The 72,089-nt window shown below is 45.8% G+C and overlaps 1 protein-coding gene across 1 annotated transcript; it reads right to left on the bottom strand.

Annotated features, from left to right (window-relative positions):
- Positions 1-25,651: 25,651 nt before the first annotated feature.
- On the bottom strand, positions 25,652-45,100 carry LOC144755418 (uncharacterized). The gene is made up of 8 exons (XM_078644312.1): positions 44,920-45,100; positions 43,972-44,094; positions 36,053-36,453; positions 34,600-34,751; positions 33,519-33,718; positions 33,007-33,117; positions 29,239-29,374; positions 25,652-27,907 (listed from the first exon to the last, which is right to left on the bottom strand). Exons 1-8 carry the CDS (start codon positions 44,991-44,993, stop codon positions 27,746-27,748), a joined length of 1,359 nt encoding a protein of 452 aa, XP_078500438.1. The 5' UTR covers positions 44,994-45,100; the 3' UTR covers positions 25,652-27,745.
- Between the last annotated feature and the right edge of the window lie 26,989 nt (positions 45,101-72,089).

The following is a 72,089-nucleotide window of genomic DNA, read 5'->3' as shown; positions in this document are numbered from 1 at the left end:
GGCAACAGCGCGCTTTCACAACCGGCGCTATTTACAAGCTACCACAGTCTCTTCAGGAAATAGCGAAAATGGCGCTATTTACAGGCTGCCACAGGCTCTTCAGGACTCAGCGAAAATGGCGCTATGTACAAGCTACCACAGTCTCCTTTCTCAGTCCTCTCAGTCCTCAGGGCCAACAGCACTTCGGGGGCCACTCCAATCACAGGGCACAGTCCCTTGGGGGCACCATCCTCCCCAGGCAGCTCCACAGGCAGTAACAGTCTTTGGGCTCCCAGCGCTTAGGGGGGCAATACTGCAATTTACGCCAGTCAGCTGTCCACAGCCTTTCACCATAGGCACCTCACCGCTCAGTGCTTCCAAAGGGCCACCACTTCCTTGGGGCATCAACCTCCCCAAAACAGTGCTATCGCAGCACAGCACCTGGCAGCACACCTCACAGAGGAGGGGGGGGGGGGGGTGAACAGTCCCACAGTCCTCCTCAGGGGCACACTCCTCACCTCCTGGGCGCTTCTTCACGCAGTGCTGGCGTGGTACCCGGTCCAAACAGCATCAGTGACCTGGGTAGGGGCCCTTCCTTGTCAGGGGCCCATGGGGACAGCAGCGGGGGGGTTTATAGGGATGCAGGGCCCAGCTCACAGGCCCATGTGGCGGTAGCACCTCACAGCAGGTCCCCTCCCTTCTTTGTCCCAGCGCTGACTGACTCTCTGGTGACACTTCTCCCTATTTATACCCTCCTCCCAGGCAGTGCCAGGACCTTCTAGAATGTTGGCACATCTAGCCTAAACTGGTTCTAGGGGAGGGGGTGAGCACCCTGGGTGCCAGGCTTTCCCTCCAAAAGCTAGGGGTAGCTGGGTAATATTATCTAGTCCGCTGACCTATGTCAGTCCAGTGGCAAAACCCAGGGCCATGGCATCCATTTTAAAAACAATACATTTCAATCAGGTGCAGTTTTAAAATGGGGGATTTTACAAGTGCTCACATTATTTCAGGTAATTACATTTTCCACCAGGGGTCTCACACCACTCATGGCCTATACAGGTTTAATCCCATGGGGGAGACAATCTAGATAAGGGGGTCAAAAGCGAAAAATTTGGGGGGGAAAGGCCAAATCCAACACCTCCCAATGTCTTTTTTAACAGACACGGGAGCTACCCACTCTAGAGTTCGCTCTATAGAGGTTCCAAACCTTCCCACCTTGGGAAGAGAAGACCAAGTTGTAGGCATTAGCAATAAACAGATTGCTATCCAGATAAAAAAAAGTTATGCCTATTAAAATAGGATCAATGGAAATAATCATCAATTCATATTGTGGGATTGAGTCCTGTCAATTTGTGGGCAGATTCTTGCTTTACAAAATGAACGGTTTGATTTTTTGTAACTGGATATGGTTGCAATTGAAACCCAAGATGAAGATTTTGTTTAAACTTATATCACGTGATCCAAGAGTTCCATTTTTCCCAGTTCTTCCTAAAGAGGATTTGGATCTAGATCTAAAACAATTCAAAGATGAGGTATGGGATTTCAACAGGAAGAGAGGTTTTATTAAAAAAAAAAAAAAGTGTAAAGCCTGTAAGATCAATGTAAACCCATTATGCAGTTTTCCCTAAAATTAGGGAATACAGACTTTCAAAAGCAGCAGGAAATTTTTTTTTACGCCAGTCATTGAAAATAAAGGATGGAAGAAGGTATTATGCGGGAAGTAGTTGGTAGTTCCTGCAATTCTGTGGTAAACAGAATAGTGTTGGACCTTCAAAAAATAAATAAAATGGTGATTCCCTGTTGCCCGCAGGTAGCGAATCCTGACCTAATTTTATTCCAGATTCCAACAGATGCAGAATGGTATACAGTCATCGACTTACACCAAGCATTCTTCTCCATTCCTCTACATAATAGTCAATTTCTTTTCACCTTTCAAAGGTGGGGTGGGGGGAGGTGCGAGGAAGAGAAAGAAAAGTATGGTAAAATATATTTTTATAGACTGCAGGAGGATTAAAAATGTATGTGATCTAGATAAACAATTATAACTTAAAACATTTGGCATCCTTGGAAGCCCTAGACGTCACATTAAGAATCAAGGAGTCCGAGGGAGCTAGATAGCCATGGAAGACGCGGTCTACATGGTATAGACTGGTATAAACCAGGCCTTTCGAAATGCATTTTTAAAAAGAAATAAAAATCTTCCATAACTAGCAGATAGGTAGCATTATTTTTGGGAGAGGGGTATTTCAATTGTGGATCAATGACCCATCTAGCCAGCATCCAGAAGCGCGCTGCTAAATATTGAATATGAAACACATTTAGTCATTGTGCCCATGAGTAGGAGCGAGGAAACCACTTGTGAATTAATTTACTGAGCCCTAAGGAAGAAAATGCAGAACGAACTGAAGAATTTCGTGCTCAAAGGGCATTCAGGATGCCAATTTATTTTCAGGCTCAAATAGTCATAAATGCTACAAAGTGGAGTTCCATATTTGGGTAACAAGGCAGAAAGTGGTCATTTTACGGTGGGGTCGTCAATGTAGTTTTCAAAAGGTGTTAAAACCATAAGGGGGGGGCGGAGAAGATTACTGCTGTACTGGAAGAAGGTGGGGCTTACACAGCTTTTAAGTAGTTCACAAACCTCAACATATCTACGCACACCTTCCAATTTTAGAAGCTCGATATTAACCAAGTCAGGACTATTACCTTTAAAGTGCTGAATGAAATAAGCTTGCATTATATTACCTTTTGTGCATTTCATTTGTGCCCAGCGCGGTTTCAAACCATAAACTGGACTAACGCCGTCGTTCAACCTTGAAAGAGCTGGTGATCACTTGCAGGGAAAGAAGATTATTGAATCATAGTTTTACATAAGTACCCACAATACTGGGAGAGGAGTTGGCTGAACGGCTAGGACGATCGCCCTAGACGAGTCTGGGGAACTGGGTTCTGGTCTCGGCAGTGACGCTGAACATACTGTGATTCTGGGCAAATCACTTTATCTCCCTGTGCCTAACAAAAATGAATGTGCCCTCATGTAATGCAACTGGTGTTATGTAAAGCTCTACGATACCCGATTCAGGTCAAGTTAACTCTATAAAAGAATTTTACAAAATTACCCTCCGTTGGATACCTTTCTGGCTTTAATACGCTGAAAACGTTTTCTAGCATTTACATTTTTAAAGGCGATGTCACTTTCCCTGTGGCATTCTAATTTTTGGTGATGCCGTTTTAGAAGGCGGCAAGGAAAGACTAGAGCATTTTTTGTAACAAACAAGCAGTGTTTGAGACACGTAGCGACAAGGAGCAAACCATGTCCAACGCCGGTTGATGCCTCTGGGAAAGCTCTCTGGCCACAGAAGGATTCATTTGGTGTTCGTCTTTAGGTTCCAATTCATGGAAGCTTTGGCTGCGAAACTGAATATTTAAATTGCTTCATGAAAAAAGGAATAAAGTCTTAATCGTTCATTGAAAGGAAAGTGGTTCACATCCATTCAATACTTCATTATAGCGTCTTAGTACCTTGTGTGCTATGAAGACATTCATTCTTCGACTGAAGAATGCTTGAGCCAGTTGCCTTACGAGATTCAGAGGGGTTTAGAAAGGGAAACTAGAGAAGGCAGAAATCAATGTCAGCATGTTTTAGGATTCTAATAACGCAATATGTTTTTAGTCAGAATATTCTTTGTGCTTAGCTTGTGTCCCCCTCTTTTTGGAGTTTTCGGTTAGTTTTTCGAATCTCATGGGAAAGTGTAGTTTCCTGGTCACTAAGATTCCGATTAGAGAGTCTATATTGTGGAGTTACTTTATCTCGAAGTTGATCCTTTGGATGCTGCAGACGATCTACCAATGCGTCTGTTAATCATCCATAAAAAACAAAAAGGTGCAACTCACCTCTTGCTGTCCCATCTCCACTCCCCAAATCAAACTGGATTAAGTATTGTCGAATCAGACTTGTGCATTTTACAGAAACAAAGAAGAATGGGAGAGAATCCCACATTACAAAACAGAATTGCAACAGTATAGAGCAATCCTATGAGCAATGATCCCCCCAAAAAAAGGAAAAACGTTTATTCTAGTTCAGAAAAGGTTGCCTCTGAGAATCTTCTTAAAATGCACATTCAAACGAAAGAACTAGCACTAAATACCAAGAGCCACAGACCCGCCTCTAAAGAGCACTGATAAGATGGACAGTGAGAGCAGATATAATAGGGGGCAGCATCCAGTATAGCAAGGCCAGGGGATCCTAAACTTCAGGGACCAATAAGGGTGTGTCACATCAGACCAGTAAGAACCGATCAAGCATGTTTTGTAATTTCCACATCATGCTTAGCCCCGCACTGGCACCACAGCCTCAGAAACCAGCACACCATGGAATGGGAACAGGGGGTTTCATTCTAGCAGGAAGTAGATCAAATAAAATGCACATGCAAATAGTGCTGTCCCTCCAGCGTGGCCGAGAAGCTGAAACAGGAACAAGATGTCATGACTGTATGACGTAGGGGGCAGTAACTCGCCACCCTTGCATGTCCTGTAGCCTTACTTTTAACCGCTGGTGACGGCCCAGTTATTAAAATTTAATTTACCCTCGGGTACTGGGACCACCACCAAGCCGTTTTAAATCACTACTCAATCACTGCACTCAGCAATATACCAGCTCCGCTGTAATCAGGCGTCGTAGCACACCCGGGACATACTAGGTGTCACTGGGTGGGCCCGATGATGAAGCATGCCACCAACTAGGTTGGTGGCTGAGGGCTTCATGAATACACCAACAAGGTACCCGTGACAGAACTAATTAGAGTACTGCAACACTTTGGTCAACTTAAGCTAGTCCTCTTTGATTAATCACATATAAACCCTCGGGGAATCGGACTAGCTATCTAGTCCTCTCTCTCCCTCTTGTTATACGCATGACTGTATGAAAGCCATCACGGGTTAGATGTCTTCGAACTGCCTGAAACTTAATTCTGGAAAAACAGAGGGTATTATATTTGGTAATGATTTAAACCTCTGGACCCCTAACTGGTGGCCGGAAGAATTGGTAACTCTCCCGGAACTGACTAAGTGAAGAATCTGAGGGTCACTGTGGACAATAGTCTCACTTTCAGGGACCAGAAAAGTGGGTTGTCTCTACAGGTTTCTTTCTCCTCAGAATCCGGAGGAAAATTAAATTCCTTCTTCCGGAAGACAGCCTTAGGACCGTGGTCACAGCTCTCATGTCACGGTTGGACTACTGTAATAGTCTCTACTTGAACATCCAAAAGAGACATATGAACAAACTCCAAATTGTTTAAAATGCAGCAGCCAGGTTGTTGACCAGTACAACTAAGTTTGTTTCGGTCGAGAAGGAACTAACACATCTTCACTGGCTCCCAGTCAGACATCAGGCGCAATTTAGAGCCCTTTGTATGGTCTACAAGGCCCTAAAGGGAGCTGGCCCCAACTACTTGAAACAACGGTTTCAATAATATATTCCCAGAAGAACCTTGCGCTCTATGGCAGCAAAACAAGTGATTGTTCCCCCAGTTAAAAAAAGCTAGCTGGGGTGGCAAGAGTTTCATTATATGTGCCGCAAAAGCTTTGGACAATCTACCATTCCACCTCAGAAATGCAACTGAGCTCCTCTCCTTCAGGAAAGGGCTGAATACCTGGTTATCTACGCTACAGTTATTCACTCAACAGCAACCATTTAGGCAGTGCTCAGCGCCAGGACACCTTAGGGTGACAGTCGCGCTGTAGAAATCATTAATTCATTCAGTGCATATTTTCTGCTGGAAAACCATTTCTCCCACTAGGACAAGGCCAACCATCCTCCATATTTTTCAACATTCCAGTAGAAAATAGATTTAATCCCTTGGAGTCAGTAGATTGACTCACGAATGAGGTGCACCCACCACAAGAAAAACCCAATCACCTTAGAGAGGTAGCAATACAACAAAGGTTAAGCGTGCAGAGGAGAAAATTCTCGAATCAGAATCTGGGGCTGGATTTGGAAGCGAGTCAGGAAAGTATAGGTTAGCTAGGACTGTACACAAGACAGCTATTAATGTCCTACCGACCCTTGATCCCTTACATCAGGATACACAGACTTGCAATTTAGATCAGAGGGATATAGTAAATACCCCACACTTTCAAAAGGGTTCACATGACTTAGCTAACAGTTTAAGAACAGCCGGGCAAACTGAAAGCTGCCAATTCCGCTTGGACAGTCAAGAGAATGTAGTCATTAACCCCCCCCCCCCCACAACAAATCAAGTGGGCTCTGCCTGTCTGCAAATCCTCTCCTGGAACATAGTTGGCTTGCCCTCTAAACTGGATAATCCAGAATGGGGTTGCTTCATAGAGCAGCATATTTGTATGTTCCAAGAAACATGGGCTAAAGATGAAATACATGGAATTGGCTACGCATCGTTCATTATCCCAGCTACTCATATGGGGGAGGGCAGACCTTCTGGAGGGCTGTGTAGCTGGGTTGGATTACATCTGGGCTGTGAAGCAAAACAGCGAGAGTTCTTGTGGCATCCTTTGTGTACTCCTCACCTTCCATACGGGAATAGACAGTTTTAAATTAATGTATATTCCTGACCAGTACCCAGAGAGAGAGTCCACAACACTTGAACAACTACTTGTCTCACAACAATCCCTGCAAACCTCGGGGTAATCATTGGTGGAGAATAACTGCCAATTCGAACCCCTAAACTGCTTGGTCTCGGGCACTCTCGGGGAGGAAGATTGCTACTGGTCCATTACAGAGCCCAATATTCCTCCAATAAGGGCATGGACCCCACTAGCAGTACAGATAATCACCTTTACATTAAACCTCAGAGAGCCTGTAATTGACACTACATCTGACTTGCCTGGGAATCACACTTAACTGACATGGGCATAATACGATTGATTATATATTGCTAGATATAAAATCATGGCTTACTCTAGTATTGGAGCTTTCATAGATTCACATGCCTGAATCATTCTCCGTCGTCGAGACGGGAGTCTCCGGTATATAACAAAGCTATGCTTAATAGTAAAGCAAACTGAAAAAAGGCCTAGGCCCATTTTCCTTTTGCAACCCATTACATTCCTTATGTATAAAGGACCACACTTATCTGAACCAATCAGAGCTCCTCACCCTCTAGAACCCTCCTGAAAGAACCTTTTGCCCCTCAGATTTCTACCGCACGTTGTGCTAGGAAGTCTCCTTTAAGCTCTGCTCAAACTCTTCAATTCATCTTACTTTGACTGGGATTTGATGTTCTCTAATTTTCTAGTTTCTTCTTATTGAAGTTCCTTATTCCTCTATCATGACTGATAGAGAAGAAAGGATAATTTAGAGCTTGTGCCACATGCGCTAAAAAAGGTTTTATACAGATGACCCTCGCAAAGACTGCATATACTGCCTCCATCCAGACCATCAGGCAAAGGATTACAAGGCATGTCAAACCTTTTCAAATAAAACCTTGAGGGGTAGTGAGGGAAGATTACGTCTTTGGCTCCAGAAGGTTAAAGCCAGAAAAGAGATCCTCTCAAGTGAGTGAGGAGGAGTCACCTTCGTCTAGATCTCAAAAAAGGAGCAGATCTCAGGCACATACCTCAGGTGAGAGACCTAAGAAGGCCTAAAAAAAAAAAAAAAGACCACTCCAGGGTCTTCAGGGCGCAGTCCCTCAAAATCTCCTTCAGGCAAAACTAAGGAGAAGAAGGGTTCTGCTTCTAAGGTGAAAAAGGCGAAGAAAACTGCCTCAGAACTGTGGAAAAGTAAATTTTGCCATGTTCTGTGTCCCTACGCTTCATCCATCATATGTTATGTGTGCATGACCAATATGCATATGTTATTCCCCATGCCTGATTAATGACGCAATTACAGTTGTGTCCACCTCTGGTATGTCATTTTCCAGTCCTCGTGAATACTACGAATATCAGGCCTATGTAAAGTAATGTTGCCACGTTTCCCAGTGTGCACGTTATTCCATTATAAAGTCCCCGTTTCCAGGCCTCAAAAGGGCCCGGACCACAGATTCAGCTCCTGTCTCCTGAAAGCCTCGCTGAGGAGCGATACAGCCCCCACCTGTATCCTCGACCCTTCACTTACTTCCTGCCTCGCAGTGCCCGGTGCAGCTTGGCTCTGCCTCTGAGTCTGCCAAAAGTATGTTATAGTTCCAGTTATCAGTTCAGTCCTCCTCTTCTGCATTCCTAAGCTACTGAACTGCATCAATAGTTTCCGTCATTGTCTAGCCTATTCGGCTCCACGTTAGAGAAATACTGTATTAATGGTCATTTAATATTCTTCATCACGCACTTCATGTAGAATAATGCATGGTCCAGTCTTAGAGTCAAGTTAGCTTTTCCCCTCATGACGTCTAGGTTATATCAACATGTTCCCTAAACATCAGATACCAGATAGGGTTTAGGTACATGTCGCTCCGACCCTCCAGACTCTAGTCTCTGCTCCTAGCACAGAGTTCGTAGCCCCCAGCTTCTCCTAGTAACACGTCATTGCCAGTTTTCGCGCACCATTAGGTTAGAGGTCCCGGCTCCTTAGGTAGCCCCCTCCTATGTTTCCGCCCATTCATGACATATTCTGTTACGTTTGCGTCACATGTCTATGTATACTCCCAGTTACACCTCTTTTTACTGTTATCTTTCGCGACTGCTACGCGTCACGCCTTCTGCTCCACCCACTGCTACGCCTACTGCAATGTAATGTTATGTGTTCGCGCTATGTATATATGCCTGTGTTTTGTTATTGAATGTTAGCGCGCTCATCCCAGACCTAGCCCCAGCAGCTGCTGGGCCTCTTTTCCCCTGTTGGGCCCCAGTTGTCCTGCTGGGCCCTGTCATTCTGTTCCTATGCAGGTTGTCCTGATCCTGTCCTTATGCTGTAATAAACCTGCAGAAACTCCTACTACCTCGAATCTTGACTCATATTTATTGAGCTATCTGTTATGCTATAAGTCTAGTCAAAAATAGGGTATTATTTATTTATTTACCACATAATGGCGCCCGAATAGGGACTTGCCCTTTCCCCACGCGTCGGTGAAGCCACGCCGACCCCCTGACCCTCTGCAGTCGTGACGGAACTCTTCTGCGCAGTGGCAGATATTTCTGCTCAAGTATCCCTCAGGCCCACGGAGGAGGCGGTCCAGCATCCGAACGAGACGGTGGAGGAACGCGGCGAGTCCCGACCAGAGCCCAAGCCGAGAGTCCAAGGTCCGAGGTATCCGGAGGCCCACCCGTAACTGAAGTCCGAAGTTCGTCGTCCGTCGTCCAGTCCCGTTCGAGGCCTTCCGTTCCGTGCTGCCCGGTGAGTACCATTGCTGGGGTAATATCTAGACAGGACCAATCTAAATTGACTCCTGGTCCGTGGGTTGGTGGTGCCCAGACTCACAAACGAAGTGTTCACCTAGGTGGATACGGGTCTTGATGTGTCCCTTTATGGGACCGGTATGTTCCGTACTGTTACAGCAGTGCATCCAGTAACTCTAGTCTGTTCCGTTCTCGAGAAAATCTGTTCTATTTCTGTTCTCAGTATTCCAGGTAATATTCTGTTCGAACTGTTATTTATAATGTTCTTCATGTAATTTACTGTTGTGGTATGAGTGCGATGTGATTTCGTGTTTTTTATTGTGTATTGTATTGTGTCCAGATTACAGTTCAGTCATGCCACTCTTTTCAAGATTACGACAGTTAAAAACTAGAAAGGGTCTGTTAGAGGAAGCGGTTCCTGTCCCGCCGAGGGACAGTCCAGGTCACTTTATGTATCAGAAACATGGCATAAGCGCCATAATGTATCTAGATTTATGGGTAGAGTATACCAAACAGTTAGAAGAAAAGTATAGATGGCCCGTATCGGGTACATGGGATGCCGAATGTATCATGCGAGTAGAAGAAGCATTATGGAAAAAGAAAGCCAGACAGTCACAGAAAGATGCCATCGAGTTATGGCGTAAAGAAGCGCATAGAAGAACGGAAAAGGAAGTCAGAAAGTCAGAGTTAAGCAGAGAATCCCAAGAACGAGCCCAGGAAAGAGAATTAATCGAGATAGGTGAACAAGTCAAAACCGAACAGTCAGACAGACAGAGGCATGCCCTTATTAAGGGTATGTATCCTCTCCTTGCCGAAGGTTTGCCAAAAGCGACCCCAGAGGCATCCAGTAATTTCCCGCCACCATTAGTTCCGACCAAGCTACGTCACAAACCGACCGCAGCTGATATTTTTATTTCGTCCTATCTGGACGACACAGTCCCAGAATATGCAAATCCTGTTCGCGCTCCGCTAGTCCCTGTAAATCAGGCACTTCCCGCTCCTCCAGACACCGGAGTACCTGTTACGGTACCCCCGGTCCAGCCTACAGTTCCATTTCCCACTCTGCCAGGACGTAGAGCCTCAGTAGACGACTCCAGTTTAGGGGCCGCAGGAGGAGCTACTCCTCAAACCCCGCCGCCACACAAACGTTTATCGGCACTCGAATTACATGCTCAAGCATCACAGCGTACTCCTAAAAGTAATAAGTCTGTTACAGAAATCAGGCAAGCCCTTAACGAATGTGTCTATGATCCAGTTCCAGGCGAATATACTATGGTCTTATATTCCTTACGTGTAAGGAGAGTGACCGAGTATCTAGTCACCTTACCGAATATGAAAGAAGATCTAGACAGAATATATCGTTTCATCCGTACAGGGGATGATCCAGAAAGTATTGGCGAGATTATGCCTCAAAGGAAAGCCGAGATTCAGCTCATGATATTAAAGTTCTTGATCAATTGCCTAATAAGAGAACAAGATTACCCGTCTAAAGATCCCGCCGAAATGAGAATCCTGACAAGGTGGAGTGATAATATAGCCGAGGGTAAGCACAAGACCGTCAGTGCCATGGAGAGTATGTACAAGAAAATTCGTAAAGAAATAATAAGGTTACACGACCAGCGTAAAGCAGCACAAGTAAGTGAGAAAGAAAGTATCTCTGATCCTGAAGAGGAAGACGAGAATCCCGCCAGAATAGCGTATGTAGGAAAATCCAGATTTCCAGATCGCCATTTACGTCTAGAACCCAAGTCTATTTTTCATCTAGCACCAGAACAAGGTTCTCTAGAACAAGTATTTCAAGCTACCGATCACATTCTGAAATCACGAGTCGGTTACAGTGAGCTAAGTACCATGCATGAACAAGAACTAGCCCGATCAGCAGTCCGATGGATTACTGATTCTACCACTTTTCCAGACGAAATAGTGGCACAAGTGTTTCTGAAACTGCCCCCAGCCGAGCAACGACTGGTGGGTATGTATATGATCCAGCACCTCATTACTCTGTATGAGGGTCAACATTCTGATCCAGGTCCGTTGCACGATATCCTGAACGAGTTACTCCAGTATAGATGGAGAGGTCTAGGTACCGATTTAATTAGTGTCATTCTAGAACAGCGCCACAAATATAGAACGTTCCTGAACCCGCATTTTGTTCATGTCTCACCCCCAGAAAGTAAATCGTTTTACATAGACAGACAGAATCCGTTACGAGAAGTCCACCCAGTCCAAGGGGCGGGTGGCGTAATGCAACGAGTGTTTGTATACACTCCAATATCAAAGATGGAACTTCTTGAAATGAAGAAATTAATTCCCTGTCATGACAAAGATCCAGCAGGGTTCCATAGAGAATTAAAAGACATGCTCCGTATGGGAGAATACACTTACCCAGATATCATTAAAATGTTAAAGGTCCTGTTACCCGCAGGGGTATATGAAAAGTTAAAGGAAAAAGAATGGGAGGTGGGAGAGAAAAAGATCGATTGGGCAGCTCTAGAAGCTGAAGACAAGGCACGAGTACCAGGTACCGGTCTTGGAGATAAATGTAAAGAATTACCAGAATTATTGATTCAAGTTTTACCCAGATTATTAACAACGAGAAAAGAAGACTGGGATGCAATCTCAGCCTGTAAACAGAAACAAGATGAAGATATTAGTGATTTTTATTCTAGGTTTGAAAAATGTTTTAGTATTAATAGTGGTCTCAAGACAAGTAGTGAGTCATACCCTCATCTTTTCGTCACCAAATTAGTCGAGAATTCAAGTCCACAAATTAAAAACCGAGTTTTAAAAGTCGAAAGCACCTGGCAAGCAAATACCCCGTCCCAGATGCTCCAGATGCTCCAGTATCACCAGAATAGAATCAGAGAAGAGCAAGAACACGAGAGAAAACGTATGAAAGACACGAAAATGAAAGTGCTAGTTGCACAATCTGTTCCTCAAGACAGTCAGAAGAGGGGTCCGAATCAAGCCAGTCATCCTGCAGCTCCCGTTAAAGGGAACTGCAATTATTGTAAACAGCCAGGTCATTTTATAAACGAGTGTGCAGTTCTGAAACATAACATAGCTACTGGTAAGACTAAAGAAAGACCACGTCCGCCTAGACAAGAACAAGTTTCACAGATTCCTCAGTCACAGAATGCACAACAGACAGTTTCCGCACCGCAGCCTATTGCTGCAACACAGCATGTTACGTCACAGATGTACCAGTATGCACAGTCCGAGTATCCAGAGTACCAGTCATATTCATGAAACAGCCTAGAGAGGGAGGTAGGCTTGCCTCTCATCGAGATACCTGTAGATCAAGAAGGTCCCTATGTTCACAGTCAAGTATTAGGGAAAGACAGAAAGTTTTTGATCGATACAGGGGCAAGTAGGACCACAATTAGTCATGCCGAAGTTCCAGGGGCTCCGCTCTCAGGCTCAAGAAATGTTTCCCTTGGATTTTCAGGAAAACCAATAGTTAATGAGATATCTAAGCCAGTCACTCTAGAAGTAGGTCCATTGTCCCGTACTACTGATCTGTTACTTACTAAGTCATGTCCAGAAAATCTATTAGGCATTAAGACACTGAAAGAGTTAGGTGCAGTTATTTGCTGTTCCCCAGAGGGAATACGTCTGTTCCTACGTGACTTTAAGGGTCACTATGTATTACGAGATTTTGATTCAAGATTGTCTAATGTTCCACAGCATTTATGGGCGCAAGGTCCAACTGATGTAGGTTACATGCAAATCACACCCCATCGTGTGACTCTCAAACCAGGTGTAGTGTTACCACGAATCAGACAGTACAGATTGCCACCTGAGGCTGTAGCAGCCTTATCCAAAATTATTGACGAGCTCATGGCTCAAGGAGTAGTTGTAGAAACTGACTCCAATGTATGTAATTCTCCGATCATTCCAGTCATGAAACGTACTGATCCGAATGCACCCCCAGTATATCGATTAGTGATTGATTTACGAGAGCTTAATAAATGTATTATTCCTCAGTACCCAGTTGTCCCAGATATTTCTTCCCTGTTAACAGCCATTGATTCCGAAGCCACGTTTTTCACTGTTATCGACCTCAAGAATGCATTTTTCAGTGTTCCAATTCATCCAGACAGCCAGTTTCTTTTCGGATTTTGTTTAAATGGAAGGAGCTATATGTTCACACGCGCTCCTCAAGGTTTCACGGAAAGTCCTAGTATTTACAGTCAAGCACTCAAGAGACAACTAGACAATATTCACATGCCAACTGACACTGCCCTGCTCCAGTATGTCGATGATCTACTGATCACAGCCCGTTCTGAACGTGCTTGCGAGCGAGCATCCCTTACAGTTCTGTATTTTCTCGCCGAGATGGGGCACAAGGTGTCACCTTCGAAGCTTCAATTCTGTGTCCAGCAAGTGGTATACTTAGGACACTTGCTGTCCAAGAGGGGTAGGCAGTTGACACCAGACCGTATCCAGTTAATAGCGAGTCTTCCCCAGCCCAGAACCCAGAAGGAGGTACGTGCCTTTATCGGCCTTACTTCTTATTGTAGACAATGGATTCCCCAGTATGCATTTCTAGCCAAGCCACTGATACAGTTAACGACACAGGAGGCAGCCGTATCGACTGTCCTCCATTGGACATCTGAACATACACTTAGTTTTAACGAGTTAAAGAAAGCCCTATGTCAAGCTCCAGTTCTAGCTACACCGAACTACAGTAAGCCTTTTACACTTTTTGTTACTGAACGCGAAGGTACAGCATTGTCTGTTCTCACACAAGATCAAGCAGGTCAATACAAGCCCTGTGCTTATTTTTCAAGCACATTAGATCCAGTCGCCCAGGCGTTGCCTGCGTGCCTCAAGTCAGTTGCAGCCACAGCACTAGCTATCAGACAAAGTGATTCCATAGTTTTAGGACATTCCCTGACAGTACAAGTCCCACATTCAGTAGAAGTTCTTTTAAACCGAACACAAACTCAGCACTTGACAATTGCACGTTTAACAGGTTATGAATTAACACTGTTCCAGCCACACATAGAAATTAGACGCTGCAACGTCCTGAATCCTGCTACACTGTTACCAGCAGTTAATGAAAATCCAGACCCACATGACTGTGTGGAAGTAGTTAACATTACGACAAAGCCAAGACAAGACCTGACAGACATTCCGTTACCAGATCCCGACCTGACACTTTATGTGGATGGTTCGTGTATGAGAACTAGTACAGGAGAACTAGTCGCAGCATATGCAGTGACTACTGACACTGAAGTTATTGAAACACACCGTATTGACACCCTGTCCGCTCAAGCAGCAGAGCTAGTCGCTCTGACACAAGCCTGTATACATGCCAAGAACCTGAAAGTTAATGTTTACACAGATTCACGTTACGCATTCGGAGTTGTACACGACTTCGGAGTGCTCTGGCAGGAGAGAGGTTTCATGACTTCTCATGGAACCAAGATTCAGCATGGTCTCCTTATTCAAGCCCTGTTAGATGCCATACATTTACCGACATCTATTGCTATCATGAAATGCAAAGCACATACGAAAGTCACTGACATTATTTCCCAAGGTAATGATCTAGCAGACCGCACAGCCAAGCTTACAGCACAGACTCCAGACATTCCAGTTAACATGACACATACTTCAGATCCGATTATATGCATGACAGTTAAGGACCCTACACAAGATGTCATAGATATCCAGTTACATGCTACTCCCGATGAAATCAAGAAATGGTCTGAACAAGGAGGGGTCCAGACAGATCAAGGATGGTTAACGAAGGGTAGAGCCACATGGTTTCTCCCCGATTCTATGGTTCAAGTCATTATCAATACCGCACATAGTCCAGCACATTTAGGAGAAAAAGCTATGTTAGATAGTATCCAGAACATTTGGTTCAATAAGCATTTACGAGCTGCAGCCAAGCAGAAAGTCCGTACCTGTATGATATGTTGTCAGTTTAATCCAGGTAAAAGTGTCCCGGTGGAACAAGGTGGTTTCCAGCCCCCTGACCACCCTTTTGAGGTCCTCCAGATGGATTATATTCAGATGGAGCGATGTCGAGGTTTCAAGTATGTCCTTGTAGTTGTATGCGCTTTGTCCAGGTGGACAGAAGCATATCCAGTCCCAGATTACACAGCCGCGACCACTGCCAAGCAGTTGGTTCGTGAATTTTTCCCTAGATATGGACTCCCTAGAGTCGTATATTCTGATAACGGCCAGCCATTCTCATCTGAACTCATGAAGCACGTTTCCCTTTTGTTAGGGTACCAGTGGAAGTTCCATTGTGTACGCCATCCTGAAGCAGCCGGTCTCGTAGAGAGACATAATCAGACTCTGAAAATCCGCATTGCAAAAGTCTGTAAGGACAAAGGTGTGGACTGGTTAGTAGCTCTGCCAGTCGCTTTGTTTTATATGCGCATGGTCGCACATTCCAGATCAGGTCTGTCCCCGTATGAGGTCGTATTCGGCCGCCCCCCTAACATGTGGGGTACTCCTAGACCCCGAAGTATTACCGATGTTTCATGTAATATGCTGACAGATTACCTAGCTTCCTTGATGTCTGCCCTCAACTCATGTCGTTCACAGGTTGCCGCCGCATTTCCAGACAATACCGAGGTGGCACCGCACGAGATCGTTCCAGGCTCCCTTGTGATGGTCCGGAATTGACAGATCAAGTCCGCTGGAACCACGTTGGAAGGAGCCACGCCAGGTCCTCTTGACCACCCGTACTGCCGTCAAGTTGGAAGGCAGGAAAGGATGGGTCCATCTTTCTCATGTAAAACTTTTCAAAGGATTGAAACCAATTTCTAAAAACATTTCCAAGGATTTCCAGGATTCGAAAGATTGCCAGAACATTGTTTTAAAGGACTGTCCCGCACAAGACATTATTACAACCCCTCCCTTGTTAGAGAAAACTCCGCAACAGGAGTATAAGTTAAAGCTCAGGTCTAGTAAAATAAGTCAGTCAGTTTGATTGTATAAGTCCTCCCCTAGGTGAAACGGTTAGACTGTTTCTGACATGTATAAAATAGACCCCCATAGTGAGAGAGTCAGTCGAAGTTCACTTCAATGTATCGTTTTTCTAAGTTTCATATTGTTTCTCAGCATAATGATTTCCTGCACCAGCTACGCACTTTTCCTGTGTTTTCCAGTTCCTCATGTAAATATGTCTACTAATGCTACAGTAGAGCACACGTTTAGTGATCTGCCTCCTCACGAATATTCTTACCGCCTTGCTATGCGTAACAACACATTTATCCGTATGTTACATTATTCACACCAGACCAGCAATGCTACTAATTGTTGGGTGTGTGGTCGACTCCCCCCTTTCCAGACATCAAAGGGAGTTCTGCCACTCTTCCCTTATCCATTCTCACATAATGGTTCGTGTGGAGCATGGTCCACGTTAACGTCATCCTCAACAGATATGTCTTTTCTTAACAGTACATGTTTTCCAGACAAGCAAGGTTTCCCCCACAGAACAGGTTTAGATCTAGAAAACGAAGTATATAATTTAGGTAATTATTCGTCGAATTTCATGGTCCTGAATGTTCAGTCTGATACTACTCCAGACTTACCTGCTATTTCAGTACTACCTGTCAAAGGCGAATTATGTGTCCGTAGTTATGGTTCTGTACACATAGGTCATAGTGAATGTACTACTGTTATCAAGTATAGTGACAGTGGGAAATCTATTTTCAAAGCTTCACGTCATTCTAATTTTATTTGTGGTCAAACTGCATATGTCCGTCTGCCCCTCGATTGGGAGGGAACCTGTTACATTGCTTTCCTACTGCCACCTGTTTTTCTAGCCCCATCTGATTATCACAGAAACACACATCTAGTACACATTAGACATAGAAGGGAGTCCCCAATTGTCGATTATACTGAAACTACTCTAGAACAGTATACAGATTTCAATAAAGGTTTCTTCTTCTTTGTAGGACCTGTCCAGAATAGTAAACTGATCCGTAGGTTAACAAGAACCCTTGAAGCTGTAGTAAATGAGACTGCCTCTGCTCTAGGTAACCTAACCGAGGAACAATCTGCTATGAGATTTGTCGTTTTGCAAAATCGTCTCGTCCTTGACGTCATACTGGCCGATAGGGGCGGGGCCTGTAGAGTCATCGGATCTAGTTGCTGCATTTTCATTCCAAATAACGCGCCGTCTGTTTATTCAGCTATAACCAGACTCCATAAAATTGCCCATCTGTTACACCAAGATCCAGGCACCTGGACATGGTCCGGTTGGTTCTGGAATATAATTTCCGCATGGGGATGGAAAGTCCTGTCTAGGTATTGCAGTAGCGATTATATTTAGCTGCTGCCTCTGTATACAATGTGGCCCTGCGATTTGCAGCATGTGTGCTACCTCTTGTATTCCTAGTCCCAAGCCCCGTTCCAAATCCCGTTCCAAGACAATTCGAGACGAGCAAATGGTTCTGTATGAAATGATAGATGGTATCATGAAAATTGATGTTTCCTGATGGAAACGTAGTGACAAGGAGGGAATGTGGAAAAGTAAATTTTGCCATGTTCTGTGTCCCTACGCTTCATCCATCATATGTTATGTGTGCATGACCAATATGCATATGTTATTCCCCATGCCTGATTAATGACGCAATTACAGTTGTGTCCACCTCTGGTATGTCATTTTCCAGTCCTCGTGAATACTACGAATATCAGGCCTATGTAAAGTAATGTTGCCACGTTTCCCAGTGTGCACGTTATTCCATTATAAAGTCCCCGTTTCCAGGCCTCAAAAGGGCCCGGACCACAGATTCAGCTCCTGTCTCCTGAAAGCCTCGCTGAGGAGCGATACAGCCCCCACCTGTATCCTCGACCCTTCACTTACTTCCTGCCTCGCAGTGCCCGGTGCAGCTTGGCTCTGCCTCTGAGTCTGCCAAAAGTATGTTATAGTTCCAGTTATCAGTTCAGTCCTCCTCTTCTGCATTCCTAAGCTACTGAACTGCATCAATAGTTTCCGTCATTGTCTAGCCTATTCGGCTCCACGTTAGAGAAATACTGTATTAATGGTCATTTAATATTCTTCATCACGCACTTCATGTAGAATAATGCATGGTCCAGTCTTAGAGTCAAGTTAGCTTTTCCCCTCATGACGTCTAGGTTATATCAACATGTTCCCTAAACATCAGATACCAGATAGGGTTTAGGTACATGTCGCTCCGACCCTCCAGACTCTAGTCTCTGCTCCTAGCACAGAGTTCGTAGCCCCCAGCTTCTCCTAGTAACACGTCATTGCCAGTTTTCGCGCACCATTAGGTTAGAGGTCCCGGCTCCTTAGGTAGCCCCCTCCTATGTTTCCGCCCATTCATGACATATTCTGTTACGTTTGCGTCACATGTCTATGTATACTCCCAGTTACACCTCTTTTTACTGTTATCTTTCGCGACTGCTACGCGTCACGCCTTCTGCTCCACCCACTGCTACGCCTACTGCAATGTAATGTTATGTGTTCGCGCTATGTATATATGCCTGTGTTTTGTTATTGAATGTTAGCGCGCTCATCCCAGACCTAGCCCCAGCAGCTGCTGGGCCTCTTTTCCCCTGTTGGGCCCCAGTTGTCCTGCTGGGCCCTGTCATTCTGTTCCTATGCAGGTTGTCCTGATCCTGTCCTTATGCTGTAATAAACCTGCAGAAACTCCTACTACCTCGAATCTTGACTCATATTTATTGAGCTATCTTTTATGCTATAAGTCTAGTCAAAAATAGGGTATTATTTATTTATTTACCACAGAACCTTCAAAATCTCCTCCAAGGGTCAAAATTACCATCAAAAAGACTTCCTCTGAGGAGAAAGTGAAAGGATCTACACAGTCGACAGGAGGTGTCGACGAGGAAGAGGACTTAGATGACGAAAACATAATAGTCGGCGAAACAGGAGGTAAAGACTGTTGCTAAGACGCCGGCGACACTTTCACAGTTGACGGCGGTATCGACGGGTTAGTCGTCGACGATGACTATGGCTACATCAACGGGAGTGTTGAGATAGTCAGCGACAGGAGCGTCGACAAGGAGTACATCTATAGTAACGTTGACGATAGCATCCACGATAATATCGACAAGGAGTACATCTATAGTAACGTTGACGATAGCATCCACGATATTGTCGACAACGGCAATCTGACGGGCTCGTCGACAAGAGAAAAGACCCCGGAAAAGAGGTTTTCATCCTGGAAAAGAACAATAACACCAGAAATTACGACTACAAGCAAGGTGTCTCCATTAGTCCCTTCTCACCTTCTGAAGAGGAGGACGTAGAGGACGAAGGGGAAGGTGGTCCTTTTGGATATGAGAGTAGTCCTTCGCAATTAAGAGTGAAATATCAGGAGGAAGATTCGGAGGAAGAATATGGGGAATTTCACCATCATTCCCAAAAACAGCAACAATACCACCAAGAGCTTAATGAGGAGATGACTAGTGTGCCGTCATCTTTACTGAAAGATCTACAGAACATGTTGGATTATAGAAGAAGGTATCCAGTGCCTCAAACCGCTCAGGAAATTCCTGAGGTTACTCCTCGACCTTGCTCTATACTGGGTACACCAGTACGAAGAAGGGAGATTTCGCCGGAGTCCATTCCTAGGTCTCCACCACAAAGATCTCAACGCCATCCAGATACCTCGGACGATGACTATGAAGATGGAGAGATTGCAGAACCTAGTAGAGAATGAGACGACTATCTCATTCCTTCTCCTTCAACTCCTACTCCGAAACCGGTGGATTCTCCACCAGAGGACATTGGTGGTTTTCATAACCTAATGGAAAGAGCCACTAAAAGATTCACACTTACCATGATGGAGGATAAGGCAGAATGTTTCTTGTATGACTTTAAATAAATGTAAATAAATGTAAATGTCGGAATTTGTAAAGCGCACAGCTACCTCCACCGGAGGTGTCCCGGCGCTGTCCGTATACCGCTTAGGAACCCTTCCTGGGAAATGTCCACTCCTGGGCACCCCCCAGGTGCAGCCAGGCATCCCAGCGCTTTTGGGGCCGTTGTGGAGACTAAGCAAGCTATTGCCCAGAGTTGCAGCGTGGGACCCATGATCAGAACAGGCACTGAGGCGAGAATATCCAGTCAGGGGAATTAATGAGCCGGAGACCCGCCGAGGCGGGAATCGAACCCTGGTCCCTGGCTCTGCATCAAGGTCTGCCTGCTCTAACCATTGAGCCACACTTCTCCAAGGAACCCTATCGAAGATCTGTCCGTTCCTTACCTATGGTTAGTCATATTTGGGAAGATGGCTTGAAGGTTATGGAGACGCCAGCTACAGTGACTCCGGTTCTAGCCAGACTGGATAAGAAATATAAAGCGCCTTCAGATGCTCCAGCGTGTCTTTTGGGTCATCCAAAACCTGATTCAGTGATGACGCAGGCGGCGCAGTAGAAATTGAGAAATCCATCACCTTCAATTACAACACCACCAGACAGAGAGGGTAGGAGGCTGGACAACGCAGGGAAGAGGTTTTCCTTAATGTCTGCCCTGCTGGTGAAAGCTGAAAATGCCCTCGCTATTCTAGGAAGATACGACAGGCAAATGTGGTGCGACCTGTCGCCTTATATTGACCGGGTGCCGGAGCCAGAGAAGCAAGAGGCCAGAAAAATTCTTCTGGAGGATGAAAGGACTTCGGCAGAAGTCATAGACTGCGCTATGGACATAGCGACCACGGCATTTAGGTCTCTGGGAGGAGCGACAGTTCTGCGCAGACAAGGGTGGCTACGAGCGACCGCTTTTAGGCCTGAAGTGCAGAATAAGATCTTAGACCTTCCCTTCAATGAAGATTTATTCGGTAAAAACATTGATGACACTACAGAGTATCAAGAAGGATACGGATACTGCGAAAGCATTGGGAACCCTACAATACAGAAAGGTTCCTTTTCGAGGCTCTAGAGGTAGTGGGCAATCTTATAGAGGAGGGTATCAGCAGGGGAGATATTCCTCTTACTCTGCTTCTTCCCAGCCCTACCTCCAGCAGTACTCAGCATCAATCAGGAGGTTATACGAAATAGACTCAGATGCAAAGGAGGTCATCAGGGGAAGGACAACACCCAACGACAATGGCAACCTTCAATCTCCGGCTACATCAACGCCTCTAAGATAAAGTGCTCCCCTGGGTGGAAAGATTGCTCATTTTCAAAATTGGCAAAAAATAACGGACCAGTGGGTCCTCAACATTATTCGATTCAGCCACACTCTAGAATTTCTACAGACGCCTCCTTGTACACCACCGGTGCATCAAAAGGTCAATCATCTGCATCAACTCCAGGAGGAGATTCGGACAATGCTCCGAAAGGGAGCAATAGAGCCGGTACCGGATTCCCAAAAAGGAAAGGGATTTTACAAGATTTTTTCTGGTCAGGAAAAACATCCCCAATGGCATCCTATTCTGGATCTCAGATCCCTAAACACCCCTCTCAAAAAGCAATCTTTCAGGATGGTGTCTCTTCAGGACATCCTTCTACTGTTGAACCCAGGAGATCACATGACCACTTTAGACCTGCAGGATGCGTATTTTCATGTCCCTATCCATCCTTCTCTCACACACACACACACAGTACCTTCGATTCGTGGTGGCCGGAGAGCATTATCAATTCAAGGTACTGCCATTCGGCCTAACCTCAGCACCTAGAGTGTTCACAAAATGCCTGGCTCCAGTGGCGGCGGTGTTAAGGAAGCAAAAATCTAATATTTCCTTACCTCAACAACTCGTTAGTCAAAAAACCATAGGAAACACAGGCCAGGGCGTCGGCCTGCTTAGAATGCTTTGCCAAACTGGGTTGGACTCTGCACGAGGGAAAAAAAAAAAATCAACCCTTCAACCGACAAAACTGATCACGTTTCTAGGAGAAATACTGGATACAGAAAGAAACAAGGCATTTCCCTCCAAGGAAAGGCAACTGAGGATCGTGTCTCTCTTCCAAGACTTTATAAAAAGAAAGTATCTTTCAGTACGCAAGTACAAGTCATTACTGGGCATGAGGTCATCTTGTATTCCCCTTGTGCCTCACTGCAGGTTAAGGATGCACCAGTTGCAAGAACAGATCGATCTTCAGTGGCATCAAGTGGAGGGATGAAGACACAATCCAAGTGACACCAGTCATGGTCCAAGCAGTGACATGGTGGACGCAAACAGAAAATGTCTCAGGGTCTGTCATTTCTTTCAAAACCAGCTCCATTGATAGGGACTACCGATGCGTCCCTGGAAGGATGGGGGGCTTTTCTTCAAGATCTTCAAGTCAGCGGTCGTTGGAGATTGCACGAGCAGCAATTACACTCTGCTAGAACTCAGAGCAATCCGCCTCGCATTGCAAGCTTTCCTACCAAGAATAAAGCGATCGCCGGTGTTCAGAACAGACAACACTACGGCAATGCACTACTTAAACAAAGGAGGAACAAGATCACTCCATGTTTCAGGAGGCCGAGAGAATATGGGAATGGGCGCTACAGCAGGGGGACCACCAACAGTAGACCTCTTCACCACAAGAGAGAACAGGAAATGCCAGTTCTTCGCAAGCTGGCTTCCCCAGAAGGTCTTGGGGGAATGAGTTTTCAATGGCATGGTCCGGCGTCATTGCTTATGTTTTTCCTCCAATTCCTCTCCTGCCCAGAGTGCTTGTGAAGATCTAGAAAGAACCGTGAAGGCTGATCCTGATAGCCCCATGGTGGCCCAGACAACACTGGTTCACAGAACTCCTGCTGTGGTCTGAGGACCGTCCAGTTCATCTACAACCGATTCCATCGCTTCTGACAATGTCCCAGGGACAAGTGCTCCATCCGGACCCGAAATCCTTGCGCTTAGCAGCCTGTCTCCTGAACACTGAATTTCAAAATCTGAAAATCTCAGAGGAATGTAAGAGAATCCTTGCTAGGGTGGATAGTACCAACAAAACCTACATAATGAAATGGAAAAGATTTTTTCTATGGTGTCAAAGAAATAATTCACCCTCTAACTGCGGCACCTCATGAAGTTATCCCATACATCTTGCTTCTAGCCAAGTCAGGATTGGCTCACGCTTCTATTAAGGTGCATTATCCCGCTACAGGAGGTCTTACTCTGTCCTTCCTTATGGTCTCCAAGGATCATCTAACAGTTTATGAAAGGGGAATTCAGTGTTTTTCCTCCAATAAAACCACCACCGGCGTTTAAATATAGTGCTATCTCAGCTAATGAAACAACCCTTCAAACCTATACATAGAGCAGATTTGAAATTCCTGTCATGGAAGTTGGCGCTTCCCATCACCTTGACATCAGCAAGATTGGTTGGGGAACTACAGGCTCTCACGATTCAAGCTCTTTTTGCAGTGTCAAGACGACAGGAGGATTCTTAGAACTAACCCAGAGGTCACTAAGTGCCAACTGAATTTCACTTAAATGAACCGTTAGTATTGAAACACTTCTTTCCTCAACCGGTGACAGCGGCAGAGAGTACTGCATTCACTGGATGTTCAGCGATGTCTCAAATGCTACTTGCAGGAAACTAAAGCTTTTCACAAGTCCTCACAACTCTTCGTCGCTTATAGCGCACCCAGGAAGGGTTTCCCTTTATCAAAACGTGGGATTGCCAGATGGATTTCCAGTGCGATTGTCTACTTCACCAAGCAGCTGGAAAACCTCTGAATGCACGGGTTCGTGCTCACTAGAGGGCAGTGTCCACATTCACTGCGTTGTTTGCAGGAGTGCAGATCCAGGAAATATGCAGAGCAGCAACCTGGACATCCACATACCTTCACCAGGCACTACTGCTTAGAAGCAACAGCTGAGACCGATGTGGCAGTGGGAGAAGCAGTTCTGAGAATCATCCATTGATGGCGAGCCGCTTTACATACCTCCTGCCTTTATTTTTGCTCACAAATGCAAATTTGTATTACTTACTGTGTATAAGATTAATCATACTGTTTTGCATGATGTAAGAATACAGAAGACAAATGTGATTGGTCTTATTACTGCTCGCTATTCTGATTCAGGCATGTGAATCTATGAAAGCTCCAATACTGGAGTAAGAAAACAAGTTACTTACCTGTAACTTTAGTTCTCCAGTATTGGAAGCTTTCATAGATTCACATGGAACCCACCCTCCTCCCCTGAGAGGCTCACCTTGGATTTGGCACAGAACGTGTTTTATGCACAAGTGCGCGAAAATCTGAGGGGCAAAAGGTTCTCTCATGAGGGTTCTAGAGGGTGAGGAGCTCGGATTGGTTCAGAAAAAAGTTTGGTCCTTTTTACATAAAAAATGTAATGGGTTGCAAAAGGAAAATGGGCCTAGGCCTTTTTTGAGTTTGCTTTACTACTAAGCATAGCTTGGTTATACCAGAGACTCCCGTCTCGACGACGGGGAATGATTCAGGCATGTGAATCTATGAAAGCTTCCAATACTGGAGAACTACAGTTACAGGTAAGTAACTGGTTTACTTAGAGTGAAAGATTTTAAAATCAGTCCTCGCTACGATAGTGATCATAATGCCCTCACTCTAGTATTAACACCACCTCATGCTAAGAAGTCATCTAATAATTTATCAGCTCTAGATACTTGCCTGATCTAGTCCAATGGTGGGAGGAGAGTCCGCTGGGGGGAATTCTCAGTCAGAAGGAAAACTGGCCATGCTCTACCAACAAATTCTTTCTGATTGTAAGTCAAGCCACAGGGACAAAGGGCACTCCTAATTACAGCACATTAATTTCTCAAAATCACCTAGATGTTTAATTCCAACGCAGTTTTCTTTTACCAAACCAATAAGCAAAGGGCGACTTATAAATCCCAACAGCCATGGTTTAACTCAAATTGCCATGTGGCTAAATCTGGCCTGGTCTCTGCCATCAAAAACAGCGTCAGGCCAGAGATTAAAGAGGCTAGGGTAAAATAGAAGAACACTATTGCCATGGCCCAAAAAAGCTGGGAATCACAAAGGGGACGAGCTCGGAAGCTGTTAAAAAAAAAATCACGACCAGAGGATCTTTTGGAATATCATCAATTCAGGGTCACATGATGGTAAACCAGCATTAGAGCCGAATATTAGTGAAGACGCTTGGAAGGACCACTTTAGATCACTTTACACAAGGACCGATGACATGGAAGTGCTGGTGAACAATCTCTACTATTGCTGTGCCCAATATCTGCAGATACCCCCCCAAATTTGTACAGAGAGGTCACAGACGCCCTGGTCAAGATTAAGCCAGCCAAAGCCGCAGGGCTGGACAAGATCGCCTGAGTGCCCTGCGTGTAACAGACTATTTTGAACTCCATGTGGTAATTTTCAGCCAGGGGTACAGGAAGGCATGGTCACGATGGCCACTTACTCTGTAGGAATTTGGGGCCCAGACACTGTCGCAACGTGTACAGGATACTAAAATGACACAAATGCGCATTGTTTTCAATTTCAAGCTTTTTATTCGCCATGTGGTGCATACGCAGCGCTATATTAAAAAAAAAAAAAAGTCAGCAATAGGGAATGACAATTGCTTATGATATACATCTCAATTGAGGATTTTTGTACACACTGTACTTGTGGTCAGTGTAGAGATTGAATTATTCTTATTGACCATTACTCGACACAATGCATATAGATTACCTCAATGTTTTGGTTTTATTTGAACCACCATGTTGATAACTGGGGGATACCATGCGGGCCGAGTAAATGCATTTCTATCCTGGTTTCGGTCATTATCCCAATATGCATTGCAATTTTAAATTGTATTCTATAATGGAACAAAAAAATTAAAATGGTTTGGGAATAACCCTATAATGTTATTGCACGTGCACGTTATGCTCGGTCTTTCATGATGGCCGATGTCTTGACTTGCTGCTCCAGGGCGTGGAATGTAGCTTTTATTATGGCTTTTTTTATTCACATTTTGAATCGCTATTTTAAACTGTGCTTTTATGGCCAAATGTGCCGAAATAGTTCATGAATTGCCATCCCAGAACGGTCTCATAACAAATACATCTTAGAATCCACTTTTCGAATTGAACAGTCAAACCAGCGCACTAGACTTTAAACTGTCCCTTGTTTTCACTGAATGGTAGTTTTAAAGGAATCTTGCATCATCGTGTGGCTGCAAGTTATCTAGATATCAAGAAGCAAGCTAGATTATCAGAAAACATACCAGATTTCACAGAACAGGATTCAAATTTCTCATTTTGTCAGTAACTAGAGTCTGACAATCCAAGTCAGGAAGGCTTTCCCTTTATTGGATGCTTTTATGAAAAGGATTCTGGAATTCATTTTTTACTGTAGTTTAAGATCAACCAGTTACTTTAGTCTCCCCAGTAAAATGCAATAAGTAAGGACTGTTCCACAGCCCTTAATCCGGGCATCATGACATGAACTACCAATGAGACTACATATTTAGAACACCATCTGGAGTCGTTGATGGGAGACCTTCAGCCTACTATGGTAAAGCAGCTGTATCAAGGATTCAGTCATTCGCATTAAACTCAGTTTCACCAACCCCAGATTCAGAAACAGACAGTTTTGGCGGCAGAGAACTCGACTGATATTTTACAGTGTTACGTTACTCAAACACTGAGGTCAAAGTAAAGTATTAAATGACTGCACTACTGCTTTTCAAGAGGGCAAGGAGTCTGGTACACCTACATCAAGCCCAAATAGTAGCTATCAAGGGACAGTCGGGCTAAGTAGGGTAAGCAACGGCAGGGCTCCAAGTCCACTGTAAATTCGTGATAAGCCCCCAGTATCTTTTGTAGCTAGATAGCTTGTTCGGTCTGGTTGGTGAAGCCTAAAAATGAATTCTTACAACAATACAAATGAAGAATGATCTTATTCAGAGGAGGAGATAAAAGCTTAATTCCGAGATGGTTACCATATTTGTGGCTAAGGACAACCTGCCAATGGAAATGCCATAGCAACTTGGCGTTCATAGAATTACTATTGTAATCAGACACTAAATACTAATAATTAATGAAGTGCTCAAGACAAATGCAAAACTGGAAAACAAGGCACTTTTTTCTGTTTATTTACATAATGGTACAAAAATATACTCCAATTTCTCCACCCCACCCCTCAGCAGTAAAGCCTGCTATACGCACAGAACAGCACTGCAATACAAAAATAAACCAATCGCCTGCTGTGTCAGATAGCACTGCTTCTCAATAGGTGCATGTTGTGAGACAAGCCACAACTAAGGCAGCTGCTGGAGGACGCAGTGCCCTAGCCTGGCTCTGTGCTAAATGTGAGCTTCGGTGCCAGCTAGAAAACATGTTGAAAAGTGGTACTAAGAGGCCCAACAGGCGGCCGTGCTCTAGAAAGCTTCCAAACGGTGTAATCAACATGTGTGTGATACTGCATTGCCTCAGGTTAGATCTGCACGCAAAATAGCAGATGTAAACAGGCCAACCAGCAAACTAGGAATCCTTCTAGACAAACATGATCAGCATGAAACCCCAAGCACTGCTGCAGTCAGGACTGCCCACAGCAGGTGAAGACAGCTCAGTGCCAAGATCTTCAGTCAGAGTCGTCGCTGCAACCCAACATGATCTCAATTTCATGGGTGTAATCCAGACCACTGCTCCTCTCCAGGATTGCAAGTGCAACTGCGCACTGCAGAAGGTAGAAGTCCTCGAAGTCATCTTCATCATCCAGCAGCTCCACAAAGTGACTGTACGGCTGTGAACAGAAGAGGAGCCAGTTTATTCCCATGACTTCAAGAGACAGTAGACTTGGAAAGGTGGCCAGCTTCAATGGAACACTTCCCTGCTCAATCACGGGCACCTCCCATCCAAAGGCGGCACCCCACACAAACCACACCACCTCCTCCTCAACCCCCACCAAGCCCAAAATCAAAAACCTGCCATCCACCACTTATATTCCGACGTGTCTGGTGCAACAATAAGAAGAAAAGTCAAATACCATGTCAGCGAGAGCAGATTGGGAGTGGCTAATTTGTCAAAACAATTAAATAAAGCAGTTAAGCAATTAATCTTTTATTGGTATACAGAGTGTGCTCGTGAGGACAATCTGAGACAGTTCACATCCCTTCCATTAAATAACGATCAACTCGCAATGAGGAGGATTACCTCTATGATAACAAGCAGAGAGAGTCAATATAACAACTTCCTTATGCCAAGAAAAAAAATAACCAAATCCTGCTCAATACAGCACAAATAATGAAATCTAGATGTTGGTTTACTTTACCTGCCCTCTCGTCCCTCCACCACACACCCTCCAAAAAGTAGCACAAGACCTTACCATGTCAAAACTACATTTTGCACCCCCCTAACAAGTCTTCCAGTAAACTAGGCGCACTGAAACCAGCAATAACTTATGTACTCTCCTACAATGTAAACTGCCAAGCCAGCTGAACGCAAGCAAGCCAGGACTGGTTTTGCCCTAGTTATGGGTTCACCAGGGTTAGCTTGGTTCCAGTGACAGTGAACACGGGACCAACTTAAAGCATTCTGTCCATCACTGTTTTGTATACTTAGTGTCACCCTAAGTGGGACGGATATGCCCAGGCATGGGACCCTTGCACAGGGTCACAGGAACAAGGCTGTACCCGGCTGATGAGACCATAACTAGGGAGAAACTGGTCCCGGGTTACTAGTGTTCCGGTTCAGGCTGGACTGTTACCACTGCAACAGGGTCAAGACTGATTTGCATGTAGCTGGGTCCGAACGGAGGTGGCATGGTGTGCAAAATAAAAATGGATTGGTATGCAACCCCAAATTACTACTAGTGGCGGAGATTAATTTAAGCATACAAAACAGTGATTGACAGAACCCTCGTGTCATAACACTCATCCTTGCGCGGATGTACTAAACCTATTTTTGCGACTAGTAGACCATTGCCCAGACTATTCAACACCTAATTCGCTTTAACGTGAAGAGGGGATCACTAGTGAAAAGCCAAACGAGTGGTACGGGTCTAAAGTGAACACCAAAATGGCCAACAGCTTTGACTTAGGTACACTCCCAACTTCCCAAATTGTTCGCCCTTACCAGATTGGCACTGGACCGCCTGTGCTCACGCCGTCTCTTTGGCTGATGTCCAGCAGGAAGCTCATGCAGGTAGATGCAATCGGACTTGAAGGGACAGTGTCCATGTCCACGCAAAAAGAAGCGGCATCTTATTTTGCTAAGTGGGGAGAAAAAGTTTAAAGGTCAGCCATGAATGCATTACCACTACACAGAAGTTACCCCAGCACTCCCTCACCACACTGAATGGATGAACGACATCCAAGTTAGTTTATTAGTGCCTCACTTGGCAGTTTTTAATTGGTCACTTCCCATGCAAAGCACCCACAACCACTAGCAATCCTTTGTAGAAGTCAGGAAAGCTACAACTAAAGATAATGGTGGAACAGAAATGCAACTCCACATTCAAACCACTGGAACTTGAGTCCAGGGACCATAAAGAACCTCTGGAAGCTCAGTGCAGAATAAAATGCCCTAATCTACATGACTACCTTCATTCTAGGCCTGTTTCACAAGAGAAGTAAAAAGCCCCTATTACACACCATGTGCTAATATCTGCCAAAGATTTAAAATTTGGCGACTCAAAAAAAGCTGCACGGAACCTACCGGGGGTGACCATTAAAGGGTGTGGGTGCAACCTGCTGTCCAAAAAGGGTGGTGGTTAAGAAGGGTTGACTGTAGACAGCATGAACAATTAAGGAATGACTACATGATCACAAAGAGGTAAAGGTAAATCACAGAAATGTAGCAATTGGTCATTACCAAGGGCTGGCATCTGGTCTTTAAGGACAGGGGAACATCCAACAAGACTAACTGCAGAATACTTTGAGTGTTCATGAAGACACTAGTTTAGCCAATAGTGTATGCTCCTGAGGAGCGCAATAGTAGCTAGAAAGGGAGAAGTGTGAATATTAAGTAGTGTGCTCCATAGTTCTAATTGTTATATTCATACGCAGGCTGCATCTGGACCAGTAAAAAGCTAGAAGCATGCTAAGAAGCCTGAAATACCAATCTGGCAGATCTTACACGATGAGAAGCTCAGACTGATGAAGTTCGGCAACAGATAAAACCCAAATTTGCAAACAAGCCACCTTTAAGCCAAATTTGGACTAAATTGGCAGAGCTTGGAATAAAACTACCTATGGTATTATACAGATGGGCTATAACTTCTTAGACTCCACCTAGCTCAGGTCAAAAATGACAACTGTATGGAGAAGAGACATGCTATGGGAAGCAGAGACCTGGAAAGGAACTAGCTGCTGGCATGCGTAGTAGAGTCTATGCTAAGAGGAGTTGTGTGCAACCAGCAGAATCTTGGACCCGGCCCCAAGTCAGTCTTGGCTCAGTTTTATTAAAGTCAAACTGCCAGGCCCTACGCCAACCCCCCCCCCCCCCAAAAAAGCGCACACGACCCATGACTGGATTAGCCGTGGTTGTGCAACAAGCATGCCCAGGTGTGGGTCCTATACTCATTGTGCCACTCTAACCAAGTTACACCCGACTCAAGAGCCCCAAACCAAGGTGAAACCAGTCTTTGGTTGCTTGTGAAAATTCTTAAAGCTGGAAAATTGCTCCTACTGGTAGGTAACCATTTAGCCTGGCAGCATGATTCTTCCCTGGATTTACATGTTCATTGGTTATACAGCAATATCTGGTCCGGTGAAGTTGCTGGATTCCCTGCAGTGAGAGTTTACAAATAAATGCTTTACTACTCATTGCCCCACGTGTCTCCTTGTTGGCTTGAATATCCACAGAGTTGTACTGTTTGTTTATTGAAGACCATATGGCTGCTGTGCATGTATCATACAGTTCCAAACATCTTAGGAAGACTAGTGTTGCTCCCTTTTGCATTGTGGAGTGTACTAGTGGTCTTTCCTTGAATGTTAATCCAATACTTGCCCAAGACTGCAGGAGTATCTGGACTATCCTTCTTACAGTAATCCCTTTGGTCACAGGAGTGCCTATAGGGTAGTGCCTTCTTTAGCCAGTAGTGCTGCTACCATGGCTAAATATCTTGAAATTATTCCAAGTGCTGATTTTGTTGCAAATGGTAATACCTTGAATTGATAGTGCCTTATCCACTGCAAATCAGAAGAACTCGGAGTCGTCAGAGATCCAGTTGGCAAGTGACCCCCCCCATAGGTAGGGTGATCTCTTGTAGGGTAGTCATCTTAAATAGGTGTTTTGATTGATCTAGAGAGTCCTTAAATCTAGCTTAGGTCTTAATGTGTTGTCTGGCTTTGGCACCAAGGAGAGTGGAGTGAACCCTCTGGTTTCCTTCTCTTGGTAGCAAATGTTCTATAGCTCCTCCTCATCTTGTATGTGTGGTCGTTCCGCTCTCCAATCCTACCCTCTTTGGTGATACTGTGGGAGGAGTCTTCTACAATTATATGCAATAACCACGTCTTGCAATATTTAGTATCCATTTCTGAGGTGATTTTTTTCAGTTAGTCTTGGAACTCTAATCCTTCTTCCCTCTGGTGACTTGTGTAAGAGGGGGCTCCCTGTGGAGTCACCGTTGTGTGGCTCCACCCCATCCACAAGTGCTTTTGTGCCTAGTCTACGTAAAAGGCTGTTTTGTAGATGACCTGTATTTCCATGGTTCTATAATGTTGTGCTACTTTTTTGGCTGAGGGCTGTATACGTAGTGCTCGGTGGAATGTTAGTCAGTGCACCTTCCCTTCTGCCATGTCCCCTCTGAATGGGTCTTTGTAATGCAGGGCTCCAATGGCCTTGGATGTGGTGTCCTTTTTCCCTGTGATGTATCACTCATCACCTTTTTCTAAATAGGTTGCCTCCTGCGGAACAAATGTTGAGGTTTGTACCTCACGTTTTAAGCCAGGGATTCTCTGCCAAGCAGGTCTGTGCAGGGTAGTAGTGCATATCCGCCTACTAGCCATCTGCTGCATCTAATGTAGACTGGAGGCAGGAGTTCACAATTGTTTTTTCCTTTCTCCTGCAGTACATGTGAACTCTTCTGGCAGGTGTTGCAAGAGTCTCTCCATTTCGTCCCCCTGGTGAGCAAACAGATTAAGTAGGAAACAGATTAAGTAGGTCATTTGAGTTGGCTATACGCCATTGAGTTGCTGACCTTTCATCTTCTGTCCATGTCCACCCTCTTGCTTTTCTTGTCCGGGGGGTGGGGGGGGGGGGGGAGAGAGAGAGGGACCTCTGGGTGTGGGGGTGTTTGCCCTCTTACAGGCAGTTGACACAAGGGTCAGTCACATTGCCCTGATGCAAGGGCAGCAGAAATCTTTGGTGGAAAATAAGCAATTTCAAATCTTGAGATTATGGCCTCCGCTGCAGGGGTCCCCTCGAAAGGACACTAGGTAGCATTGGGGAAAAGGGTTATTCTACTGGTCTGGTCAGCAAAGTATCCAGGAGGAAGCATGCTTCTGCCTGCTCTTCCAATTGTACCTCATATGCATTTTCTGCCCTTTATAACTATTGTATACAGTGATATCTGGGGTGGGGGCGAGGGCCTCAATACAATTCTGCTAGTTTGGCTTTTTTTCTTCAAAATCAAGCAGGTGAAGTGCATCAAGTGACTTATGCCAACAGAATCACATACAGGCCAAACCCCTACGTCCAACCACCCTGGGGTTCAGGGCTGCTGACTATGTACAAATACAATACCATCATCTCACCTGTACAGACAATCATGCGCTAATTCATACAACATACACACCCAAAGTGTTTAAAATACCCCAACATGCTAATCAGCATGTAGTTGGTAAAAGTAACAGAACATTTGTCTGGAGCACATTATGCGTTGCTGCACAGCTGCCACACCTGGTTCGATTTGTGAATGTCTGCACCAGCTTTTCCTTCTCAGTGGCATCGCTAATCCAGTATTTGTGGGGAATGAAATAACTGGATTTGATCCTGCACTGAGGACAGCCCCTAAAAACAAAAATAATAATGAAGGAGAAAACACAGGTATTAGTATAAAATCCTCAACACACCCTACCTCTGACCTGACCTGTGCTCTTAATACATTTCGGCAGTTTAGCATACTGCTAACGATTTATTTGTAACTGCCCTCCTCCAGACAGCTGCTTCCGTTTCACCAACGGAAATTTAAACAACCTAATTTATATTTGAAGTGGACCAATTAAAGCACCTCTAAAGTAAAAAAAAAAAAAACCAAGATAGTGCATTTTAGAAATCTAGTGCGGTGCGCCGCCTTCCATCCCCCACCCAAGGGGGTGGTGTCTCATTTCTTCACACAAGTCAGACCGTTACGTTCTGGACTGCACTGTAACACAGCTTTGCACCCACTGCTCCCATAACACAATACTTACTTGATGACTTCACTCTGGAAGTCACGGCACTTGCGCCACTTGCGTATGCAGCCCACGCAGTACGAGTGGTTACACTGGGGCAGGATGCCAAAGAGACGCTCGTGAGGTAGGGTTTTTTCATAGACCTTGTCCATGCAGATACCACAGACCACTTCTTTACTCTGCTCGAAGGCAGAATCTGCATCTCCGTCACTCACCGCCTAAAAAGAGCACAGGTTAGATTAGTCGGGCAGATAACTAACCAGACTTTGCACACCAACCTCCCCCTACACCCTTACCCTGTCACCAACAAGCGTAGAGCAATTTCCGTCATCCCCACAGCCATAGACATTTGTTGGTCAACTACAACCCAGTATTTGATAGGATCTGGATAGACAAGCCATCCACATGGCAAAAGGCAGTGGCACCACCATAAGGCACGGTCAATAGATACCAAAACAGGCCTACAAATAGAAATGGAGTGTCACTACTAGAGTCCGCACGGTGAACATTGTATGTTACCCGCTCAAATAGGCACCTGTTCATATCAGAAAATACCTGCTGCGGGTCAAAATCCCACTTATCCACCCAGTGCGACAGGACCATCTTAACTCCAAGGTAGGCGCCCAGGGTCTGGTCTTTAACTCAAGTGACTATAAAGATTATGTATGCTTCCATTATCTAGACTATCCTCGCAGTGCACTCTGAAGCAGCACTGTGGCGATTTAGTGAACTGCTTTATTCAGTCCCAAATCACCCCAGTGCAAATTAAGGCAGTGCCTTTTGGTTACAACTGCCCAGGAGTCAGAAAGCAAAGTCCTTACTCCCACTCCTCTCCAATTATCTGCACAAACACGCCACTCACAGTCCAGCAATATTTTTGTTTTTTTAAAACACAGTATCCGACCCTGTTGACCAGCTAACCGGACCACTAATCAAGAAGGCGTTAATCCCCTTCAGACTCAGTCACTCGATAAAGCCTTTTAAGAGATTACCTGGAGTGCTTGAGATTTCTCAGCTTGCAGAGACTTCAGCCACGGTGGCTGGAACATTTAAGTCAGCCAAAACACCTACCCTCCACCAGCAGTTCCCACCCACCTACCTTAGGCCCCTGCGCGGTCTCCGGACAGCCTGCGGCCGGCTTGCTTGAGCAGCCCTCCTGGTGCTGGTCCTCAGTCTCTGGGTTTAACTGCTTCTCATGCACAGAAGGTTCCGAGGCAGACCTATGAAGGCTGTGCTCTAGTGCCCTGGGCCCTGAAGGTAGAAAGCACAGGTTCTACAAACTCACTGGAAAAGACTATCCAGACTTATGGTGCAATTCTGGAACGGTTACCAAGATCTAATGGTTTTCTTAATGCAGTGTATTTTAACATGGGTAGGTAACGAAGTTTATCTACCACTGGCTTTCAATTAAAGCATCACAGGTTCGACATCTGGGGAACTCAACCCCTACCTTTGGTACAGAAAGTATTAAATTGGCTGAAGCAACACAGGCTGGGTTTGAAAGTCCCAAGTAGCCAAGAGAAGGGCACCCAGCGATCAATGATATGCACATAGTTCATACGAGAAACAAACAGCCTTTAGTTATTTGCACGAGTGGTGCTGCAACTTCAAGAATAGGAAGCTCTTATAGCCGCCCTCACAGGAGCACGGTACTGCTTTGTTAGACTATCTGGAAGCTGCCTCGCCTACCATAGACTCATGAGCCAGTGTTATTCCCCAGAAGTAAGTTAGCATCTTGGGCACTAGTCGCTATCCTCGGTATGGTGCACAGAATCTGAGCAAGACAGCTTGTGGTGCACAATTCTGTACCTAATGCTCAGGGTAGAGGGCTCAGGAGAACTCTGAACGATGTCAAGTTTAAAAGGACCGGCAGACAACTATCCACTAGCATAGTAGTAGCACAGGAGTAGGATTTTACAAATCTAATGGATGGGCATTACCTCAGGACACCAAGGGACCCCTCCTATTTAGCAGGAGACCGACCTCAGGTGGAAGGCTGTGCTAGGTACACATGGACAGCACTGCGTCAGACTTTAGAGGCTGAGCTGCGCACAAGGCCCATGGCTACCCTTCGGGGGCATGGCTTGGTCAGTAGGATCCATGGCTACCCTTCGGGGGCATGGCTTGGTCAGTAGGATCCATGGCTACCCTTCGGGGGCATGGCTTGGTCAGTAGGATCCATGGCTACCCTTCGGGGGCATGGCTTGGTCACTTTGATAGGTGGGGAGGGGGCTTCAGATTTTCCAACAATCATACTGGGACATGATAAAGCACTTATTAGATGCAGGACATTGGAAGGTCGGAAGGGACATTAGAAAGAAGGCGGAAGGGCGTATTGTTAGGAGAACTTAACACAAAACTCACTCTGCCCAATTGATTAAATCAGTCATTTACTGTATGACTTTTTCCATTGACCATGTATTTGCTGTCGATAGAGTTCTGCTATAAGCCAAAAACCGCTATTATACATTACGGAAAAAAATACAAAAAATACAAACAAAAACAGTCCTTGCACACTAGCTCCACACCCCAATACGCCTCTTGTGACGTACCTTCCATCAGTGTGTGCCTTGGGATGAACTCTGCAGCCAGGGCCCAGTTTGTTGAGGGGCGCCTAGCAGAAGTGCCTTCGCCAACGCCTTCTTCATCCTCCTCAAACTCAGTGTTCAGCTGTTGAAAGCTCCTCTGCAGCTCCGACACGCTAGGGAGGGTAGGTGCCGACCCTCGTCGTGCCCTGCCAATGACTGGTGTTGGTAGTAGATGGGGTGAGGGCCGTAGCGGTGGAGTGGGCAATAGTGGCGATGTAGACAGTAGGGGCAGCCCCTGGGAGAGGGCAGGGTCCGAGCCATGGAACGAGGATGACACAAAGGTAGACTGCGGCAGATAGACAGCAGGTTCAGAGCTCCGCCGGCATCCAAACGCCCCTCCAGACAGTGGTGGCACATGCTGGTAACTGAGGAGACATGTTTAAGCCACATTAAGTCTACACCAGTGACCAAACCCATGATTTACAAAAGCACTCTTGGGCTCCTCAAATGGGGAGGAAAATTCATGATCCTCAGAGACAAGAATACCAACATTGACTAAACTAGCTAGGCCATGAGGATTAGACCTGGGTGGTGAACTTAGCTCCGGTCTTATTTTTCCACACTCCTTGCAGAGTTCCAAAAAAAGCTGCGCTTTTACTCGCTCGCCAAAGTTAAGCTGGCGAGAAAGGAAAATCCAAAACTAGACCTCCCAGTGAGGTCTCAACGTGGGTAGTCTAAACCGCTCACGTTGATAAACCTTCCATTTGCGTTGAGAAAGCTGGCGCTCGAGTAGAACATCTACTCTAGCGCAGAAAGAAGCAGTGTCCTCTTGTGCTGTGTGTGGTGCAATTTTCCCTGATTTTCCAGCACGGGACAAATAGTCGCGAAAAATCTGCGCAACCTAATACACTCCGCCACCCAGGCCTACTGATTATGCAAATCATAAAAATTAGGCCAGAAGTAAACTCAAAGAGTTACATAAAATATTGAAGGGTTAGTTGGAGCACTGCATTAGCGTCTCTGCAGTCAATGTATACTTTATTCAACTTTTAAAATCATACAAGTCAAACAATGTGAAACATTACATAAGGACATCAACACAAATTAGTTACCTTGCTTTAAAACAGATAACTGGATTAAAAAATACTGTAGGGGTAGTTAAAAACTATAAACACTAACGCCAATCTCACCCTCTTAAAATTCATGGGCATCAAAAGTGGCCGTATGAATTTATAGAGCAAATTGTTATATCCCGGGCAAACAACATTACTGTCACACATGGACAACATGGAATCCTTATAACTATGAATAGACAGCAAAAGCGGCAGAAATAATTTAAGCCTAATCAGAGTCAATAATCTTGGATGGTAGATTGACATGTCCAATGTAAGATAAGGCTCCAAGCCACTCAAGTTTACTAGTATCATATGGCATACTCAATGCTATTGCATCTTGTTCTGCTGCCACCTTACCTATAAACACTTGTTTAGACCATGTGGTCAATTTTAACAGTACAACTTCGGTTCCGTAGCCGCCGTTATGTTGTCAAATTGGGGAAAAAACATAGGACATCCAAGGGATTGGTCACGAGTTGTCCAGATTCATGCAATCTAGCAAGATTAGCCTGTAAAGTCCTAGCTCTCCCTTCATCCAAACAGAGCCTGAGCTACAGAGGGCAAAAACTAATATAATCTGTAACATGACCCATGCCCAACTCTCGTGAACAACCTCAGAAGATGTACTTTGTGGAACCCTAAGAGTGCCCGAGGAATTTGTTTTCAGCTATTTGAATGCCAGTTAAGGCAAGAGTCCAACTGAACACCCAAATATCGAAATGTATCAACCTGGCTAATATGGTGCCCCTCTACTACAAATAATGATTTTAGGCTTAGGCGGACCGAACTTAATCACATGTGATTTGGAGAAATTGGACAAGCCAAGGCTATTCATAAAAATCAATAAAAAGATCTTAGGCCTCTAATCTCCTGGAGGCCCATGCAATTAAAACTCTGCATAAAGCAGAGTGGAGGATTGGTAGACACCCAACTCTAAGGACAGAGAGAATTATGTTAAAATGGATTCCAGTTGATGGATATAAAAAAAAAAATATAAAAAAAAATAAAGGGGGCGCGTAAGCAACTATGGCGAACGTCAAACTTCAATTTAAAGTGTGATGTGTATTCCCCATTTGCTCCATATCTAAAACATGCTGAAAAATCTTAGTGCAAATTGCGCAAAAAGTTAACTAGTGCTGGTTCTACACTCATCTCAGACATCATGGACCAAAGCTTAGAGCAATTAACTAACAGCAGCTGAACTGAGATCCACGAAGGCCAGGTGGCTTACACCCCCCTTTGCCAGTGTACTAACATATCTGAAGATAAAGATGAAAGCTTTGTTCAATAGTGCCCCGCCCTAAACCCATATTGCAAACCAGACAAACAGCTGTGCTTCTCTGCCCAAGGTGAAAGCCGATCCAACAGGACCAGACCTAGAATTTTAACCATGAATCAATGAGAGATGGGTCTGTAACAAGCTGGACCTGATCCATTTCCTTTTTTGAAAATTGGGACAATGACCGACTTACACAATGTCAGTGGCTGGGAGCCTCTAACAGCTACAGAGTTATTAAAGGGGGCACACAGGTAGACAAGGCATTTATATACAATAAAGATAAATCACCAGGCACTCAATCTGGACCTGGAGCCTTGCTGGAGGAAAGACAAGTGATAATTGGAATACAATTATATGATACTCCTTACTACCAACTGATGACCTTAAAATGCTCAACCCAAGTTTGTGGTGTGATGGTTCATGCAGGATTATTAAGTTGATCACTACTAAACAGAGGAAGATTTACCACTTGCCAAAAGCTGGCACTATCTCGCTGAGCATTAGTTGTGAGTAGATTATCCCAGGCCTCCTCCTTCAGCTGGGTCTTGCGATACTTAGAAATCTAGCAGTAGGCTGCCTGTTGGAAATGGCCCTTTTTGCAGGGTTATCCCCAAACTTTTTGCTTCTTCCTCCCTTGTTTTCCCTGACCTGTGGTTGTTGGCAATAGGACTCTGGGCACTTTACCACTGCTGATTAGTGCTAAAGTGCATATGCTCTGTGTAAATTGTTATTGGTTATCCATGATTGGCATATTTGTCTCACCAAGAAGTACCTAGTGAAGTGCACTGAGTGTGCCAGGGCTGGTGATCCAAATGCTACTAGTGGGCCTGCAGCACTGATTGTGCCACCCACATGAGTAGCCCTAATACGGCGTCTAAGGCCTGCCACCGCAGTGCCTGTGTGCAGTCTGAACTGCCATGTCAACCTGGCCAGTGTCCCCACTGACCAGGCCTAACCCTTCCCTTTCTGTACACATTGGACACCCCTATGGAAGGCCCAAGGTACCGCCCTGGGCAGGGTGCAGTGTATGTGAAAGGTAGAGCATGTACCAGTGTGGGCGACATACTCTGTAGTGAATTACAGCCATTTTCGTTTTTCACTATTCAAAGGCTATCTTGCCCATACGCTATAATGGGGAATGCAGAGTATGAAAGTATGTACGTATGAAATTTATAAAGCGCAGGAATCACCCCTGAAGGGGTATCTCCGCACTATCATTGCAGGAAAGCCAGATGACTTGTGCAGAAGACAGTTACACCCTAGATAGTGTCGTCTTCAGAAGTATCCTAAAGCGTGCAAAATTGGAACATTTACGGAGGTCCACAGGTAGAGTGTTCCAAAATGGAGGCCAGATTGACCACCGTTTTGCCGCCAGTCCTAAGCTTCTTGAAACGGGGAACCACTAACAAGCTTTTCCCTTCTGACCTAAGAAGGCGATTGGGACAATAAACTTCGAATTTATCTGCCTAATAGCTGGGGCTTGAGCCATACACCGCTTTGCGAGTGAGGCATCCAAGCTTAAAATTAATTGTTTGGCGGATGGGGAGCCAGTGAAGCTGTTTTAATAAAGGGCCAGGCACACAGCCACATTTTGGACAATCTGCTGAGCAGTGACTCATTAGCAGATGCCAACAAGGCATTGCAGTAGTCCAAGCGGCCAATAATCATTGCCTGAATCAAGGTCCTTCGCATCTCGAGTGGTAACCAGCAGAACACTCTTCGCAGAAGGCTTAAAGTATGGTAACAGGTCCCCGAGGTGGTCATAACTTGGTCCCTCAGATAACAAAACATCGGTGAACCCCAAGATTTTGCCACTAAAGTTGGAACGGGGACAACCTAATGACAGGCCACCACCTGGGGGACCAAACAGCCTGATCTGTACCAAACAGCAGGATTTCCGTCTTAGACGCATTTAACTGCAGGCAATGGTTTGTCATCCATTCTGATATCGCTAACATACCTTCCGCAAAACGCTGCTCAATATCCTCAGAATCTTTATCAACGGTCAAGAGCAGCTGGGTGTCGTCAGCGTAAGAGAAAGGGGTGAAACCCGATTTCCTGATGATCTTGGCCAGGGGGGCCATGTAGACATTGAATAAAGTCGGGCTGAGACAAGAGCCCTGGGGCACCCCCTGTGCGAGTTAAAAGGTTTGTGACCAGAAAGGTCCCAAGATGGTCTGAGTGCGCTGGTCAAGGAAATTGAGGAGCCAGTTTAGTGCCTGTTGCTGCAGCCCTGCCTCTCAGTTGATGTATCAGCTTCTGATGTGTCAAAAGCTGCTGTCAAATCCAATAGGACCAGTATCACGGCTTTGTTACCAACCAGCGCCACTTTGACAGATCCGTAACCCCAATAAGGGTGGTCTCTGTAGAATAATTTGGTCTAAACCCAGATTGTGAGGGATCCAAGATGGTATGGCTATTAAGATAGTCCATAAGCAGAGTGTTAACAAACACTGAGCTCAGGGAGTATAGTGGTTACCTGCATATCTTCCCATAGGAGCAAGATAGGACATACACGGCTGGTATCCCTGAATTCAGAATTTAATACATCTTTTAGGAAAGATGTTTTTTAAATCCTGTATTTGAGAACAGCACTTTTAGAAAGTGGCTGTTCTCTTGTCTGACCTTTGTGTGCCTTGGCCGGTATGTAAATTGACTGTCTGGTTTGTGAGTGACATGGCGGAGGGATTCCAGGAGACCATATGAGTCCACTCAGTGGTGAATAGAGATCTGCATCTACATGGGAGGGAGGAGTTGCACCTGGGACCTGAATAGGACTGTGCCTGCCCTCCACAGTGCTGGCTCCACCCCCTGTGGTGCGTCTGATGTCTCTGCCCTGCACTGTAAAAGGAGAGAAGGAATCTTGTCAAAGTGCTCCAGGGCTGTGCTTTCCCCCAACAATGCTGGCTCCACCTCCTGCTGGTGGACCCTGTCCCTCTCTGAAAGGAAAGGAGAAGACAGAAAAACAAAGTGCCCTGGAACAAACCTGAACTGGTTCTCACCAAGCCAAGGCCTCTCTGCCTCTAGAGAACAAAGGAAAGACTGGTATAAAAAGGGCTTCCCAGACTACAGACAATTAGAACCTCCTGGAATCAAGAAGGAATCTCTGCCAAGGAGAAAGCTGGAAGACTGAAGGGAGACTGTCCTGCTGTTTCTTTGCTGGACTGACCTACAGTTGCTTTGCTGCCAAGGAGAGGGGGAAGGACTTTGTTGTTGCTTTGTCCCCTTCCTTGAAGAGATACCCAAGGGCCTGTTGTGAGCTGGCCTCCTGTTAAGTCCCAGGAAAAAAAACTTCACCCCCCGCTTTCCCTGAACTCTGCTGAGAGAGTGCGTGTTGGAACAAATACTTTACACATTGCCTTTGATAAGCCTGACTGCTCGTGCCAAGCTACCAAGGGGGTGAACAGGGGTTATCTAAAGAGTGTATCCTTACACTGACTAGAAACAATGGTCCCTATTTGGACAGTGGTACCTACCTCTGCCAACTAGAGACCCCCAGTTCTAACACTGCCCATGCTCTTTTCAACAAATCCTTGTGCTCGCAAGCACATTGACAAACCACCACCGGACATGAATCTCTTGGTTTACAGAAAGCAGATTTAATAAATCTACAAATATTTGAACACATAACTTTGTCTGAAGTGTCATCAGTAAGGCAAATTGAGAAATCAGTAGGACAAGAAGTGACCAAAGTAGAATTAAAATCCAATGGGACAATGGTGGACATCCTCCGGCCCTCACTGGTGGTTAGTACTGGTTCCTTGCAAAAGTGGGTCACATCAATAGGCTTTTTATCCGATAGAAAGGCAGGCGGCAAAGGATCATGGTCACTCATGTCATCCCACAACCTTAAAATCTGCAAGGGCTAAAAATAAACAAAAATATAACCTATAATGGTGCTAAAGCCCCACCACTTAAACGTAGATATCCTCTTAGGTGACCCCTCATCTTGGATCCATTAAATTAACCAAATTGTACTAGATTAGACTAATGGTATCACCTTGCTGTGTATGCTTAAGGCTGCACCCGAGCAGTGAATGGGTTCACATCCGCCAATATGTCATTGTCTTGACAGGGGAAACCAGGGTGCAGTTTAACCCCTTAACTGCGCCGAACGTTCCGCGCTAGTGCGGAACGTTCTATTGAGCGGGCGGGGCCACGACGGCCAATGGACGTGCGCAGCACTACAAAGTTAGTGCACGCGACAGCCGTTGGCAGTCAGCAGCAGCCATGAGGTTAAATCCTCCATAATATAATCACAGTAAATAAAGACTCAGAATGAAATTTTTTAAAAAACAATCAATAAAAAAAACTTTTAAACTAGAGACGGCATACAGTTAATTCCAGGTTACAGATGTGTTATAAAAGTTTATTACCAGCATTCTACATTTGTTTGGAAAGGTCAGAAGGATACCAAGAATATCAGTTTTTTTCCCCCCAACAAGTTTAACTTTACAATTAAGGCCCAAGTTGACCAGTGTAGCAAGGCCTCCACTAGTGAGCCCACTGGGTGACAAAAAAGGCTTTTGCACTATATCTAGCTAAATCGTCCAAGTATATACACCCCTGGGCATCCAACATCTCCTGTAAACATAACTCAAAACACTGGATAACTCTGCAGTCATGGTTTGCATGCGACATGGTGGCAAACTAAAGGTGTAGCTGCTAAGTGAAATAACACTCAGTAAATACGGAGTAACCAGTCCTGCTGGTAAAGCGCCTCTAAAGCAGGGTGAAGAGCAGAGACGCAACAGATCAGGTAGATTAACTTGACACATACCACCCCCCACCCCCCCCCTCCATAGCACTACACCAAGTGCCACAGTTTGACCGGAGTAGAGATTGGTCCGTTGACTATTTAGTTGTACCGTGCTGTTTAAATGCAAGTTACATTTTACAGAAGCTGGTGGAGTGAGTAGACGTATACAGTCTAGTAAATTGGTTATATTAGAGACTGAATAGATCCAATTAGTGTTTCAATTATCATGAGCATAATGGATATGGTTGTGTTTTGCTGTAGTGCGTGCAAAGACCACCTTATCAGGGTAGTAAGCGCTCCTTAGCAGCTGCTACCAGACAGGGGTAGTGGGGCACGAGCCACAATCTAATCTGCGTCCTCATCTTCTAGTCCTGGACAGCAGCAGGAAGCACCCGGGCACACCAGTTCCCCATAGCCACTAAACACTGCAGTGTAGCTTTGTGATTGGTCTGAGCGCCATGGTTCAGCACTCAGGTGTGACAGGGAGCCTGTGCATTGCAGCCTGGCGGACAGCCATGCACGCTTATGGAGTGCAAAGGCCTGTGTACGCGGGTGTTAGTCGTAAAGCACACTGAGGCATCTTGAATCAAGAGAACATGCAAGAAAGCACGGCACCACTGTTACAACGAGAGTCATGTACAAAGGTATATCGAGGGCCTCGGACAAGGTCAAACACAGAGTGCTTTGCATACAAGATTAGGGCAGCAATGGCTGAGCAAGAAGCAGATTTAGGAGTAGCCTGGAATAGCCCCTCACCCGCTCACCGAAGGTTACATGCTCATGTACTCACTTGCAGCGATCTCCATAGCAGCAAAAGCCGTTCTGGAAGTGCCAGCAGATCTGGGAAGACTTTCTGTCATGCGAAAAACGGCAGTTCTGTCCCCATCTGCAAGTTCCGCGGCTGCTGAAGTTCCTGGAAAGACCAAAAAGTTACATTGAAAGGCTCTTACTAGTGGCCCAGTGGATCGCTACTATTCTAGTGAGTTTAAACCAAGAAGTTGGACAGGGTGCTTTCAAGCGCACACTAGAATGAGAGCGGAGCTAGATACAGATTACACCACAATGGCTGAGCTCCAAGTGGGGTCCCAGCAGCGCAAGGAGGAGCTATACAGGATGTAGCTCCCACTACCACGAATTTACGGTTCCGTAATACTATGGGAGTAGCTGGCTGTGCACATTTCTACAATTTCAGAGACAGAACGAAGGCAATACTTGGGTACTTCGGAAAGCCACCTCCCCCAATAAATGGTTTGAGTAGCGCGAGTTCAACGGAGCCCCTTCCTCACAGGCTGGATCTAGGGTACCTGGGGGGCAACCACCACCTCCGAACTAAAAAGACGTGGTGTCGCGGAAGTGATCTTACTACACCTGCAAAACGTGGTGGGATCAGGATCTCCACAGACATTTAAGTGCAGGAATCCCGGAAATACTGGATGGGGGGGGGGGGGGGATTTTGGAACAAAGTACTTCACACTTGTATACGTAGATACTAGGGAGAAAACACCTCGGGTCTCGGAGAACTGTCCTCGGGGCAAGGAAACCACCCCTAGGCGCAGATTGTAAAGGCAAACCCTGCGCGCTCACTTCCGCCTCGGCGGTTTGTTTGGGACGCCGCACTCTCGCACCACATGGCTGAGTCACAGCACAATGGAAAGAAGCGCCCTTGTAAATACGGGGTCCGCGACGGGGCCTCTCACCTCCACCCCCTCATCCCATGCCCGCCCCCCGCAGCCCGTACCTGCAGGGCACCCTGGACGCGGCCCCGAGCCCGGACACTCCCGCTGCTGCAGCTGCCACGAGCCCCGGCTCCATCTTGAACAATCCCAATGACACACACACAAGACGCTGCGCCCGCCGTTATTTATCGACCCCGGCCCGGCCCCCGGCCCGGCAGCCAGTGAGAGCCAGGGAGCGGCCCCTCTGGCAGCAGGCTGGGGGAGGAGCCGCAGAGCCCGGGAGATTTGATTAGGAAAAGGAAGGAAGATCTGGAACTTGGAATCGGAGGGGGTGGGGTCGGTCGGCCGCGGTGGGGTCAGGCAGCAGCACGGGAGAGAGGCACCAGACCACAGCGTTCTGGGAAATGTGGTCCTGCTGTCTATATAGACCTGCTCCGGCCTAAGAATTCTGGGAACTGCAGTTCTTCTGTAGCGTAAGGTGCTACTTCCAACAACACTCTCCGAAGAGTAGCACAGAGTCGGCACACGTGCAACTTAGTGGCGAAATGCAAACTGGTGCGACCCTGCAGAATATGGCAAAGTATCCCTGAAGCATGTTTCACTGATTCATTGGCTTTAGGTTGAATTGGAGCGCACCTAAGGGCTGGGGCCAGAGTATACCCCTCCCTTACATCAGAGAGAGTTGGTAGTCCCTGGTGCTGCCGCGTTAGCGCTTTGGGAACTGTCGTCCAGTAGCTCCCTATGCCTACTGCTCCACAGTGAGTGATCTCTGGGGAGTACCACATGTAGTGTACCTAGATCTGTTGGACTACCCAGTACACACCAGAGCATACCGGGAGATGTAGTTTCCAAAGATTTGATGCTGTTCAGTCAAGAAAGGCAAACTTCAAATTTACAAGTTCCTAGATGCCTTTGTACTCCATATTGGAAGGGCGGAAGATCATCTCCGATCCCTTTCCCTGGAAGACCACTCTTCACAGATCCATCTTCGTCAATGCTCCCCCTTCAAGAATGTACTTTCTTTAAAATGTTAAAATTCCTATGAAAAAAACCTGCTCCTTGACAAACACCTACATTTAGCTCCTTAATCTCATGATTCATGCGTTACCCTTTCACCACAGCTCTTTGTGCTCCAACTCGATGGATTTAATATCAGGATAGCCTCCTTTCCCTTTATAGATTAGTTCCTCACTCTGTTTTACCCTATACTACTTGTCTGCCCATCTCTAAAGAAGTAGTGTCCTTATGTAACGTGAGAGTTGAGACAGACCATAACTCTTGTGACTGCTTTTTAAGGCTTGTCCCTTTTTATTTTTTTCAGGTTCATGTCACATCTTCTTTCTCATTCTGTTTAATTTCCACTGCTGCTAGATTTTCATTACATTTGTCTATTTCAACTGTCTGTATTAATAATACTACGGTCAACTTATTCACAAGGTTTTCCTTTTTTAGATTTAAATCTTACAATGAGATCTACAATTTATAAAATACATCAATTAATACAGCTTTTAAAAACAGCTAAAAAATTGTCAAAATATCGCAGCACATTTTTTTGAAAGCTTTTATTTAACCATTTTTCCCAACAAAGACAATCACAACATCTTAAGATCCACATTTATACACGTTTCACCACAACATAACAGTTCATATCATTCTGTACCCTGGGTACATATATTGTAGAGTTGAAGAAATTCAACATGTACAGTATTACTGCTCGGTTGCGGGCTCTGGGTCAGTTTGCGAGCTCACTGACGTCTGGTCTAATAGGTACAATTTGAATGATTGCCAAATATCAAGAGGGCGAGATGCAGGGGGTTGCAAATGGGTGTACAATTCTGTATTGGTGTTGCAATAAGTCATGCTATACAACCAGCCCTTTACAGTGGGGGAGTGTTTGTTATCCCAGAAAATAGTGACCTCCCTTTTAGCCAACAATAGTGCAAGGGCACAAAAACGCTGACAGGGTTTGGGGAGATCTCCAACACATCCTAAGAGGGCCATGAGGGGCGACGGAGGGAGGGGTCGGTCCAGCATTAAAGAGATTGCCTCGAAAACGTTACCCCAAAATGAGGTAACCCTAGTACAAGACCATGCCACGTATGCAAAGTCTGCTATGGGGGTCTTACAGCGAGGATAAGCGTGAGGCCTGGAGGATTTCATCCGGTGGGCCTTGCAAGGCGTAACATATGACGGCCGGAGGAATTTGAAATGTAACAGTTTATGCCTATAATTAAAAGAGATCTGCAAGGCGTAACATATGACCGCCGGAGGAATTTGAAATGTAACAGTTTATGACTATAATTAAAAGAGATCTTACGGGTTTGTTTGCAACAATAGTGCCATTGGGCGTCCGATAGGGGCTGGCCCAGGTCACGCACCCATGCCTGTCTCAGTTTCAAATCCCTAGGGGGAAGAAGTGTGATAGCGGCTTTATACATTTTGGACATTAAGTTGTCACCACTGGTATCCTTGAGGAGGAGTGACAATGGAGGGAAGTCAGGTGGCTCTATAGGGTAAGTCGGGACAGTAGACCTCAGTGCACTCAATAACCGGTGTAAAATGAAATGATCAAGAAAGGTGGCACCTGAGAAGCGGGTGTCCTCACGGCGCAAGAAGATATGATTGTTCGGGAATAAATCCCCGGAGGTCACCAAGTTAAATTTCGAAAGTGTGCGCTGCACTATAGCCTCCTTGGTGATGGGGATTCAGATGTTCCCAGCCAAAGGGAGAGATGGAGAATAAAGCAGTGCAGCCCAGGTGGCGGTAGTTAGTTGTTTCCATGCCCAACTGGCTGAGTAGAGGGTTTGTAAATCCTGCGGATCACGTGGCATCCCCACCGGCAATAGCGCTCAAAGGGGAGAGGGGAGGGCGAGGTCTGCTTCAGGACTGAGAGATGGTATTCTAGTGTCTGCATGGAACCAGTGGTGCGAAAAACTATGCTACACAATCAAATAATAAATACGGAAATTAGGAACCCCAAATCCCCCGTGTTCAAAGGGCAAAGTGAGAGCGTCCTGGGCTGGCCACCACGCCCACACCAAACGCAGGAGGTGGGAGCGAAGAGTCGCAAAAAAGCTCCCATACAAAGGAATAGGGATATTTTGAAACAAGTATAAGAATTGCAGGAGAACGACCATATTGACATGAGCCATTCTGCCAGCCATAGATAAGGGAAGTTTCAACCATCGTCAATGCTATCAGAGAGCTTCTCCAAGGCCGGACCATAATTGAGTTGAATAATTTGTGATTGGTCTCTATGAATGTGCACGCCTAGATACTTGACAGAGTTGTCACACCACTTGAGGGGGAACTCCAAAGTACGGTTGCAACGGGCATCAGTCAGAGGAAATACCTCAGACTTCCCCCAGTTGATTTGCAATCTGACAAGGCGTCATAGCGCATTAATTCACGAAGGATCGGGTCTAAATTGTCATCCAGATGTCGAACATTGAAAATGACGTAATCCGAGGAAAGGGTAAGTAGTAGGGGGCCTGTGTTAAATTGAATACCCCTGTGGTGGTGTTTCTCTAAAAGGTGCCGGACAAGCGGGTCCATTGCAAGTGTGAAGAGAAGGGGGAAGTGGGCGCAACCCTGCCGGATTCCTCTGGACAACTTGAAAGGAGGAGAGTGTGAGCCATTTAACAGTATTTTGGCTGTTGGTCCTGTGTATAATAATGAAATCACAGAAATAAACCTGGGTGAAATGCCGAGTCGCACCAGAGTAGCTCTAAGAAAGGGCCATTTCAGCAAGTCAAAGGCTTTCTCGACCTCCAAGGGTTGACATGAAGGAGGGTGGCGCACAGAGTGCGCAAATTCAGTTCTGTGGACTGGCGTGGGGTAACACCTGCCTGTGCAGGTGATATCATCGTATCAACAATCAGGGAGAGCCTATAGGCTAGCATTTTTGCAAGAATTTTGTAATCAAAATTGAACAGCGAGAAGGGCCTGTATGATTCACACTGCTGCAGGTCTTTGCCAGCTTTGGGAAGGAGCGTGACAACTGCTTCATGCAGCGTGGGGGGTAGTTCACCACGCTCAATGGCCTCCTGAAACAAGTCAATGAGATGCGGAGCAAGGGTCTTTTTGAAGATTTTGTAGAAACATCCAGGGAACCCATCGAGACCGGGCGCTTTGGAGCAATCCATATCTTCGATGGCTTGGAGCACTTTGTCTACCGTGAAAGATTCAGCGAGAAAGTCTCTGTGTGGTTGATCCAGCCATACCATGGCTATCTCATCGAGGTAAGCGTTACTAGCAGCCGGGTCAGGGTCAACTCTGGTCTTGTAAAGGTCCTGATAGTAAGAAAAGACCCTGTTGATAACACTAGTACAGTCAGTAATCAGTTTGCCCCAAGAGCCAGACAGAGCGGTGATATACGAGGGCCCGCGGCTGGGGTGAATCAATCTGGCTAGTGTGCGCCCTGGGCGTTCTCCCTCCCCATACCGCCGGGCTATGGCGTACTTCCCCAGAAAATGGGCCTCCCTCTCCGCCGCTTCCTGAAATTCAGTCACAAATGCTGCCCTACGTCGAAGATCGGGAATGGAGTGGGAAGCTTCCTGGGTTGCGTCCAGGGCAGCCAACTGGGTCTCAATCCCTAACATGTGCGTCGGAGGTCCTTTAAAATGCCCGCACTTTTGGAAATACATATCCCTCTATTGTAAGGTTTAAACGCCTCCCATAATGTGGTCTTAGAGTCCACAGTGTTCACATTGAGCTCAAAATACTCTTCAACAGCAGCATGCAACTCTTCCTCGAAAACGGAATCTCGCAGAGCCATCTCGGGAAAGTGCCATTGCCCCATCCTGTCCCCGGCTCCCGGGATCTGTAGCCCAAGCACCACTGGGGAGTGGTCCGAGAGTGTACGTGGGAGGTGGGAGACCGAGGGCGACCAGTTGGCTACTCAGGGAGGGAATAACCCATAGTCCAGACGGGTCCAGGTGTTGTGTGGGGCAGAGTAGTGCGTGTATGCAGGTGTCACTGAATGCATGTGAAGCCACGCGTCAGTGAGGCGAAAAGCATCGATCAGTGTTGAAAGTGGTCTTCTGGCCCTGGGCTTGGAATCAGAGGAGATGGCGGTGCTGTCCAACTGGAGACTTAGCAGGATGTTTAGGTCACCACCCAAGATTATGTGTTCAGCCAACATTGTATCAAAGCATGAATGAATCTCAGTGAAAAGGTCGGGGCTGTCTATATTGGGTGCATATACGTTTACCCAGTGCTCAGTACCGGTACTCACCGGTACTGAGTAGCGGCACCTTTTCATTTTTTCACATAGAGTACCAGCACTTTTCCTTGAATAAGGAGAGTACTGGTACTCACGGGGCCTGGCTTTGATGCAGGTGGCGCTCCGTCATCAATCACCTCGTACCTCGTCAGCACCTTCAACTTTTAATCACATTGGAAGCCTGGGCTGGGCTCGTACAAGAGAACAGCTGCTCTTGTCACCATTACACATTGATCTGCATGTATACTCTGGAAGTCATCAGAGCAGAGGTGTGTCTGCAGAGAGGTTAGTTTATCCTTTGTCCTTCCACAGCGGGCGCTGAGAGGTGGCCATAAAACCTAATGGGTGAAGGTGTGAGAGGCATTGTTCACAGTAACACAGTGCTGCAATGACGCTTCTGTAGGAGAAATCGCTATATGTAAACTGCTGCCATTAGACTCTTTTACACAAATCCACCAGTACATCTATCACAAGACAAGATGTTGAGCACTATTTAAAAGTCAACAAAAGATTTTAAAGCAGTTCAAGTTATCCAACAGAGACGTTTTTTCAACATGTGTGCTGTGTTACATATATGCTGTAAACAACAATGGTTCTGTCGAGTCTAGCTATTTCTTTGTGAGTTAGAAAAAATCATGCAAACAGTAAATCTTTTACTGTTTGCATGATTTTTTCTAACTCACAAAGAAATAGCTATACCCAACAGAACCATTGTTGTTTACAGTATATAACCCCAGGTTCTAAGGGATACTGGGTTACCTCTTTTTGCTTTGCTGAGTGTTACATATATGGGTGTATATTTAATTACATAGAGTGTATTCAGAGAACGCAGTTAGATACCTTTATTAATCTAAAATCACATGTGCAACCTGTTTATTTTGTCCACCATTCCTTTTCAATCACATAAAATGGAATGTTGAAAGGTTAAGCCACCAGCAGCAACGTCACCAGTGTCTCTGTGTCAACATTTCTTACCCAGTAACAGTTAGAGAGAGAGAATATGCTGCTTACTGAAGTTACACAAAGTATGTCCTTTGGAAAGCAACACTGGTTTCCATTTTAGACAGAAACACCCACTAGTGCCGAGAATGAAAACAGTGTCTGATGAATTGCTCGCTTTTTTGCAACTAAGCATTTACTAATGGTATGAAACAGGAAGCTGGTGCCTTTCTCTTGAGTTAGTATGATTGGGGCGCCATAAGAAGCAAACAAGTGGATAACTCTGGTGGTTAATGCGCTTGCTAGAAAGATCTGTGTGAATTTTATCTAAGGTTCAACTCACCATAAAATTGCTTAGAGGGTCATTGTGCCTTCTGGAAAGCACAGCATGCAACATTTAGATCAGAGAATTTTTTTTAATGGAGATAGCTCAATTGGATACTGTTTTTGTTGCATAGATCCTTGTCTTCCCTGTAGGTCACAAGTTAACATCCTTGGCATATATCTTAGTGAATTATTCCCCTGCAGCAAGGACCTTCATGCAACAACAAGGCATATAAATATATAGAACATTACTGTTTTTTTCTCAATCTTTTAATTTCTAAAGGTTGCTAAAAAAGGGTTACTTTGGGTAGTAATAAACACTTATTAGTAAGTGCTATATAAATGGCTATTAGTGCAAAAAGCAAATGGACATATACATCCAATATTGTAACAATGCATGCAGATTTCTGCATTAAAACCTTGTAAAGGTGAAAAACGTATCCCCGCCCCTTGTTCCGCCATTATGGCCACTGTCTAACCCTCCTTTTGATGAGTACCTGCACTTATTCTTGTCCATTTAAAGCACTGCGTTTTCCAGGAGTAATGTATGTCAAAATATCGCAGCACATTCATTCATTGACAGGACAATTTATCATCTCGGTAGCACCTTTAGCTATTGTAATTCCACGTTTTTTAAAAAGTGATATTACAAATTCTGTTGGTAATCCCTTAAAACAGGACAGACAACTACAACATATCTGATAGTCTGCGTATCATTATAACATAAAGTGCAAATTCTTTCCTCCCAGACTACATTCTGCCATGCATCCGTCAGTTTTTAACGGTAAACATTTCAACCTACAAAGCATTACACACCTTTGCACACCATGTTCTATGTTCCAATTCAAATGTTCCCGGGGTACTGCTGCCTGACATGATTGAGTGACACACTGGAAGCGAGGTTTCGTACCACCTATAACCATATAACCATTGAAGAGGTTGCCATAGTAAGCTTTAAACATCTTTTAAGGTGAACAGAGCTCTCATCTCTGATTTAGTCAGGGAAAAGTGTTGAAGTGTAGCTAAAATAGTAGTTAAAAACGGTCCGGCCTTTTTGTAGTGGGAAGGAGACATTCCATGGCATGAGACTCCTTAAAGACTTTTCCTTGACATGTAGTATACAATGATATCATCTTAGAATGGCGGCTGGTCCTCATATGTAAGTGCTCACAAATCCTAATTCTAGCCTTAATGCTTCTATCGAGACCATGGAATTTAATGTGCAAATAGTGCGAAGAATGTTCCCCTCCACCTTATGCATAAAGTGCCATAGTTTAATATTTATTTTCTCTATAGCATATAAAAGGGTCAACGAAATCATCATTTTGTATACTGTTATGAGATGATTAAAGTGCCTGTGACCTGTTGCTCCAAAAAGTGACTATATTGCATTTTGATGAGCATATGACTTATTTGATGTGTGTGCAATATGTTCAATATCGGTCAAATTTGCAGTCCTAATTCTTCCAAGATAAGGACAGACCATTACTACTTCTATGACAGAAATATTATATAGCCACTTATATTTTGTATTGGTCTCAAACCCTTTTGTACAGAACCTCATAATCTTGGTTTGGTTTATATTAACCTCCATGAACAGCGTCTGATTAAGATGGCAAAATATCGAGATGTTTCTGGAGGCCTTTTGGCATCAAGTATAGCAGAACGATATCGTCCGCATAAAGCAGAATATCTAAAGGATAAGAGCCTAGTTTTGGGGCATCACGGCAGCCCTGCTCAGCACATTGTATTGTATTGTAATTGCATTTATATAGCGCTTACTACCCCTGACGCGGCGTTGAAGCGCTTTTTCGGCGAGTAGCACACTACTCCGGGACCCATAGAGGATTAGTGTTGAATTAGTATAGTGAAACATGCAAGTACATTTTAAGTGGTGGATAGGTTAGTCAGTTATTTGGATTTGGAATGATAGCAGAAGGATAGAGGAGGACAAAGGTTTGTATTTATATAGCGCTTGTTGACGCACGCTATTCAGGAAGCCTAAAAAGGATTAGTGGTGAATTAATATGGTGAAATATGAAGTAATTTCAGTGGTTGATATTAATCAGTTACTTGGAGTGAGAAGGATAGCTGAGGGATAAAAGGGGAAGAAAGATTTGCATTCATATAGCACTTGTTACCCCTGATGGGTGTTGAAGCGCTTTTCTGGCGAGTAGCACGCCACTCCGGAACCCATAAAGGATTACTGTTGAAAAATTAGTATAGTAAAAAAATATCAAGTAATTTGAGTAGTGGATATGTTATTCAGTTATTTGGGTAGTATATTAGTATAGTTTAATATGGAATTTGAGAAGTGAACATGTTAGCCTGTTAATTTCGATTGAAAAGGATAGTGGAGGGATAAAAGAGTGAAGGATTTTTTTTTTAGTTCTTAGCAGTAGGAGGAGGCTTTTGGATGAGTAAAAAGGAGTTTGGGAGTGGAGGACTCAGAGGGAAGAGTTTAGAAAGGTTTGTTTTAGGGGATCGGTATAGTAAAAGAGGTGTCAGATAATGCAAGGAGGGGTAGAGTAGGAGAGAGTCTAGAAAAGGATATTTTGGCAATCATAGTAGTGGTATGGGGTTTGGGATAAATGAGAGAGTGGATTGAGAGGATATATTGATAGATGTATAGGATGAGAGATATGGTAGTGCATTGGAAGGAGTAGTAGAAGAAGTTTGAGATGAGTCAGAAGGTTGGGCTAGAAGATATATTGAGCGAAGTATAGGCTGAGAAATCGGGTAGTGCATTGGAAATGCTAAATTAGAAGAAAGTATTAACTATATAGATCCATAATTACATTGGAAGTATATAGATACATAAAGGAGGTAAGTATATGTAGATTAAAGATATTGATAGAGGCACAGGATGAGAAATAGGGTAGTGCATTGGATATGCTTTTTCAGGAGAAAAGTAACAGACACACAGATCCAAGTACATGGAAGGTACATAGATGCACAATGGAAGTATGTACATGTAGACCTAAGATGATTTTTATTTATTTATTATTATTTTTTCTCTCAACAACATACTTATTTTACATGTTTATACAAAGTAATACACAAAGATAGGTACATCTCTATAGTGAAAAAAAAGGTTGTATACAGAGGGATATGCTGTAAATTTCTGTTTGCGTATGGTGCTTGTTGGACTTGGCCTTTTCCCCCCAAAATTTTTCGCTTTTGACCCCCTTATCTGGATTGTCTCCCCCATGGGATTAAACCTGTATAGGCCATGAGTGGTGTGAGACACCTTGTGAAAATGTAATTACCTGACATAATGTGAGCACTTGTAAAATCCCCCATTTTAAAACTGCACCCCCATTTTAAAACTGCACCTGACTGAAATGTATTGCTTTTAAAATGGATGCCATGGCCATGGGTTTTGCCACTGGACTGACATAGGTCAGCGGTCTAGATAATATTACCCAGCTACCCCTAGCTTTTGGAGGGAAAGCCTGGCACCCAGGGTGCTCACCCCCTCCCCTAGAACCAGTTTAGGCTAGATGTGCCAACATTCTAGAAGGTCCTGGCACTGCCTGGGAGGAGGGTATAAATAGGGAGAAGTGTCACCAGAGAGTCAGTCAGCGCTGGGACAAGGAAGAAAGGGGACCTGTTGTGAGGTGCTACCGCCACATGGGCCTGTGAGCTGGGCCCTGCACCCCTATAAACCCCCCCGCTGCTGTCCCCATGGGCCCCTGACAAGGGAGGGCCCCTACCCAGGACACTGACGCTGTGGGACCTTGAACTACGCCAGCGCTGAAGGAAAGAGGTGCCCACATGAGGAGGAATGCTGTGGGCTTGAACCCCCCAGGAGGTGAGGAGTGTGCCCCTGGGGCTGGCTGTGGAACTATTCGCCCCCCCTCCGTGAGGTGCGCCTGTCAGACACTGTTTGGGGAGGTTGGTGCCCCAGGAAGCTGTGGCCCCCTTTGGAAGTGCTGACCCCAGAGTAGAGGAGTGAGGCAGTGGTGAGAGGAGGTGGACACACTGAGAGCAGCTAGTTTGTCTCTGAGGCTGACAGTTTCTTCAGAGGGTTGTTCCCCCTTCAACCTTTGACCGATCCCTCTCAATCCAACAATTGCTGATAAGAACATTAAGCTACTTGAGGAAGAAGACCCTTCTATATTGGAGCCCCAGTGAATCCTCTCAGGACACCCTTAACTGAGGGTATCCCTGACTTCCCATACTCAGCGCTGCGCTTACCGGTGTTGTGGAGCAGCTGTGGTGAAGGCGGGTGTCTGTGGCACCATAGCGACCTGAAGCGCGAGGGCGCCGTGTGTGCACATCCTTCCTGAGAGGCCGGAGTGGGAAGTGTCTGAGGAGAAGCAGCGGCGCTGTGTTAGCTGATTGCGGGACCCCGGGGGCACCAGCCGCGTCACTCGGAGCAGGAAGCGCTTCCGCGCATGTCCTCGGTGCGTCCGCTATTGAAAGCAGGAGGGGCCTAGGGTCGGGCAGGCCCAGGAGAGCAGCGTCGCCGCAAAGAGTAGCGTCCTTCCTGTGAGCGAGTGCAGAGGCGGGAGAAGAGCGAGCGCTTCCGCGCATGCCCGGCGGAGAAGTGCCATCCGAGGGAAAGTCATCGCGTCAGCCGAGGAGCGCCGCGTTGGAGAGCCAGTCGTCGATTCCCTCAGAAGAGGCAGAAGCGCCACAGCGGACGTCGCGGTAGGGAGCCCTGGGCCGGGAAAGCCTTCCCTGCCTTCCCCCTTCAGCCCGACTGCTGCCAAGCTCCATCGAGCGTGGAGAACACAACCGCTGGGACACTTTCAAACCCACAAGTAAGCCGGGTAGAGAGGGAGCGGGAGGCGGCAGCGTCAATTGCCTGAGAACCGGGACATCGGGGCTAAGCCCCAGGAGTTTAACTGTTTGATACCTGGAAAACCAGAATTGGGAAAGTGGGTTAGTGACTCAAACAACCACAGCAAAACCATTAATATTTACCTCAGAGGAGAGAGGAGGAAGGTGTGAAGGGGACAGCAGGGTTCCTGCGACAAGACCCTAATAGTCTATTGGTAACTGAGGGAGTGGATCCTCCACTAGAGAGGTGTAGTCTGTAACTTAACTAGAGGGGAGCCGTGTTAATACTACTGTGTCCTCCTTTTAGTCACATACCGGGAGGGCTATGCTGCGAAGATCTGCATCCAGTAGAGGTCTGTGGAGTTGAGCAGTCACTCAAGAAAGTGTGGGGTAATGTACCTGCTAATGAGTCTTTAAAAACGTAATGTACCTGCTAATGAGTCTTTAAAAACGTAATGTACTGTCAGGCTGCATTTTCCTTTCTGTAAATTTATTAGTGAAGTGGATTGTGACCTGAATAACTACAGACCTTAAATGTACCCTTGATTCTTATAATCTAACCGGGAAAAGTATTGAAGTGTTTTAGGCCTGACCTCCCACTTCTATAAGTATGCCCCGAGGAGGGCCCCTACATGATGTTAATGCTAGGCGATGTATGTTCCGCCTGATGTTTGATACACCTAGCCCGGTGACATGCCTGATGAAATGCCATAGTTACCTGTTGCCAGATGGTCCCTGAGGTTAGGCCTGGCTCTTAGGTTATTGGTTATACGTTTATAGTGAGGCCACTTTCCTATCTAACGGTTAATTGCATGTTTTTGTGCCACCGTGCAGGTGATTGTACCTTTTATTACAGGTGCTCCTATTTAAGAGGTACTATGATGCCCTGATGTTTTCTTTTACAGGGGTGGGTTGGCGTGATTGTGCATGATATATATACCTATGCTAATGTGGTATTCTGCATTTACAACCCCCTAAGGATGAGAGCCTGAGTTGGCCCCGCCAGATTGGCCCCAGGTCTAATGTTTTATTAACCATCCTTTTTCCTTACAGCTTTGGACTATGGACTCAACCCTTTTTATCCCATGTAAATAATCCCCCTCTGAAGTACTTGGCTCTGGTGCCAGTTGGCGCCGTGTTATGATGACACTGTTGATGCATTTTTGCCTTGCAGGTTGGAGATACTAAACGGCTTAATTTCCAACTCAAACTGGTGTCCTGCCTCTTTTGTGGTGTGCCTGGTGTGTTGACTGAGGGTACTGCGTGAGTGCTTCACATGTCCTCCAAGTTTGGCCTGCCCGCTTGATGTCATGCTACCCCCTTTGAGACTTGGGCAACCCCCATTTCCAACATTTGGTGGCAGAGCGGTGGGATAGGACTTGTGTTTGCGCAGTACCACAGCGGCCACAGGTTACACCACAAGTAGAGCCTTGTGGTGGGGATTATTGTTTGAATATTGTTTTTGATTGCTTCCTCCTGAAGAGTATTCTGAATTGTCCCCTTGTTCCACTGGGAGGGTGTGTCCCGGGTGTACCTCGCCACGATGGGGTTGATTTACCAGGAAGTGGAACTGATGGAGTACACCGAACAGGAGGTGATAGACTTCCTCCTGGAGAGAGGGATACCCCCAGTAGGGAACATTAGGAGGAATTTGTTTCTCTATGAGGCCCTCAAGAGGGGAGAGCCCTTAGAGATTAATGGGGACTTGTCTGACTACCCTCCCGAAGTTTTGAAGGGTCAGTGGGTTAGAGACCAGAGGGAGGGCTCCCCATCCAGAACCCTGGGAGGTAATTACTCCGATGAGGAGGAGGAAGAGTCTAGCAGGGCAGAGACGCCAGTAGCTGTGGAGGACACCGAAGATAGGGAGTCTCGCACTGGGTCCAGTCCCGGGGGCACTGCCCCATCCCTTTCCCTGTCCCCAGAAGAGTGGGTAGATAGGAGAGAGGAAAGGGAGCATCAGCTGGTGCTGGCAAAGCTCAGGCATGCCGAGGGCTTAGCACAGCTGAGGGTAGAAGAGCAGCGACTAGAGACTGAAAAAGTCCTAGCGCTGGAGAGGATGGCGGAGGCGGAGAGGGCCTTCGCCAGGGAGAGATCAGCTCAGGTGGGTAGGTTGTCCCCTGAGAGTGGTTTTAGGAGTCTGGATTCACCGAAGAGGGTGGGATCCAGTGGTGGCAGCGAGTGTAGGTCCAGTGCAAGGAGTCCCACTCCCGAGACCCAAGAGACTGTGCCTGATTCCCCGGAAGAGGAGGACGGGTTAGTGTTTAGGGGCAGGGGAAAGCTGTTCCATCAGACCTGGGGAGAGTTCGAGGAGGAGTGTTGGACTGTACTGGAGGATTGGGTGGTGAGGAGAGCAGTGGAGGATTGGGAAGGGCTGTGCCATGCGGTTATCCGGGAGCACATGCTGAGAAGTTGTTTCCCAAGACTGCGTCACCATCTGTTGCGGTGCGGGTTCTCAGACCCCAGGGAACTTGCACGGGAGGCAGACCTCTGGGTAAGTGCCAGAGCGTCTGGGAAGACATTGGGGAGTGATCCAGAAAGGAGTGGTGCAGGGAATTTCCGACCCAGCGTGGCGGGAGAGGTGAGAAGCCCAGCTAGGTCCCAGGATAGTGAGCGGGTTGTAGGGCCTCACATCCCATCTAAAGGAGGGAGTGAGACGGGGAGGTGTCCCGAGATGCCCCAACTGCAGTCACAGGGCCTGGAGAGTTCTTTTAGAGAACCCCAGGCTGGGAGTCTAGGCTGTCCCGATGTGTCATCCAGAGGAAGGGATCCCCTCATGTCAGGAGGACCCGGAGCATCATTAATCAGAGCTCCAGGGGTTCGGGGGTTTGACCAGTCACAGGGTTTAGATCCTGGACTGGGGTTCCAGGTTAAGGGGTTGCCTGACCTGGAGGGTGGGGTACCTGTAATTCAGGTCCCTACCAATTTGACTCCTAGGGGTACTACTCCCAGTGGGAGGGTGCGGAACTCTGGGAGGGGGTGCCGAGGGAGGAAGGTCTCTTCTCGGTCACCAGCTCAGCCACAGGGCGCAGATCCTGGGTTGGGTGGCCAGGGACAGGGTTTGCCTGCCCTGGTGGGAGGGACCTCTGTAATCAGGGTCCCCCCAAAGTTGACTCTCAGGGGTACTACTCCAGTTAGGAGGGTGCGGAACTCTGGGAGGGGGTGCAGGGAGAGGGAGGACTCGCCCCTGTCACCGGTTCAGCCTGTGGGTTTCGGCTCCAGGTTGGGGAGAGAGTTGTGTGAGGGTGTCCCCCAGCGTAGGAGATGGAGGAACCCTAGGAGGAGAAGTAGGGGGAGGAGAGCCTCGCCCCTAAGGGCTGGTCCGTCTGAGGGTGTAGACCCCAGATGGGTGGACCAGTGGCAGTTTGGAGAGAAGAGAGTGGTCCAGGAGAATTACAAGCCTGAGGCTAGAGCCTCCCACTCTAGGAAGGAAAAACATCCCACTAGGGAACACCAGTGGGGTGGTTTTGTTGGTGAAGGGAGGGTTGCGAAAGAGAACCATTGGGTTCCAGAGTGGAGGAGAGACTGCAGGTGCTCCTGTAGTTGCAGGCCTGCGTCCACCTTTTTCCGCCCCAAGCAGGGAAGCCCATCAAGGCATTGATATGTCTACCCTGGCTTTTGGCTGGGGGGGAGTCGTGTTGGACTTGGCCTTTTCCCCCCAAAATTTTTCGCTTTTGACCCCCTTATCTGGATTGTCTCCCCCATGGGATTAAACCTGTATAGGCCATGAGTGGTGTGAGACACCTTGTGAAAATGTAATTACCTGACATAATGTGAGCACTTGTAAAATCCCCCATTTTAAAACTGCACCCCCATTTTAAAACTGCACCTGACTGAAATGTATTGCTTTTAAAATGGATGCCATGGCCATGGGTTTTGCCACTGGACTGACATAGGTCAGCGGTCTAGATAATATTACCCAGCTACCCCTAGCTTTTGGAGGGAAAGCCTGGCACCCAGGGTGCTCACCCCCTCCCCTAGAACCAGTTTAGTCTAGATGTGCCAACATTCTAGAAGGTCCTGGCACTGCCTGGGAGGAGGGTATAAATAGGGAGAAGTGTCACCAGAGAGTCAGTCAGCGCTGGGACAAGGAAGAAAGGGGACCTGTTGTGAGGTGCTACCGCCACATGGGCCTGTGAGCTGGGCCCTGCACCCCTATAAACCCCCCCGCTGCTGTCCCCATGGGCCCCTGACAAGGGAGGGCCCCTACCCAGGACACTGACGCTGTGGGACCTTGAACTACGCCAGCGCTGAAGGAAAGAGGTGCCCACATGAGGAGGAATGCTGTGGGCTTGAACCCCCCAGGAGGTGAGGAGTGTGCCCCTGGGGCTGGCTGTGGAACTATTCGCCCCCCCTCCGTGAGGTGCGCCTGTCAGACACTGTTTGGGGAGGTTGGTGCCCCAGGAAGCTGTGGCCCCCTTTGGAAGTGCTGACCCCAGAGTAGAGGAGTGAGGCAGTGGTGAGAGGAGGTGGACACACTGAGAGCAGCTAGTTTGTCTCTGAGGCTGACAGTTTCTTCAGAGGGTTGTTCCCCCTTCAACCTTTGACCGATCCCTCTCAATCCAACAATTGCTGATAAGAACATTAAGCTACTTGAGGAAGAAGACCCTTCTATATTGGAGCCCCAGTGAATCCTCTCAGGACACCCTTAACTGAGGGTATCCCTGACTTCCCATACTCAGCGCTGCGCTTACCGGTGTTGTGGAGCAGCTGTGGTGAAGGCGGGTGTCTGTGGCACCATAGCGACCTGAAGCGCGAGGGCGCCGTGTGTGCACATCCTTCCTGAGAGGCCGGAGTGGGAAGTGTCTGAGGAGAAGCAGCGGCGCTGTGTTAGCTGATTGCGGGACCCCGGGGGCACCAGCCGCGTCACTCGAGCAGGAAGCGCTTCCGCGCATGTCCTCGGTGCGTCCGCTATTGAAAGCAGGAGGGGCCTAGGGTCGGGCAGGCCCAGGAGAGCAGCGTCGCCGCAAAGAGTAGCGTCCTTCCTGTGAGCGAGTGCAGAGGCGGGAGAAGAGCGAGCGCTTCCGCGCATGCCCGGCGGAGAAGTGCCATCCGAGGGAAAGTCATCGCGTCAGCCGAGGAGCGCCGCGTTGGAGAGCCAGTCGTCGATTCCCTCAGAAGAGGCAGAAGCGCCACAGCGGACGTCGCGGTAGGGAGCCCTGGGCCGGGAAAGCCTTCCCTGCCTTCCCCCTTCAGCCCGACTGCTGCCAAGCTCCATCGAGCGTGGAGAACACAACCGCTGGGACACTTTCAAACCCACAAGTAAGCCGGGTAGAGAGGGAGCGGGAGGCGGCAGCGTCAATTGCCTGAGAACCGGGACATCGGGGCTAAGCCCCAGGAGTTTAACTGTTTGATACCTGGAAAACCAGAATTGGGAAAGTGGGTTAGTGACTCAAACAACCACAGCAAAACCATTAATATTTACCTCAGAGGAGAGAGGAGGAAGGTGTGAAGGGGACAGCAGGGTTCCTGCGACAAGACCCTAATAGTCTATTGGTAACTGAGGGAGTGGATCCTCCACTAGAGAGGTGTAGTCTGTAACTTAACTAGAGGGGAGCCGTGTTAATACTACTGTGTCCTCCTTTTAGTCACATACCGGGAGGGCTATGCTGCGAAGATCTGCATCCAGTAGAGGTCTGTGGAGTTGAGCAGTCACTCAAGAAAGTGTGGGGTAATGTACCTGCTAATGAGTCTTTAAAAACGTAATGTACCTGCTAATGAGTCTTTAAAAACGTAATGTACTGTCAGGCTGCATTTTCCTTTCTGTAAATTTATTAGTGAAGTGGATTGTGACCTGAATAACTACAGACCTTAAATGTACCCTTGATTCTTATAATCTAACCGGGAAAAGTATTGAAGTGTTTTAGGCCTGACCTCCCACTTCTATAAGTATGCCCCGAGGAGGGCCCCTACATGATGTTAATGCTAGGCGATGTATGTTCCGCCTGATGTTTGATACACCTAGCCCGGTGACATGCCTGATGAAATGCCATAGTTACCTGTTGCCAGATGGTCCCTGAGGTTAGGCCTGGCTCTTAGGTTATTGGTTATACGTTTATAGTGAGGCCACTTTCCTATCTAACGGTTAATTGCATGTTTTTGTGCCACCGTGCAGGTGATTGTACCTTTTATTACAGGTGCTCCTATTTAAGAGGTACTATGATGCCCTGATGTTTTCTTTTACAGGGGTGGGTTGGCGTGATTGTGCATGATATATATACCTATGCTAATGTGGTATTCTGCATTTACAACCCCCTAAGGATGAGAGCCTGAGTTGGCCCCGCCAGATTGGCCCCAGGTCTAATGTTTTATTAACCATCCTTTTTCCTTACAGCTTTGGACTATGGACTCAACCCTTTTTATCCCATGTAAATAATCCCCCTCTGAAGTACTTGGCTCTGGTGCCAGTTGGCGCCGTGTTATGATGACACTGTTGATGCATTTTTGCCTTGCAGGTTGGAGATACTAAACGGCTTAATTTCCAACTCAAACTGGTGTCCTGCCTCTTTTGTGGTGTGCCTGGTGTGTTGACTGAGGGTACTGCGTGAGTGCTTCACATGTCCTCCAAGTTTGGCCTGCCCGCTTGATGCCATGCTACCCCCTTTGAGACTTGGGCAACCCCCATTTCCAACAGTGCTTATGTGGGGAAGAGCCAAATCTTGAGTAGTTTTCTGAAGATAAGGTGGTTATCGGTGGACCTTATGTTGGGGGGTATAGAGTTCCATAGTTTGGCTGCTTGAACAGAGAAGCATGTGCCACCCATGGTTTTTTTCTTGTATGGTGGGATTTTGAGGCGAGATGCTCCTTTAGAGCGGAGGTTCCTTTGTTGAATGTGTGTGGTGATTTTATTCCTGATGAAGAGTGGTCTCATTCCATGTATTCTATGTATTGCTCAATAGGATTGCATACTGGTAACACCTTATTTTTGAAAGGCGGGGGGAATAATGTCAATTCCTTGATAGATATAGTGGTAATTCTGGTGTTGCAGAGAGATTTAGCCGTGACGAGATGTTAAAACATTCTCTTTCTCTGTTTTAACAGTACAGCTCTTTCTGAGCTACTTTTACTTCACACAGGAGAGGCATCCTTGAACAGGGATATCTCTGGAAGGGTTTACTCTACCATTAAGGAGGTGTCTCTGCAATAGTCCCCCTGTTAAACTATCTTGTTTTCCTCATATGACTCAGGCACATCTAAAACCAAAGAGCCTTGGAATGAGTGCTCTTTAACAACTGGGCCTGGATCTTTATCGAGAAATAGCAAAGAATATCAGGAGTGATCTTACTGCCTAAAGAGCCATGAAGATTACCCTTCAGGACCTCCAAAGAGGCATTCAACTGTAAATCTCTTTGTAATTTTATTTTTGACCCATCTTTCATCAGTAACAAATCGGCTTCTGTTTTAAAGCGCTCTTCATCAGATCTACTAAAGTAAGTCTGAATCATGGATTTCTCCTTTAAAATAACCAAATGTGGAGCTTAATTCCTTAATGGATATTGATTTGGTCTTGTGACAGCACCTTAAGGAGATTAAACTCCCCAATCATAACCTATTTGCTGTCATGATAAATGCAGGCAGAAGCACAATAAGTGTAGAAGTATGTGTAGGAGAAAGACGACAAAGTGAAACGATTAAGTCGGCTTTTTTCCTGGAGATGGAAACAGTGCAAGATTTGTGACAAATACAGACTGCACTCCGCTCTGACTACTTTCCACTGGGTACAAGCCACAAATGCACAATCCGTCACTACGCCATTGCAGGTACTGGTGTGAGAGTTGCCTAGGATCCAACTCACTGCCTCAGAATATTAAATAACTAGATTCTTATAAGGAAAGGGCTGGCGACCTGCAAGCCTGAGACGCCGACTGTTTAGGCAGTGATATGTTGGTTTAAATGAGCCTCGTCGGAATATAGACTGATGCATATTTTGGACGAGAGAGCTGACAAATTACCATATTTAAGCCTGCGGCTTTACAACTGCCAGCATTTGATACTGTTATGAGTGGAAGGCTATTGAACCACCACTCAATCTGATTATGGAACACAGAATAAACTTTATCCACATCACTTCTGAAGGATCATTCATCGTTACACTTAATGTCCTGAGGATGGTCTAGCGGATGCACACAACATTAGACCGAAACGTCGATCTTCACACCTATTTCTCTGTACTATTGAATTGAAGGACATGCTGTCTGTGTAGTCAGTCACATTTCCCTATGATAGTTGTGAAAAGGTATTCACTATTGTAACTAAGATGTGTCTGTCACATCAAAATCATTGTAAACTTCTAGTTACATTGTGCTTTTTATTGAATAATGTTTATACTTATTTTGTACCCTTTACAAATTGTTTTTTGAATATAAATTTACTTGTTGAATATATATACCATGTTTACAAATTCTTTAGAAGATTTGCACAAATAAAAATAACAGACAAAGCTTGTTTACATTGAAAGCAGAAATTAATATGAATTTGTAGTTGAATGAATCCCTTGTAGGCATACGTACCTGATAGTACCAGCACCTAGGCTGACCACCTCTGCAGGGTAGCCCCCCTCTTTCCTGCGTCTAATGTGATGTTATAAATTTCTCCCAACGTTCTCCCAGATCAGGCAGGTAGTGGCAATGGCAGTGGTATATCAATGGCTTCCCCAGCCGTCAGAATCCAAGCTACCAATTAGGTATCCCGCGAATACACACTGTTTTCGATGATGGCTCGTTTCTATGCAAGGCTGAGTAATGACTCCCGGGAGGTTTCTTTCCCTTGCCGGATCACCGGCATCTGGGGCCTGCGGCCCGTGGCTGGTTCTTCGTTCACCTCTGTTTGTCCCAACAACTTCGGGAGCTCTCTTTTTCGCTCTTCACGCTTCCATGGTACTACTGCTTTATTTCAACCCCTTGGGGGATGGGGGGGTTTGCCTCCTCGCCCAGAAATGGAGAAGATAAAGGATTTTTGCCTGACCGGGTTGGAGCTTTGCACTTATGCAACCGCCAGGTTGGTGCTCCCGGCCATGCCCCGTGTCATCAGTTGATTGTTGATGATGTTTTCCAGTGCCTTCGCTGGGAATGGGAGCAGGGAGATTGGCCGATAGTTTTTGAGTTTGCTACTGTCGACGGAGGGATGTTTGAATAGTGGTCTGACTTTGCCATGTTTCCAGGGGCCGGGAAATGTTGCAGTGGTGATAGTTATTGAGCAAGGTGGTGAGTTCCAGGCCAATCCGTTGGTTTCCGAGGTTGAAGATGTGGTGCAGGCATGGGTCTGTGGGCGCTCCCGAGTGGATGGGTTTTATGGTGGAGGTGGTACCCTGGGTGGAGATGAGGTTCCAGGTGGTCAGTTTGTGGTTAGTGTTGGTTGCGGAGGTGGCATATCTGTCGAGGAGATCCGTAGTGTGGGTTTGGTTTCAAAGTTTCTGTATATGGTTGCAAACTTGTCATGGAAGAAGTCACCAAGGTTGTTGCACATCTGTGAGAGTGTGGTGATGTTTTTGCTGATAGCCAGGTTGGAGAATTCCATAACGATGTTGAAATGTTCCTTGATGTTGTTTGCACTGGTTTCGATGAGTGTAGTTAGGGCTTTTTGCTTTGTTGCCCTCAGCAGACGGTGGTAGAGTTTGAAGGAGGTCTTGAAGGCTGAAGGTGTCCTTGCTGGTGCACCATCTCCTCTCCAGCTGTTTGTTTTCTTGTTTCGCTGTTCTGAATTCTTGAGGGTACCAGCAAGCCTTTTTGGAGGATTTTCTCGGGATGTTGCACTTGATGGGGATGAGGCTGGTGGCGCAATTGGTGATTCAGGTGCTGGAGTTCTTCACTCTCTGTTCTAGGTTGGTGGCGATAGCGAGGTTGGAGGTGTTGAGGACATCCTTCCAGCTGGTCTCTGAGATTTTATTCCACCCCCGGTGGGGGACGCTGGTCCTCTTGGCCATGGTGGTGTGGGGGCTGGAGATGCTGAAGTGAACGATGAAGTGATCGGTCCATGTGAGTTCTGTGACGTGGCTGTATGTGACACGATTGATGGGGTGAAAATGGGGTCCAGTGTGTTTCCTTCAGTGTGTGTAGGGTCATGGGAAATCTGTGTCAATCCGAGGCTGCTCATACTGTCGAGGAGGTGTATGGTGTTGTTTTTGTTGGGGTCGATTCATTTGACACCCTGAAGTAATTATTTTAATAGTCCCATTCAGAAGTTACCTGGACTGAGAGGTTAGCCTGTAACTCTACAGTAGCCAATGGGGCTGCTAATTTATTGACAGCAAAACAATAGTTTGGGGGTTGTTGTTAGAACAAGTTAAAGTACATATCCTACTTAATAATATAGAGTTCCCTGCCTTAGGGCTTTGTAGGTCTTCTGTAGTGTACAAGTAAGTGTAATTTGTACTTCTTCTATGTAGTTGCACCTTATGATGTTGTTGTATTCTCTGGCGCGCACTTTTGAAGAGAATGTTTCTCTTCAAAAGTGCATCGCTCGAGGCACTGCTTAGTTTGTGCATGCTAACTGTTCAGGAGTCATAAAGCTGTTGGTTTTCATCCGATGCAGACGCGCTCCTGTAATTATGCCGCTTTTCACTTAATAAACCAGAAGAATTTATTTGATCATCATTTCCGCTTCATGGCTATTGATTTGATATATCAACCATAACTTTACATTTGGCAACGAAGACAAGTGGCAATTTACAAAATTTTGCGCAAGTATTGCATTTAAAGATATTAAAGAGAAGACGCTTCAAATTACCGGCTTAGCTGTCCAGTATCGACGAAGGAAACCCGGTTGCTCTGAAGCAAAGGACGACCTCTTACTGAATTTTTAACCATTTCCTTGATTTGAAGACGGGTGATTGGTCTTGGCTGAAGTCATTCATGACGCGAGTGGCAGCGTCAGAGTGACGAGTTAAGCCAACGTCATCACAATTCCACACGCTCAGGCGGCCCTCTTGGATTTGTATACAAGGACGTTTCCATAGCAACGGAAACGAATCGGAGCGTTTTAAGGACTTAAGGAGGGTTTTGCCTTGTCGCGCATCATAAAAAAGGTATCGGATTTAAATATTAAGGCATATTATACAGTATTCTTTTAAAAGATAAAATATTTTACCACAAAAGACGGAATTTATAGGGAGATAACATTCAAAAAGCAGCACTATAGTTCATAAGTAAAAGGAGATCAGATATTTCATCCTGCAATTAATATTTATTAATATTTGGAACATGGCTACAAATCAACAAATTGTTTATTTAGATAATTTTTTACCTATACCTGGCAAACCTAAAGAAGCATGGAAGCAATGGTATAAAAACTTTGAGAATTATCTAGTAGCAATTGGGGCGGATGAATACTCTCCTAAGAGGAAACTCGCAATTTTGTACAGTCATTTGGGAACTGCTGGAAGAGAAATTTTTAATAAACTCCCAATTTCACAACCTCCACCCGGTAACGGAGAAGGATGGAATGAGTTTACAGATGCATTAACAAGAATGAACAACATTTTTTTAGAGCAACCTAGCGTTATGTTAGAACGTTTTAACTTCATGAAGAGAAAGCAAGAACAGCATGAGTCTGTCGAGGAATTTATTTCTGCATTAAGAAATCTAGTTGCAGAATGCAATTTTGGTCCATATTTGGATACTGTTCTCGGAGACCAATTTGTATATGTGTTTCCACAAAAAGATTCAAGAAAGAATACTAAGTTGTCGTGACCCATCTCTAAGTGAAGTAATAGACATGGCAAAAAGTGTGTAAAGATCGATAGTTTCTTCTAGATGTATTGCTGATGGGAATATGCAAACAGGAAATGAGATGCAAGTCAATGCTCTTTTTACAAAAAACAGATCAGTGAAACCTTAAAAAAAAATAGTAGTTCATTCTGTTTTAGATGTGGTTCAAAGACTCACCTCAGCTATAGCCCAATTTGTCCAGCATTGGGTAAAAATGCACGTTCTGCAGTAGAATTGGTCATTTCAACATAGTTTGTAGAAATATAAAAACAATGCATGTTAGCACTCTATCCTCTCTTGACAACGCCAATGTTGATGTTTCTAATATTGATGTTTCGTCTCTTGAATCATCCTTAGATGATGTTCACATTAATACTGTTGAAAGCTTTGATACTCATTCAAATGTATTTCAGAAAAAGATTTTGTCTATTGATTTGGTAGAAAACCACGTTTGATGATGGTCGTGTGAAAGATCCAACATGTGATGTAATTGTTGATCATTTGAAGTTAGATATGATGGCGGATTCTGGGGCTCCGGTAACCATCATTTCTGATGTTTTATTTAATGCTCATTGGTGTAAAAAAGTACAACTTTTGCCTTTTGATATCATCCCGAAAGGATATGGCGGGTAAGGACATGGATATGCTGGGATATTTTTTGACCAAAATTTCATGTTTAGGAAGGTGTATTTCAACAAAGGTTTATGTGGCCATTGATCAGACCCCCCAGGATATAGCGGCATGGATTAGCAAATTTAGCGGCACAAATTTGGAAATTTAGCGGCACAAATATGGAAATTTAGCGGCATTTTTGCGGCACTTTATTTTACTCATAATCATTCATTTTCAGCCTCAAATCCTGGAGGGTCTGTACAGTGCATTACACAAGCGGGGGGAGGGGGGTAGGCAGCGCCTAGGACTAGACTACCAGTGTGTCATCTCCTGTGAGGGTGCTCTAGCACTGTCGCCTTGTGGTACCCGCCAGTGACGCCACCCACAGCATTGTGCAGACGGCGTGTGCTGTCTACCATTGAATTTGTATTCGAACACCTAACCTCCCAATATATATTTCTGTAGCACCAGACTCCCCAAGCTTTTTTTTGGGGGGGGAGGGGGATTGGGGGCGGGTTGGGGTTCAAAAGTGCCTCCTAGGTACTTCTCGGCGTGTCCTTGCATATACAGTGCCATGATCTGTGCTACTGGTCTGCAGACTGTCTTCATATGTGCATCGCCATGAACAGTGCTGTTTGTAGGCAGCCTGTATGCAATTGTGCTGTGCCACGGGCTGTACTATTGGTCTGCTGCCTGTCCTCGTATGTGCAGTGCCATGGAGTAAGCTATTTGCCTGCTGCCTGCCCTGTTCTATGCAGTGCCTGGGGCTGTGCTGTTGGTCTGCAGCCTGCCCTCGTATGTGCAGTGCCAGTGGGCTATCGGTTTCCAGCCTGCCCTCGTATGCGCAGTGCCAGTGGGCTATCGGTTTCCAGCCTGCCCTCGTATGCGCAGTGCCAGTGGGCTATCGGTTTCCAGCCTGCCCTCGTTTGCGCAGTGCCAGTGGGCTATCGGTTTCCAGCCTGCCCTCGTATGCGCAGTGCCAGTGGGCTATCGGTTTCCAGCCTGCCCTCGTATGCGCAGTGCCATTTTCTTTACTACTGGTCTGCAGCCTGTTTGTGCAGTGCCATAAACTGTGATGTTGCCTGCTGCCTGTCCTCTTCCATGCAGTGCCTAAGGCTGTGCTGTTGGTCTGCTGCCTATACTCGTGCATGCGTGCAGTTCCAAGGTCTGTGCACTGTTCTGTTAGCCATGTCCTGTCCGCCTCTTATAGCACATCAAGGTTCCTTGATTTTTTAACTATGTCTGAGCACAGCCACGTTCTCCTTTTGTGCCGTCAAACACTCCTAAGTATTATGCAGACACTCAGTAATTGGTCCCGACAAAGCACAATCCCAACTTTCACCAGTATGTTAATATTTCAGCCTCCTGCCCTTCAGACGCGTTGTGCTCATAGCCTCTGAACATATACTTTACTAGGGAATTTTGAATTCTAGAAGGTAAAAGCAGAATTACTGAACCCAGCACTTCCACCACACAAATCAAAAATAATGCAAGTGGACAAAAAAGGGGGAAGTGACGCTCGGTGTACATTCAAACTGTTCATATGCTTAAATCTTCACAACAGTATTTTAACAGCATTTCCTGCCCCAGCTGCATTCCGCCGTGTTTTCATTTCAGTTTTGGGACACAAAAAAAAGAACATTTTCCACGTGGTTTTCATCCTTTTTTAACAAGGATCTGAGCCCTTCCGCTGTTTCCGGTCCCCTAAAGCGCCTCTTTTCAATTCTCCAATGTTAGTCGCAAAGCAGCTGCATATTCTGGCCAAATCAGACGAGTGCAGAGAATGTATCAACAGCCATTCAAGTGGTCAAGTTTACACTCGGTCAGACTGTAAACACACTGCTCGCATGGGGAGGGCACAGGGTTAATACATCAATTACCCTGCTAAGTAGCTAATTAACTCTGATGGATTAGGGCGGCAACCCAGGGCCATGGGAGGAAAAGCCACAAAGAATTCAATGAATCACAAACTCTGTATGACATTTCCGGCGTTAGTCTAACACAAGCCAAGTCAGCAACTAATTCCCCTTCTTTGTAATTCAAATACGGGCGCTCTCCTGTTTCCTCGCATACGTCGTGACGTATGCGCTTCCAGCCAATTAAAAGGCATCATTTTTTATGCCTGCCAGGAGACCTGTTTTTTAGCGGCCGAAATACTAAATATCACGGCTATCGCGCTTTTCAGCCGATTTCGCGATTATTTCGTGAATCGTGAAATCGCGAAATGCTGGAGGGTCTGATTGATGGTAAGTGTATTGTTGGATGGCAAGATCTCGTGAAAATGGGATTGAAATTAGTGCCAGGTTCAAACTCACCTGTACAGATTAATGATACCCCAATTTTTGAGGTGAATGACAATGGGAACAATGATATTCATGATTTGATATCTGAGTTTCCAGAGGTTTTCAATGAATCCGTTGGGAATATTAAAAATTTTGAACACTTAATCAGGTTAAAACCTAATGCCATTCCAGTTGTTCATAAATTAAGGAACATTCCACTAAACGTGAGGGATGAATTAAAAAAGGTCTTGGACAAATTGGTATCTGAGGGTATCATTATACCCACTAATTCTTCGCTCTGGGTCAGTCCCATTGTAGTGGTTAAAAAAAAGGACTCAAGTATCCGTTTGTGTGCGGACTTGCGTTCTTTAAACCAAAATATAATTGTGGACTGTCATCCATTGCCAAAAATCCAAGAATTACTTACAGGCATCTCTGGGTCAAAGATATTTTCACTTCTTGATCTCAGAAGTGCATATCATCAAATTCCTTTCACAAAATCGTCATCTGAACTCACCACGTTCATAGCTCCATTTGGAGCATTTAAGTATTTACGGCTTCATTTTGGATTGGCATCCGATGCCAGTGTATTCCAGAAATTCATGGATACAATTTTAGATGACATTGAGAATGTGCAGGCCTATCAGGACGATGTCCTGATATATTCTAAGGACAAGTCCTAACACTTTAAAACATTAAGAAGGGTGTTAACACGGTTTAAAGAAGTTGGTATTACCCTGGGCAAAAAGAAATGCAAGTTTATGGTGAAGGAGTTGGATTATCTGGGACATAGCATTTCTGTTGAGGGAATTAAACCCAAAGTTTGTCTTACAAAAGCTATTTTTGATGTTCCTGTTCCCAAAGATAAAGATGCCTTAAAATCATTCTTAGGTTTAGTAGAATATTATTCCCGATTTATACAAAATTACTCACAACTTGTTCAGCCTCTTCGTATTCTCCTTAAAAAAGAAGTAAAGTTCACTTGGTCTGAGGAAACAAACTGTGCTTTTAATCTAGTAAAGAAAGTTATTGTAGAAGCTCCGGCTTTGTCATCCTTCAATCCAAGTTTGAACTGCACCATTTCAGTAGATGCTAGTCAAAAAGGATTATTTGCAGTTCTCTGTCAAAGGAATGGTTACAAGGAGTATAGTGTGGGTTTTGCATCGAGATCTCTCAGTGGGGCTGAATCAAACTACAGCACCATTGAGAGAGAGGTTCTTGCCTGTTCCTGGCCTGTAGAAAAGTTCAAGACATATATTTGGGGATCACATTTCACACTTCTTAGTGATCACAAACCACTTTTACATCTTCTTAATGGGAATGGAACAGAAAAGGCTTCTGCCATACTTGTTAGGATTCTA

Source organism: Lissotriton helveticus, chromosome 5_1 (genome assembly GCF_964261635.1).
Source record: "Lissotriton helveticus chromosome 5_1, aLisHel1.1, whole genome shotgun sequence".
Classification (NCBI taxonomy): Eukaryota; Metazoa; Chordata; class Amphibia; order Caudata; family Salamandridae; genus Lissotriton; species Lissotriton helveticus.
Note: the sequence above shows the minus strand (reverse complement) of the source record. Positions and strands in the feature narration are given on the sequence as shown.

What these genes read in the sequence shown, in the direction of transcription:
- LOC144755418 (XM_078644312.1), bottom strand. Translation starts at nt 44,993, where the DNA reads ATGGAGCCGGGGCTCGTGGCAGCTGCAGCAGCGGGAGTGTCCGGGCTC. An exon ending in TGCTATGGAGATCGCTGCAA is followed by an intron (nt 36,454 to 43,971) that starts GTGAGTACATGA and finishes ATGTCTCCTCAG; the next exon opens with TTACCAGCATGTGCCACCAC. An exon ending in TTCCAGAGTGAAGTCATCAA is followed by an intron (nt 33,118 to 33,518) that starts GTAAGTATTGTG and finishes TTTTGTTTTTAG; the next exon opens with GGGCTGTCCTCAGTGCAGGA.